At 55.2% G+C, this 69986-nt stretch overlaps 1 protein-coding gene across 1 annotated transcript; it reads left to right on the top strand.

The window, feature by feature from the left end:
* The first annotated feature begins 23215 nt into the window (after nt 1-23215).
* Nucleotides 23216-63196, top strand: MAP3K14 (mitogen-activated protein kinase kinase kinase 14). Its single transcript, XM_075561994.1, has 16 exons — nt 23216-23317; nt 45442-45717; nt 47883-47952; nt 48883-49102; nt 49212-49775; nt 50566-50703; nt 55313-55442; nt 55690-55821; nt 56335-56439; nt 57630-57793; nt 58220-58370; nt 59440-59793; nt 59908-60014; nt 60407-60551; nt 61404-61504; nt 61746-63196. Exons 2-16 carry the CDS (start codon nt 45462-45464, stop codon nt 61908-61910), a joined length of 2802 nt encoding a protein of 933 aa, XP_075418109.1. The 5' UTR covers nt 23216-23317; nt 45442-45461; the 3' UTR covers nt 61911-63196.
* Nucleotides 63197-69986: the final 6790 nt, after the last annotated feature.

Raw genomic sequence — 69986 nt, 5'->3', positions numbered from 1 at the left:
TGGGTTCACAAGTCTTTGATGTTCCTGACTTTTCTCCCCCCGCCCCCACTCCCCAGACAGAAAGAGACCAATAGTTACACCTTAGCGGGCCACCCACGTGCTTTTAAGACCACAGTTGCTACTCGCCTATGTAGGATGAGCCACTGTGTTGTGCCAGTTGACCTTGATGGTCCCCATGCTCAGCGATTCATTCCCCTAAGGTGCCAGATTATCCAAAGTTTTCAGAACCCCGCCCCTTGTTGATATATTTCTTTTCTTTCAAGCCATGTCACCAGGACCTGATCCAGATAGCATTCCATCCCACAGTTCAAGCAACGCTACCAAACGCAGTTTCCAGTGTTTCTGCACACTTTTACCACAATGAAAACAGAAAGGGAAAGAGGTGAGAGCAAGAAGGAAACCGTAAGGACACCATCAGGCACCAGCTCAAGGCAAGGCTTGTGAGATGCCACGACAACCGGCGTAATCATGTATGGTATTTAGATATTTGAAATACAGCTGTCTTCTGGGTCTAAATGCAAAGGAATGAGAATGACAATTAAGAAAACATCACCACTGAATACTGTCACGTGACTGCTGCCGTCTCGTTTTTTAATTTCAAGAAAGAAAACAGCTGCGTTTTCCTAAACAGCGAGATACGCAGGTACAGAAAAGAAGGAGGAGGAGGAGGAGGGGGAGGAGAGGGAAGGGGAAGGGGAGGAGGAGGGAGGGAGGAGGAGGGGGAGGGGGAGGGGGAGAGGGAGGGAAGGGGGAGGGGGAGGAGGAGGAAGGGGAGGGAAGGAGGGGGAAGAGGAGTGGGAGAAAGAGGGGGAAGAGGAGGAAGAGGAAGAGGAGGGGGAGGAGGAGGGGGAGGAGGAGGAGGAGAAGGAGGAGAAGAAGGTTTAACTGCCGCACTCACTCCAAAGCCCACTCACCTCCTTCAGCACCCCAAAGATGAGCTCGGCTCTGCTGTACAAACAAGCGTGGCAAACACGCTGCCTCACTGACGCCCCAGGACTCTGCCTCTAAGACTAGACGCTGGGCCCCAGCTTCGTTCTCTCACAAGGCACCCTCCTCCTCACCCGGGAGACTGGTTGTCTGTCCAGCCTCTAAATCAAGCTCTTCCTGTACTGCCAACGCTGGGTCCCTAACAACCTGTGGTGGGGCGAGAGCAGGCTTGGCAGCAAACTCCAAGTCAGGTTCTCCAATTTGTCTTCCAGCGAGCCGAAGGGAGGGCTTCTCCAAGTTGTAATTACTTTTGGCAGAAATGCCACAGCCCTGAAAGGATGGAAGACGCCAGATTTCGCCTCAACGTTCCCGTCCTGAAGGTCCACTTGCTGCCACGCAGCAAGACGGGTATGTTTTCACACACTCGGGCCAGATCCCTATGAGAGCTTGAGACCTTCTTGTAAGTAGCCTTTCCGGTAGTGTTACACATCGTCATGGCGCACCGGGTGTGGCTGTGATCGCCATCTCTCCGCTCTCCCATTGGTCTTGACCGGCCGTATGCCCCTCTGTTGGGGTGGAACCCAAGGGGATGGGCGTCAACGGCTGAGGAACTACACACTTCTCAAAGTCACCAGTCAGGTGTCCCAGACGCCGTGTTTCCAACACCACCATCACCCACCAGTGCGAGTCTGAACTGGACTTGGGGCTCTCCCTGGGTGGCCATCGTGATGGATCTTCCAGAAGCCTCTCCAAGCTGCGTCTGACTGACGGATGGAAAGATGGCGGAAGATAGTGAGAATAAGAATCTCGAGGGCATGTCGGGGGAAGTTATGAGGAAACAGGGGCTAGCAACAATGAGCACCAGACAGAAGAAAATGTTCTAAAATTGATTGTGGTTATAATTCCACTCTTCCTAATGTGATCGAACTATTGAATTGTGTGATATGTGAATTATATGCCCATAAAATGATATTTAAAAAATCTAAAGAATCCAAAACCTTAACCAAACTGAAAAATTAAAATAAAATAAGTATCTCATTGGTTGGCACCTTACCCTGTGTTAGTCTCTTCCCCTATGTAGCTTCATCTGTACAATAGCCCTCTGAGGGTGCACTTACGACTGACCATCCTTATTTTGCAAATGCAGAAAGTGAGGCGTAGTGAGAAGCTAAACACCGGCCTTCTGGTGAAAAAGGTAGAAAATGACCACTGTCTGGGCTGGGCTCCCCTCCCAGCACTTTCCTTCCTGTACTGCTGGACCCGAACCTGGTCGATCGTCCAGGTTTTCCTCTGGATGGTGGATTAGGGGATCCTGACCAAAGTGCATGCGGAGTTGCTGGATGGAAAAGCTAAAATGCTTCACGGGTTGCTGCGCCCCTCAGGGGAGGCAGCCGACATCGCCGCACTGAACATGCAGAGAGGGTTGAATTGGTGAGCGTTCTGGCGTGCGTGTGCTCCGAAACAGCAAGATGCTTCCCAACTGGATTTGTGTAAAGAGTCAGCCCGAGCCCTCGTACCCAAAGGCTCGATACTACCAGCCACTCAACACGACTCATCGAGTGCCTGCTATATGCCAGGCACATGCCCTCCTCCGTATCCTCTTTTTGGACATTTCCCCTTCCGTGGGGAGGAGCCAGACAATCTGAGTTCAAATTCCACCTCTGCTACACTTGAACTTGTGGCTTTCGGACACTTCACACTCCATCTCGGCGCCTGTCTCTTCCTCTGTAAAAGGTGATGGGTGACCTCTAGGGCCATTGTGAGGATGAATGGGTTAACAAAGGAATTCATGTCCAGGGCCACCGTCAGCATCCTCTCACCCTCTTCCCTCTCAGCCCCATTGCCCGACTTGCTCCCCACTCCTTTCTCTCCTCGCTTCACCTCCTGGTCCCTCCAGGGCCTTTCTTGAGATGGAGGGCTGACATCTAAGGTCATGGACCTAGGTGGCTCCACCTGGAGAAGGCACCTGCTTGAGGGGTCAGGGATTGTGACTGCCGCGGGCCCGGGGCAAGGTCTCCACCTCCTTTCCCACTGAGCTCTCTTTGGGTCCAAGAAGCAAAGGCCATGAGGTCATCGTGCTTGCTCTCAGCCACAAGGCTCCGATCCAGTTGCCAAAGGTCCAAAGGGGAGGGCAAGAGGTGAGTGGGCCACGCAAATCCACCCTTTTCAACCTGACTTCCTTGAGCATGGTCGAGACTTGACGGGGAGGGAGACTCTCATCCCATTGGAAGCGAGCCTGGGAAGTGTTGCCTGCAGGCTCCAGGTCTTGTGCTCTTCCTTGGAGTGTACAACAAGAGTTTGGTTGCTGGCACACTGGTCCCCCAGAAAGTGCTGTGTGGGTGTTCTGCCCTGTGAGGAGTCCAACAGAAGCAAAGCATGGGTAGAAATCCAAGAGCTACTTGCTGAATGGAGATGCATTACTCCATGTGGACCAGAGAGTGGTGAAGACAGGGAGACGAGGACAGGGAGGCTGCCAAGAGCCACCCCTGTCATGCTGTATGGGAACGTAGACAGCAGCTTCATGGGGTGCTACCCGTAGCTGACTCTGGACGAGCACTTCCTGTGTGCCCCAGGCTCTATTCAGAAGGTCTGGCACATGGTGATGCGCGCTTTCTTAGGTCGCTGCTGTTGCTAGGTGACCCCGAAGCAGTTCTGACTCATCGCAACTCTCTGTCCAGCAGAAACACTGCCCGGTCCTGCCCATATTCACAATCATTGTTATGTCTGAGCCCTTTGTTACAGCCACTGTGTCAATCCATCATGTCGAGAGCCTTCCTCTTTCTGCTGGCCCTCTGCTTGACCAAGCCTGGCGTCCCTCACCGGCCCTCTCCTGAGGACAGACTCCGAGTACATGAGACAAAACCTCAGCATCCCTGCTTCCAAGGAGCTCTCCGGCTGTGCTTCCAGGGCAGGTTTAGGTTTGCTGGGTCTTTGGGAAGCCCATGAGTAGTAGTTACATCACCTGCTGTCAATTTGAGACTTAAGAGTGAAGGGGTGGAGTTTAGCCTGTCCGCTGGTCCTGGCTTGATGACCTCATTTCAAGGTGCTAGGAAGATAAATAGCTCGCTGGAGGCAGGACAGACACACTCTCTGCTTCATCTTCCTGTGGACAAGACATACAGAGCCATGCTAGAGCCCTGGAGCTGAAGGAGCCACGACGTGGAGACCCCGGCCAGCACTGAGATGCTTCCACTGCCACTGGATCCACAAGACTTGCCACCCACTGGCCTGTGATCTTCCTGCATTCGGTGTCATTGCATGCATTTCGTGAGTCTGAAGAGGAATTCATAGATTGGTATGGGACCTATGGTCTAATATTGGACTTATGAACTTGATATGGACTGGGCTGGGATGTTTTGTTAATACGCAATTACTCTTTGATATAAAACTCTGTCATACACATAGAATCTACTTGGATTTGTTTCTCCGTTGTCCCCGGACTAACACACCATGGTCCTTTCAATATTCTTCGCCAGAACCATAATTCAAACACAATGATCTTTCTCAGTCTTGCTTATTCAGTGTTCAACGTTTATATGCTTCTGAGGCCACTGAAGACACCAAGGCTTGGGCCAGGTGCACCTTAGTCTTCAAGTCACCTTGTTTCCAACACTTTAAAGAGGTCTCATGCAGCAGACTGATCCAGTGCAGGCGTCGCCTGACTGCTTGACTGCTGCTTACGTGAGCTTTGTGGGTGGATCCGAGCAAGACTGAACCCTTGACAACTTCAACCTTTGCTTCATTTCTCCTGATACTACCCTATAGGTCCAGTTGTGAGGGTGTGAGTTTTCTGTACATTATTATTTCTCATAGTCACCCTTTAAAATAATTCTGTTGCCGTTGCTCCCGTATTAACAATAGGGAAATGAGCACAGGGACATAGGAGATGGTTCTAAGGCCACAGAAGCCCTGGCCGCTGGTCTCCAAGGCCACGCCTTTGGCTATGGTGCTCGCCTTCTGCTCAATTTTGGTTTTCACTTCCCGTGCATGCACTGGTTTTTCAGTCCAAATATCATGCGTTTTGTGTGTGTGTGTGTGTGTGTGTGTCTAGGTGTGTGAGTGTGTGGGGGGAGTGCTTTCACTTTTTAAAAAGTACTTGGGTCTCCTTCAGTGGCCTCCTCTTTTACTGTTGCCGTTTACAATGTCAACTCTCTCCAGCAGCTCCATGCTGCGGGCCGCCTTGGTTCAAAGTCAGGAGGCCGTGTCAGCAGTCAGGCAATGGATGGTTCAGAAGGAGAGTGTGAAGATAAGGAAAGAGAATGGTTTGTGGCTCTGTTTGGGGGCAACCGTGATGAAGAGACTCACGGGTAATTTGAATGTGGGGAGTGTGAATAAAAACGAGACCTCTCGGAGGCAAAGGGTCTTTATAGAGGTCTACATACAGGCATGTACACATGTAAATATATTTACATATGATGATGGGGAATGTGCATATATGTATAGGTTTAATATTAAGGTAGCAGATGGACATTGGGCCTCCACTCAAGTACTCCCTCAATGCAAGAACACTTTGTTCTATTAACCTACCATTCCATGATGCTCACCTTGCTGACATGATCGCTGAAGACAAAACAGGTGCATAAGCAAATGTGGTGAAGAAAGCTGATGGTGCCCGGCTATCAAAAGATATAGCATCTGAGGTCTTAAAGGCTTGATAAACAAGTGGCCATCTAGCTGAGAAGCAACAAAACCCACATGAAAGAAGCACACCAGTCTGTGTGATCACGAGGTGTTGATGGGATCAGGTATCAGGCATCAAAGAACAAAAAATCATTATCATAGTGAAAGAGGGCGAGTGCAGAGTGGGGACCCAAAACCCATCTGTAGGCAACTGGACATCCCCTTACAGAAGGGTCTCAGGGAGGAGATGAGCCAGTCAGGGTGCAGTGTAGCAACGATGAAATATACAACTTTCCTCTAGTTCCTAAATGCTTCCTCCCCCCCATCCCCCACCCCCACTATCATGATCCTAATTCTACCTTACAAATCTGGCTAGACCAGAGGATGTACACTGGTGCAGATAGAAACTGTAAACACAGGGAATCCAGGACAGATGATCCCTTCAGGACCAGTGCTGAGAGTGGCAATACTGGAAGGGTGGAAGAAGGGTAGGATGGAAAGTGGGAACCGATTACAAGGATCTACATATAACCTCCTCCCTCGGGGATAGACAATGGGAGGGTGGGTGAAGGGAGATGTCGGACAGTATGAGATATGCCAAAATAATGGTGGTTTGTAAATTGTCAAGATTTCATGAGGAAGGGGGGAGTTGGGAAGGAGGGGAAGAATGAGGAGCTGATACTGGGGGCTCAAGTGGAGAGCAGATGTTTTGAGAATGATGATGGCAACAAATGTTCAGGTGTGCTTGACACAATTGTGATAAGAGTTGTACAAACTCCCACTAAAATGATTTAATAATTAAAAAGAACACCTCTCATAGTAAATTAAATTCTATAGTGCAGGAGAAGAACAACAACAACCAGAGGGGAAGGGAGACAGCGGTTGGTGTGAGATTTAAAAAATAACTAACAAAGTTCCTACATGTACCGTGTGTATCCTCTGGTCTAGCCAGAATTGTTCTGCTTTGCTTTTTAAAAAAATTCCCCCCCCCAAAAAAAATTTTTTCTCCAGGATAAGCCGGTTAGGGTGCAGTGTAGCAACGATGAAACACAAAACTTTCCTCTAGTTCCTAAATGCTTCCTCCTCCCCTCCCCCTACTCACTATCATGATCCCAATTCTACCTTGCAAATCTGGCGAGAGCAGAGGATGTACACTGGTACAGATAGGCACTGGGAACACAGGGAATCCAGGACAGAATCACATTCGGTTCTAGTGCTCTCTCCCCCTCCCACCTTCACTGTTAACTCCCGAGATCCCCTAACTCTTCACAGCTACCCTCTGCCCTCCCTGCATCTCCTACAGACCCTGGCATCAGTTAAGTTCACTATCCATCCGCTCCTGTGCTTCATACACTGGTGAATCCAACAGAAACAATAAAGACCAAAAACTAAATGAGGTGGTTAAGGTAGCAATTTAAAGATAAAACTATCAACGATGAGCAAGAAGGAAAAGACCTCGATCAATGTTTTAAAAGCCATATATGAAAATTTTAAAAAGACAACAATTAACAATCTACAACCTATCAGGGGGCCACTAGGTTGGTATGAGTAGGGATGAGTAGGGAGGGGCAAAAAGAGGAGCTGATCCCAAGGGCTCAATGGAAAGTAAATGTCTAGAAAAGAACAATGGAATAGACTTACCAATATGTCGGATACAATTGATGTATAGTTTGTAACAAGAGTTGTAAGAGCCCTCAATAAAATCATTTTTTAAAAAAATGCTATAGTGCATGTGGAATGATCCCGTGCATGCAAACTCATTGAGTAACGCCCCACCCCCTAAGCAAACAGGTGAAGGAAAGGGGCGGGGGGGGGGGGGGGGTTAATGAAGAGGTGGTGGGCTGAGCAAGCCTTCCCTGGGTTTGTTCCTTTTGTGGGGCGGGAGCTCTTCCTCCCCTGCATGTGTACAGGATCCCAGCTGAGACGCCCAGCGGGTGCTCTCCTGCCGCGCGGGGACTGGAGGTGTGCCTGGTCTGTCTGTTGTCTGGGCATGATTTTCAGCCATGCGGTGAAGCACCATCCAAATTCCCAGCTGTTGAGTAGCCGCCGGAAGCTGCCTTCAGCTGTCAGTCCTCTTTGGGGATTGCTTCAACTGGGAGGGGAAAGAAAATAAATTTTTTTAAAAAGCCGGCCAAGGTCACACCTCCTTCCAGAGGCAGCCAGGCGCCCCCCCTCCCCCCCAGGATGGATCCGCAGGATGGGATAAAGCCAATTCCCTCACTTCAGCTGGGGACAACTGTAGGACTGCCTCCGCCCTGAGCGTCCAGTGAGGTTGACTGAGGCTTCCCCAGCTTTCCTCACACCTCACCTTCCCCCTCTGCCCAATCTTGCCCCCTTCCTTTCCCAGGGGTGCCTTCCGGAGGCACCTTATCCAGATCTCACGTGCAGCAAGGCCGAGGACCTCCTAGGTTCCCGCGATGTCGCTCATGTGTGGCCACCATTCGCCTGTCAGGGGAGCTTTGTGTGTTGCTATGGGGTTGACCAGCTTCAGAGGCGCTTCCAGACCCAGCTGGACTAGGATAAAAGGTCACAGGGCAGACCCGAGGTTAGTGCTGTTGGGCACCGACTCGACAGCCATTCCCCACGAGAGTTAGTGTGGAGGGAGAATGAAGACCCCCGCCTTGGTCTGCCACAACCTTAGGAATGACCTTGATCCCAAGCCAGGACTGTCCCCCTAAAACTCCCACCCCCACTCCTTCCTGTTCCCTCCTCCTGTGAAATCCATGGGTCTGGTGGTTCCTGTTCAAGCCAGGTTCACTGGGCAGCCCAAGATGCCAACTCCGCTCACCAGCAAAAGGCTTTGGACGGGGTGGGGTGTTGAGGTGTGCTTTCCTGGGTAAAGCTCATGTTTTAAAGAGGGTGTTTCATGCTCAGAGGGTGCCTTCATTTCAGGGCCTGTCCCAGACCAGGGGAGCAGGGCGCTGGACCCTGCTGGGAAGATACCCAGATGGGCAGAGTGGCCCTGGCTCGTGCCCAGCAAGGAGGCCGGCAGCCACCAGCTAAAGAGGGGAGGTTTGCAGGATGGCCTTCTGGAGGAGACCTGGAGCGGGGCTGTGGATCTGGCAGTGCCAGGAGAGCCTTCAGGCCCAGCCAACACTTCGCCCGCCCTCCTTGCTTCCCATTCGCATCTCCTGGCAGTGAGAAAGGAATGTCACACACAAAGCCCAATTCCAGGAACTCCAGGCTAAAGCCCACTCCCGTGCTCTGAGTTCCTTTTTGCTGCGCCTTAAAGGGCTCTGGTGCCGGAAGGCAGCCCTGTGACCTCCCTGGCCAAGCCCTGGCTGATTGTCTCTGCACGGGCCCTGCCCTCCCCCATGATGACACTTCTTCCTCCTTGGGGCTTCTGAGAATCCTAGAAGGTCACTTCTGGAAAGGACCGGCTGGATAGAAAAGAGGAAGCTGAGAGGCTCAGCACAGAGACATAGCTCCCACCTGCCAGGCTGCCTCTCCCCAGAATCCCTAACCTCCAGAGATACAGCCAGTAATTAGGGACGGAGCGGTACGGACATCGTCACGTACACGGGTTCACCCTTGTAGCCTCTGACCCCGTCTATAAAGCAAAGCCAACCCCAGGCTACTGCTATCAAGTGGATTCTGGTGCTGGTGTTTTCAGGGGCCAGCGAGTCCGTCCTGGCTCATCACGACTCTGGACACAACAGAAGGAGACACTGACCACGGTCACGTCCGAGCCCATGGTTGTAGCCGGGGTGTCCATCCACATTGTCCAGGCTCTTCCTCTGTTTTGGCGGATCCTCTACTTTGCCAAGCACGGTGTCCTGGGGTCCTGCGCTCGGGACTGGTCCATCCTGAAGCACGTGAGCCAAAGCCTTGCCACCCTTGCTTCTAAGGGGCATTCCAGACATTTCGGGACATATTTGTTTGTTCTTCTGGCGGTCCACGGTGCCTTTGAAATTCTTTGCCAACACAGAGTCTTCTCTCATCCTCCTTTTTCTTTGTCCAAACGTGCTCCTGCAGGTGAGGTGATGGGAACACCCGGGCCCACTTTAGTCCTCCAAGGACGTCTTCTTTCCTCACACCTTAGCGAGGTCCTGTCCAGCGGGTGTGTCCAAGGCAAGGTGCCCTTCCAGCTTGACCGCTTCTTCCCCGAGGGTTGATTGTGGATCCGCCAGAATGAAACCCTCTGACTCATAGCTATTCCACGGAGGGCTAACCTTGAAGGCACAGCCAGCCTCATCTCTCTCCCATGGAGCGGCTGGTGCGGTTAGCAGTCCCAGGCTCACCGGGCCACATCCCCAGGTTCCTGGATCCTTTCTAGAAAAGGTTGTAACTTCTAGAAACGGGTGGAGGGATGTGGCTAACACACCTAGCCCAGGGTGTGCAGGGGAAGCGAGCGAGCTTGCCCAGTCCACCTCCTGCTGCCCAGGGGATGCTGAGGTTTGTGGGAGAAGGAAGACACCCCTCGCAGGAGAGCGAAAGGCGTGAGGGCCGCAGGATGGGGAGAGGGGGTGGGGGTGGGGGCGCGTCAGGTGAAAAGAGCAAACCAAATTTCCAAACAGCTTCAGAGAGTTTCAAGGGCGACGTTTCCGAGTCGGTGATCCGTCCTCCCGTTATGATGATGAACAGATGCGTTAAGAAGCTAAAACAGCGCCATGCCTCCCACGAACACGGAGTTACCATTGCATCAATTATTCATCTGTTACATGATTTTTTTTTTCAGTTTGCATTTCGGACACCTCAAGTGTCCATCAATAGTCCAGGCGCGGGCTGAAGCTGCCTCACAGTGGCTTGGGAGAAGTCCTTGCGCACATCGCTTGCCACTTGACACATCCGGCAAGGGCAGACGGCTGTCTTCAAATGAGCCCCGCTCAGAGAATTGACACCAGAGAGCTGGCAATTGTGACACAAGGCAGGGCTCTCACTCCCAGAGAACCAGTTGTTAACATATTTGCCCCACATACACACCAGTTATAGACCACAGAACACAAGCCCTTTGAAGGCCTCAAAAGGTTTTCACGGTAAGAGGCTATCTTTTCCAGCCCGGTCCCGGCACCACGGCTCCCGCCAAGAGGGCGGTGAGAGGTCGTGACCAGAGAGGACGCCATCCACATTCACAAGGGCATCCACGGCGTGGGCTTCAAGAAGCATGCCCCTTGGGCGCTCACGGAGATTTGGAAGTTTGCCAAGGAGATGGGACCCTCAGATGTACAAATCGACACCGGGCTCAACAACGCTGTCTGGGCCAAGGGAATCAGGAACGCCCCATGCTGTATCTGTGTGTGGTTGTCTAGGAAATGTAACGAGGATGGAGATTCCCCAAGCAAGCTCTGGTACATTGGTTACCTACATGCCTGTCACCACTTTCAAAAACCTACAGTGGGTGTGGATGAAAACTAGTGGCTAATTATCTGATAAAGGTTATTTGCCAAACTCCCATCTCTAAAAAAAAAAAAAATGTAGTAAGGCTAAAAAAGCCTTTGAGAGCCACTGAGTTACTATCTACAAAATATTGACATGAGGGCATGGTGCATGGTCCCCTCCCCACCACCAATGAACTCAAAACTGTTTCCATCAAATCGATTGTAGTTCACAGCAAGCCCACGTGTTTCCACAGACTTTCCCCACAGGGATTTCTTGGCTTCGATCTTGACAGAAACAGGTTGCCAGCCCTTTCTTCCAAGGGGCTCCTGGGTGAGCTCAAACCACAAGCCTTTCAGTTAGTAGGCGGGAGCAAATAAGGACCAGAGACCTTTGGGACACAGTAAACCCGTGGTAATTAATGATCAGCCGCTCATCTTCATCATATTTCAAGATGCAAAGACCACACTGCTAGTGAATATTAAGTGAAATCAGCAAGGTGCAGAGCAGATGTAAGTAGTATATTGCCATGAACTTCTTCAAAGAAGCCGTATGGGTTTCTATGTGCATAAAATGTGCCGAGGAAACAAAACCCATAAGAAGCTTGCAAGAGGGATGGCGACAAACAGGAAGGTCTGGGGTCAGAGGCCGGAGAAGCATCTCCTTTTGAGATTTGTACAATATGCACCGCCTGCTATTCAAGCAATAGACCAATTGAAAAGGGATCAGCTTTCTCAGCATGAGACGCAGTCCGAGTGAGGACCCCCTCCCAGGGTCTAAGGTCCCACCGGGGAACCAGGCACCCCACTTTGGGCAAACCGGATATATAGGAAAGTGCTCCTGTCCCTGCAGACTGACATCTGCTCATCATCTCTGAATCTTGACACCGGGTTTTCCCTCCACCTACTCTGAACACCCTTATGTTAATTGGGAAAATCACGTCTAGGTCTTGCTATGCTAGAAGAGTCTTGTCGCGTCAACTGGCATTCCTGGCACCTTCCCCATTCCATTAAGACACTACTTCTTCCATAGCTTCTCCCAGGCAAGTTCCCCTTTCTCCGAAAACAGGAGAGGGGTCTCTCGAGAGATAAAACCAGGTTGCTGATAATTTAATATACACATTTATAAAGATAGATAGATAACACAAGAAATGAACAGTTAAATTATAGAGCAGTACAAATGGCTCAGTGCAACTCACTCTCGTGAGAGAGTTGTGAGACACTGGCAGTCCTTCAAGTCTTGAGGGCCGCCAGGTAGTCCTCTGTAGAGAGATTCAGGCTATCCCGGCACGGGCAGCAAAACAGCAAGGCAGGTCACCAACCGTCAGCCAGGTCACCAACCGTCAGTCCCCAGCTCCAGAGATGTACATTCCAATTCTCTGGCAAGGCAAGTCTTAAAGGGACCTCAAATTACAGCGACACAATTCACAGGTTAGGTGTCCCACAGGTAGTGTAGCTTGCAAATTGAGGCACAGAACAAGCAAGACAGCCGCACACTGGTCCGTTGATCAAAGAGCGAGAGACAAGAAAGGCGAGGCTCGCCGAGCCACTTACCTCTCTGCCCTTCGATTAATCCCACACATGTTTATCGGCCAGGCTGGCACAATAAACTATTCCAGGCACTCAACTAGCCCGGGTTACCATTTCGTGCATTTCCCTGTTATGGCACCCCGAATAAAGCTGGGCTTTAAACTCGATTAGATGATGCGGTTTTTGCCACGACGTGACTTCATCCTGGAAGCAGTTTTCACAGTTGACTGGAGTTCGCCAATGGCACGCTATCAGTCAGCTCAGCACCTACAGTGTCCTCACCAGGTAGCCAGAAGCCAGAGGTGGGCAGTCCCTGGAAGGTTGGAGTCCCCATTGCATGACAATCCCATGAAGCCATGGGACTCAGAATCTGTCTAGCCTTCTGGTCTGCCATCATCAACATGAGGGCTTCATTCTTAAGTTCAAAACCAGGCCGTTACGCCTCCGGGCACTGAGGGAAGTAGGGGGTGGTGGTGAAAAGCAACAGACAGAGGGTATGTACTAGTTAGGTCTGCCCCTTTGAGCACGCTTTCTCAGAAGCCCCGCCCAGAGAATCCTGTGCACACCTCCTTGGCCAGAATCGTGGAACCTGGTCACTCCAGCTTCATGAGAGCTGGAGGGAGCATCTTCAGTTGAGTCCACCATCAGTCCAAACAAAATCAGAACTCTGAACTCAGAGAGGAGTGGGCTGTCGCCCTTCACTGCTCTCCAGCAGCTGTAATGACCTGTCTATGGGGCAGAGTGGAGCTGCCCATTGGTCTCGGTGATTGGACATCGTTTGGGGAATAGAAAGCCTCATCCTTCTCCCAGGAAGCCACTGGTGGTTATTTTACACGGACGTCGTGTTAGCTATTCGTAGGCAGATCTCAGTCACCCCAGTAGATGCTGTGCTTAGGGAGCAGCGAGGGGTATTTTCTTAATTTTTGTATCTTTCACATAGTGTTGAAATTTCACCTGGACACATTTGGGGGAGCAAAGGGGAAATAGGTCAGAAACCCGAGAAGGAACCGGAGAAGCCGCGAGGCTTCTGAAGTGCTTGACCACAGGGAGCCCCAGCAGGTCCTTGATCTGAAGAATGGCTTGTAAGCCAACACAGTTGCATACACGTCTACGGACTACCCACTCATCCAGGTGTTCATGTCTATGACAAGAGATAGGTCGGGCAGATAAATAACTGGAGAATGCAATGCCTGGGGAAAGGGGCATTTCGTCAGGGACTGGAGAGATAGGAGCAATTTGACAGGCAGGGGTGGAGGGTGCCTCTCAGTCCATAGAGCAGCCTGAGGGTTGCATGCAAGACACCCCGGGTGGCCTGGACAATGGCAAATACTACCAAAGGGTTTCTAAGGTTGTGAAAATATATAGATACACACGTGTGTGTGTGTGTGTAAAACATACAAAGGGAGTTAGGGCTAGACTGTGAGCACCTTGAAGGCCAGATGATGAACTTGTCCTTTACCAATAGGCAATGAGAAGCCAGTGAAAGTTCATCAGCAAGTTTGTGAGTCATGGAAAGACAGAACAGGATGTCGGAAGGCCTGGGATGGTGAGTACAGGACGCAAGAAGAACCGAACATGAGCTGGAGAAAGTATGAGGCCAAAGACACCAAGGATAGTGTGAGGCAAGGCCGGCAGAAAGAGAGCAAGAGGAGCCCACGGGGGACTCCTGGGGCTGGCGGTGACGTTAGGAACATAGAGAGGCGGCTGAGAAACAGGTCTGGGGGACAACGTAGAGCTGGAGATGTCAGGTGACTAGAAGATGGAAATTTCCCATGGGCCCTTGGGAATTCCAGTTTCACGCTCAGGATCCAGGTCAGAGCTGGAGGTGTTCCTTTGGGAGTCAACAGCTGACAGAGAACAATGGAAGCACCTCCGACATTCGGGTCAAAACAGACACTCCTCTGCTTCCCAGAACCTCCGCCCTGCTCCTCCTGGGGATCCCGATCTCAGCACCAACAGCCTGGACTCACCCTTCCCCAAGCACGTTTACACCCTCTCCTCTGTCTCCACATCGAATCCTCCCATATTGTGCTCATCTGTCCCGCTCCCCATTCCCCCAGCCACTGCCCTAACCAGATTGCTGTCACCTTTCACCTTGTTTACTGCCAAGTCCCCCATCTGACCTACAGGTGTGCCGTCAGCACCCCCTACCTTTCACATGGTAGACAGAGTATCTTTCTAAGACCTCTCTTCCTAGACAGGTCGCTGACTGGCCTACTAAGCAGGGCCTCTGGGCCCTCCACAATCTAGGCCGAAGTTTATGGGGCTGACTGCACCCCAGACATGCCTTGATCTGTCCTTTGTCTCCACACCTTGACACATTTTATTCACTCTTCCAGAACACCTCCCCAGCTCATCTCCCTGGCTCACTGCGCATGCACCTAGCAGCGAACCCCTCAACACCACGTCCTCCAGGAATCTCCCTTGGATCGCTTCAGTGTCTCCACCTCAACCGGGGTTTCCTTCTACTTCCACGTGGTCTTGCAAGCTCACTTACCTGTCCATCCCCCAGAGGGCAGGTCTCCTGACCCACATCTGCAGGGCCTTGCCCAGGGGCTGGCCCACAGCTGTGCTTGTTGAATGCCTTCAAGTCAACCCCTCCCCCGCCGCGGCCCACGTGCCAGAGTAGAACCACCTCAGTGGGTTTGCTCAGACGTCATCGTTACGGGAGCAGAGCGCCGGGTCTTCTTCTCTCGGAGAGGGTAGGTGGGTTCAAACCGCCAACCTCCCGGTTGGCAGTTGAGGACTTACAGGCGGCGTCACCACATAACAGGTGCTCGGTTAGTCTTTACAGAAAGATTGGATGTGAAGGAATGAGGATTTGGAGGGAGCGCGGAGAACTGATCCTCGGGGAGTGCCTCCAATGTGAGGAGTAGGAGAAGGAGACAGAGTGAGGAAGCTCAGAGCCTTCAGGAAGAGGACTGGCCCCCAATGCCAGTGATTTCTGGACCTGTTTCCCCTCCTTTTGGGCCCCTTTATTCGTCGGGTCTCAGGGAAGCTTTCTGTGACTCCCCACCAAGTTGGCCTCTTCCATCTCCTCCCATCCAATACACAGGCTGCTCCTTGGCCATTTGCCCTTCCATTTGGCCCTGTCTTCCCTCCCTGCTCTGTATTCCTGGTGACTGACCCCAGAAGGACCCTGCGGCCAGGAGCCATTCCAATGGGAGACCGCGAAAGGGAGAGACCAGGGCATTTCTCCCTCTCCCTCTGGGCCCCGAGTCATGTCTTGAGACACGATTGTGTCTCCTCTGGGGTGGCCAACTTCCTCCAAGTGACCCTGGCCCAGTCTGCGATGACACTGCCTCCTCCGCCCAGGGAGAGAGTGGATTCCGGCATGCCTCCCCATCTCCTGTTGGGCGTCAAGCTCTCCCACAACCCCTTGCATCGGGTTCTACGTTAGACACTCAGAGCACGTTCAGGCCCAGCTGCCCCCTCCTGCACGATGGCTCTCGGAAGGGCTGGGGGCTTCTCCACCCAGGCCACCTCATCCACTGCCACAAGGCGCTGCCCGCCTCTTGGGAGCCTACCTCCTGTTGTCCTTTGTGGGCCCCTGGCAGCCCACCACGCTGCCAAACTTCCCCTGCCACTGTGCCTTCCAAGGGGACTGGGGGTAGTCCCGCCATCTTTGGAGCGGGGATCTGTGTCTCCTTGTTTCCCCGTGTGTAAGTTCCTCTAACTCACAGCCTCTGAGGGAGCTCCCGTGTGCTCAGCCATCCTCCCCTCCCCACAGCAAGGTTCTAAGGAGAGGGCTTCTGGACATTGCTGGTGTGGTGAATTATTAGTCTCTGTCCGCCTTCTTCCTCTCCTAAGAAAGAAAGGCTTGTAATTCTCCAAAACAACAACAAAAAACCTGCCCTGAATTCTCTAATTCTATGTTTGAAGCTCAGCGCAGGTTCAGCATGGACCCCGCAGTCCACCCCATCCGTCTTTGATCACCCTCAGCGCATGTGGAAAGCCTCAGTCCTCATCAGTGTGGACTGATTCACAGTCTTCCCAGAGCAGAAGCTCGCTAAGGGCAGGGGCAGGTCTAGACAGTCGGCACTCTCTCTCAGAGGCAGAGACAGAGAACTGAGACCAAGGCCATTGGACTAAGCGGTGACTGGGGGCGGGGGGGGGGGGGGAAGGGGTGTCCTCTTAGCATCTAGTGCAACCCTAACAGAAAAATCACAAGCACACATTTCTGTTCTCAAAGCTTTGGAGGCTAGAAGTCTGAATTCAGATCACCCGTTCTAGCAGAAAGTTTTCTCTCTCTCTCTCTCTCTCTCTCTCTCTCTCTCTGTTGGTTCTTGGGGGTAGGTCCTTGCCACCTTTCAACATTTCTGAGCCTGGTGCTCCTTGGAGATTTCCAGGTATTTCTTGGCAGACGTCTTCCCTCCATCTAAGAGGTCCTCGGAGTAGGGATCCCAGGCCCGCGGGAAGCGCACAGGCCCCAGCTCTTCTTTGGTCGCAGTCAGTTCCTCCATTGCTGCTCACTTCTCCCTCCTTTGAACTTTGGTAAGACAGACGTGAGACAGGCCCGCCTCAGGGAAACTCCCTAAGGCCAGGCACCCGACTTGAGCAAGGGTGCTGTGCTTCGAGCGCCCCACCAGCTTGGTGAAAGATTTCCACTGGTGTCGCATCCACCCCGGGGCCTTGTTTTGGTTCATGCTTTCAGTGCGGCTTGACCTGCTTCCTGGAGCGCCATCGGTTCTGGCTCAGATGCTACCTCTTGACCTGGTGACCTTGACGAGTCTTCTTTTCGTCTTGCTTGGCTCCCCAACCAAAGCTCATGGAAGCAGCAGCCAGGAGATCAAACGATGCAGCGATGCTTTGCACTGAGTAGATCCTCTTGAAAATGCTTACGAACAAGGAGGCTACTTGGAGGGGCAAGGCGCGCCTGACCCAAACCCTGGTGTCTTCAGGGGCCTCAAATGCACGCGAACGGTGGACGTGGAATCGGGAAGACTGAAGAAGAGTTGATGCATTAGAATTCAGGGAGCTGACAAAGACTCTTGAGCATCCCATGGGCTGCCCCAAAACCCCACAGTTCCGTCTTGGAAGACATACAGCCAGAACGTCCCACAGGAGCAAGGCTGGTGAGACTTGTCTCATGTACTTTGGGCTGGTGGTCAGGAGAGACCAGTCCCTGGAGAAGGACATCATGCTCAGTAAAGCAGAGGGGCAGTGAGAAAGAAGAAGGCCCCCGACAAGATGGACTTGCAGAGCGGCTTCCACCTGGGGCTCAAACGCAGGAACCATTGTGAGGAGGGCGCCGGACCAGGGAGGGATTCCTTCCATGGTGCATGAGGATGCTGGGTGTCAGAACCGACAGGAGGGCCTCACATCAGCAACAGCAGCCAGGGTGCTGTGGGCCACTCTCTTTCTCTTACAGCTTATTGACAGATCGCACCATGGGGGTGATTACATCATGATGGGGGTCGGGGGAGACACACACCCGATGCAATGCATGACAGAGTTCCCAAAGAAAGGGATGAGGGGTCAAAGTCAGAGCACAAGAGGTGACCCAAGTAGGATAGGAAGAATTATCGGAGATATCAAGAAACTTGGAAGTGAAAGGAGAGGGGATATTGGGTGGACAGTGTCCAGGGGCAGAGTGTGGATCACAGTGGTAAGCTGAGAAGCGCTAGCTAAAGGGCTGAGGGATCAAGGGCCGAAGATGCTGGGACTTTGGGGTGGAAAACACATGACCTAGGTGATCTCTTTGGAGAATTAAATCCACCAGGAGGGTCAAGGATGAGCAAACTCAGATCACTGTGAATGAGGGGTGTGTGGAGTGGAGGCCCAAAGTCCATCTGTAGGCTACTGGAGATCCCCTTACAGAAGGGTCTCAGGGAGGAGACGAGCCAGTCAGGGTGAAGTGTAGCAACGATGAAACATACAACTTTCCTCTAGTTCCTAAATGCTTCCTCCTCCCCCACTATCATGATCCCAATTCTACCTTACAAATCTGGCTAGACCAGAGGATGTATGTACCCTGGTACAAATAGGACCTGGAAATACAGGGATCCAGGGTGGGTGATCCCTTCAGGACCAGTGGTGTGAGTGGGGATACTGGGAGGGTGAGTTGGAAAGGGGGAACAGATTACAAGGATCTACATATAACCTCCTCCCTGGGGGACGGACAACAGAAAAGTGGGTGAAGGAAGACATCAGACAGGGCAAGATATGACAAAATAATAAGTTATAAATTATCAAGGGTTCATGAGGGAGTGGGGAGCACAGAGGGAGAGGGAAATGAGGAAGTGATGCCAAGGGCTTAAGTGGAGAGCAAATGTTTTGAGAATGATGAGGACAATGAATGTACAAAAGTGCTTTACACAATTGATGTATGTATGGATTGTGATGAGTTGTATGAGCCCCTAATAAAATGACTAAAAGAGAAAAAAAGAAAGTTTATGTCAATATATTTATATAAACTTTCTTTAATGCGATGTAGCTAATAAAAATGGTAGGTTAATTAGCATGTTTACTTTTTTTTTTTTTAAGTGAGACGAATTTGAGTCAGGCCGGGACTCACGGATAGCTAAGAAGGCTCCAAGGTCAAGAGTGTTTCCGGAAGGCTGAGGGGTGACCTGCTCTTTGTGGGGTCCAATTTGCCCAGTGCAGCGCAGAAGCCCCTGCCTAGGCAGCTCAATCCTTGGCCAACATTGACCCCTTTCTTCCCCTTCTCCTACATGGCTCCTTTTCACCCAACAGTTGGGCTTCTGGGAACCCCTTCCACTTCCCACGTGAGGCTGGCTGGGTAGGGGCAGGCAGAGATCAGAGCTGGACGTAGAGGTGTGCTGGTCAACCAGGAACAATGTGCTGAGGGAGGGGGGAGGCCTCCTTTGGAGCGTTGGCTGATTTCCCAGGTATAACCCCCCCCCACACCCACCACGTCTAATGTCAAGCTTCCAATGTGAGGTTACTCACCTCAGCTCCTCTCCTGCCACCCTTAGCCCTGGACTAGGGGTAGCCATGGGGCAGATCATTCCAGGGAGGGCAGTGGGCAGCCCCTCAGCTCTCCAGCCTCAAGGACCCTGATGGGAGGGGGTGCCTAAGGCAAGTAAAACGAGCCCCCCTCCCAATCACCTTTGATCTCAGCTCACACCCGAGTTCTGGGGTGGAACTTGGAGATCTCACAAGAATGGAAGGCCTGAGCGCCACCAACAGTCAGATGACCCACCAGGCACTTTCACTGACTGGACACTGACCTGTGCTGACAAAAGCAGTAAAAGTCAGACTATCATTTCCTTTCTTCCAGGGGTAACAGAAAAGTAAAAATGATCCATGGACAGCCCTCTCTTGGTTGTTCACCCAGTTCACCACAGAACCACTCCTCCACAGAACCCAGGGCCACGTGGCTCCTGGGAGTCCAGTCTCTTGGCAGAGCCTCACATGTGAAATGGGCCAGAACTCTGGGGTCACAGTTGGTTTGAACCCCAGGTCTTCTATTACAGCCAAGTGACCTTGGGTAGGTTACTTCTCTCAAAGTCTGTTGCTGTTGGTGTTGGTGGTGGTGGTGGTAGTGTGTGTGTTTGTGTGTGTGTGTGTTTAAATCTATAAAAAATGAGATGATAATAGCAACACCCATTCGATGTGGTTCAATTGCAGGAGCGGTCAGCTCGGGGTGGTTTTACTGACCTAGGAATTTGGTGATGTCTGGAGATGGGGTTTGTTGTTACAATGCTCGGTAGCGGGTAGGGATGCCTGCTGCTATCTGATGCAGTGGTTCTCAACCTTCCCAAAGCCGAGACCCTTTCGTACCGTTCCTTATGTTGTGGTGACCCCCCCAACCATAAAATTATTTTTGTTGCTACTTCATCACTGTCATTTTGCTACTGTTATGAGTCGGGAGACCCCGTGAAAGGGTCATTTGACACCCCCCCCCAAAGGGGTCTCGATGCACGCTGACCTAATGCCGTCTAGGCCCTCCGGAAACATCAGAGGATGGCCTCCCACAAGCAGAAGATGACCCGTTCCAAACATCAGTCATGCCAGACTGAGAGACCCCGGCTTCGAGAGAAGATTCTGGAGCTAGGTATGGGAAGCAACCACTCAATGCTCCATCCCTAAAGGAGCCTCTGTGATGCTGTGATTGCTCCCTCCGTGGAAGAGCAGGGCCACATTCTGCTGTTTCCGGACCTTAGCCGTTGGAGGGGGATGTCCAAACCCCGGAGGGCTGAGAACCTGGCTCACTGTCCAGGTGTGAATCACCCTGCAAATGTCAGTTTTCTTCACAGACAGCCTAACGGAGTCTACACCAGCGTGGCTTGTGACTCACTCACTCACTCCCCAGGCTGCGGGAACTTAATTGGAGGAACCAATTTTTGCCCCAGAGTTCTCCTTCCAAAGAGTATAAGATGAAGAATTTCAAAACTGAAACTCTAAAGGATCACTGGAAAGGGCTCGGAGAGGCTGTAGAAAAGCAGCCGAAATCCTGCTAGTCTCAAATAGCTTCCTCCCTGGCCATGTGGTTTGTCCCTTCCCTGAAACCTAGCTTGAAATTCCTTCTTGAGAGTCACAGCAGCTTTGGGCCAAACCGTTCTCCCTGCCATCAATCACATTCATGTTCAGGGCAGATTTCAAGGCAGATACTTCAGGGGGGGGGGGTTGTCTAGGAGCGTACAGAAACAAAGAAATGTGCAGGGAAACCAGAGAAGGGATATGGGATTGTGTCCAAGGACAGGGATGGTGCAAGAGAGAGAAGGCCACGCTGCCGTGCCAAGGAGCATGTGTAGAATCTGGGCCCGTGCCCACGTCTTTCCTGAGAAGTGGCGTGCCCAGAGGCAAACAGGTGGCAGGAGAGGCAAGACAAGAATCCAAGCACCCTCCATTCAGGTCCACTGATACAGATCGGTAAGCCACCCTCTGGCCAAGCTCCTCCCCTCCCTGTGTCACTGGATCACAGAACCCTGGGGTTGGAAGGAGTTCGGGATGCCACAGGCCACCATCGCCTGTCTGGTCAGTTGGTGGCAGAGCAACCATTTGCACCCAGACTGTCTGGCCCCACAGCCTGGGCTCGGGGGAGCCGTAACCTCGAGCGCTTCCAGAGCAGTCGCTGTTGTCCTTCAGTCGGACCCACAGAGACCTTAAGAACAACAGAATGAAGCCCTGCCCCGTGCTGCTCTGTCCTCTCCTCTTCCAGCCCTGTGTCCCACAAAGTTCCCCTGGCTTCACACAAGGTCTTCGGAGGCTAATCTCTCTGAAGGGGAGGGCCTGGTCCTTCGTCTGTTCCCTCCACTGAGACCTGTTCCCCATGGGCGATCTGCTGGTATTTGAAACACCGGTGGCACTGCTTCCAGCCTCACAGCAATACGCAAGCCACCACAGACCACCGTCGGACAAACTCTGGGGCTCACGGTGGAAGGTTAAGTGATTTCACATAAGACAAGGGAGAAGGCTCTGCTCAAAGGCATTACATTTAAAAACCAGCAAACCTCTCTCTGTCCGGGGTCAGTGGATGAAGCCCCGGGGACCCCAGTCTAAATGAATGATCTTCCCTAGTTCCCAAGGATGCCGCGTGGTGGGCGTGGATCTGCAGACAGGTTTTGAGCGACCAAGGACTAGATGAAAAGGGATCCTTGGAAGGCAGCCTGACCTTTGCTGGAGCACTTTCAGCGATGCTTCTTACTGCTCGCCTCCCCTCCCGGCAGCCACGGTGGATGGGACCTCCCCAACCGCCAGCAGAGCCTGTCACCACACCTGCGGGAGCCCCCATGGGGAGGGGCTTCCCAGGGGAGGTGCAGATCTTTTATTTCGTCTGTTTCAAAAGGAAAACTGTTATTTTTTTATTACAATAAAATACAGGTTCATTGTCAAATTACTGGGCGGGGTTGGGGAGGGCGGGGGGTGCAGAAAAGCAAAACTTGGAAAATAAAAAATATATATCCGTAAACGCAGAACCGAGGTCACCTTGAAGGTACTGATTTTAGACTCAGGCCCTTTCGTTATGTCCAGCTCTTGGCAGAGCTCGCAAGTCCTGGCTTTCTGGCTCTGTCACCTGGAAGTAAGGTCGCTGGGGGTCAGAATGGCCCCCGCGGCGACGAACTCAGTTGGTTTGGGGTTGGCACCCAGGCAGAGGCTGCTTCGCGCAAGGCGCACCGCGCTGTAGCTCGGGCGGGCCAGGCGTCTCTCGCCGGGACCTGACAGTGGCCTGACTGGGTGGGCGCGTGGCTCCCGCGGCTTCCCGAGGGCGGGCACTGTCCTCAGGGACTTGACCGAGCGGGGCACACAGTAGGTGCTCAATAAAAATGCTTCCAACTCCATCACCACCCGCTTCAGCCGCCAAGGCCCAGGAGCAAAGGGGAAGCCCAACGAGACCCAGGGTGCCAGGCGCGCGGGGAGGGGGGGGGGTCAGGGCGCTGTGGGGAGGGGCTGGAGAACGGGGGGGGGGGAGCGCCTCGCCGTCTCCAAGGTAACCGAAGTCAGAGGCTGGGAGTGCCCACGCATGCGCACACTTGCCCTTCCTTCCCGTAACCTCGAGAAAAAAAAACTCCACCGGTACAGACTGCCAGGAGCCGAGCGCGCATGTGTGGTCACACCAATCTCGTCGGCCGCCTCCGCTTTCTGTCAATCTGTCCGCCCAGCCATCGCTTCTCTATAAACACTGTCCGGAAGTAGTGCCCATTTCTGGAAACCAGGCCTCGAGAGCCAATGGTCGCTGGAGGGCGGGCGGGCGGGGGGCGCCGCGGTTGGCACTGGGGCCGCCTCATTGGTGATCTCGGAGCGAGGGGCGGGGACAGGGGCGGAGGCGGCCGGAGCAGGCGGGCGCGAAGAGAGACAAAGTTGCAGCCTCCGGGGGAGGCGGGGCCCGGGGGCGGGGCCGGGCGTCCGCGGGGCGGGGCCACCGTGGGCAGGGTGCTCAGCGGTCGCTGGCCGGCGGCGGGAGATCGTGGGAGCAGGGAGCGCGACACTCGCTGGCTGGGGAGATCGGCGTTCCGCCGGTAGGTGACTGGGCGGGACCCCGGGGCCCGGCGTGGGGCGCGGAGGAAGCGACGGGGCCGGGTCGCCCCTCCGCCCCTGGCCTGACCACGACCTTGCCTGCCGCCGTCCTCGCGTTGTGGGGATCGGCCGGCCGGCCGGCTGGCTCCGCGCAGCCCGGCGCCCCGATGGACCCACCCGCGCGCCGGCCCTTGGCCCTCGGGGCTGGCCGCCAATGCGCCCTTCCACGCGCCGCCAGGGCCGCCGTCGCACGCTGTGCTCGGCCCTGGCCTCCAGTCCTCGCGCTCCCGCAGGCCACACGCTCGCCCCGGCGCACGCAGGGGCGCTCTGCTTCCCTTTCCCCAACACCCGCTCTTCCACGCGCTCAGCTGCCAGGCCGTGCTCCCGTGCCGCTGCCTGAGCACCCCTCCCCACCCCACCCCCCAGGCTCGGGGCTGGCCTCGGCATGGGCACAAGGTGCCTCATGCAGAAGTGCCCGACCCGACCCGTGCGCCTTCCCACCTCCCCTGGCTACTGAAACTGTCCCGGCCGGCCTGGGAAGTTCTCGGGTCACACCCGGAGGCGTGGAGCAAGAGCAGCGCCTGCCCTTGGCACCCACTTGGGGCAGCGCTGACCAGAGGAGCATCCTCCCGCCTTCCTTCGGCCCCAGCCCGGCCCTGCTGCTCTGTCCTCTCCACTCAGGACATCCTTACCTGCAGGGTGATCTATAATAGCCACATCTTGGAAGCCCATCGCGACCCTGACAACTCGTAGACTTGTAGCCACAGTGACACCAGGCAGAAAGAGGCCACTTGAACGGGACAGAGATGCCCCCCAGCATACACCTGCCCAAGAGTCTCCCTGGGGCTCAGTAACTTCAGAAAAGGGTGTCCCTCCGCGTTGAGTTTAATGGCTGGTTAATTAATGAGATGGGCAGAAAGATCCTTCCCTAAAGACCAAGGACTGCTTCTTGTCCTGCATGTGAGATATAGTTTTTACTAAGTATCTCCATACCTGGAACCTCTTTTTAACTTCAGACATCCTTGTGGCAAGATAGCGGGCAGTGCATCTGTTTTGTAGATGAGGCAACTGGGGGGGGGGGGTGTTATATATACTGCCTCCTGTGGAGAGGACTAAGGGGGGGCTTGCGCAAGGACCTCGAAAGTTTTCCCCACGCACCTTCCTCTGGACCAGGACCACACTCTAGGACTCGGATGCTGGAAGGAGAGGGTGAGCGTGGGATGGTATTTATGCTCCTAAGGCGTGGGAAGCCACCTAAAAGGTACCTTACTTAGGATGCATTTGGACTTAACTGTTGGCGTTTTGCAAATGGTATCAAAGCCAGTTGCTTTGATTCGGTGATCCCAGACCTCGAAGTTTTTCAAACACCTTTAGAACGTCCTCCTTTACTTTAAAAGGGTGGGGTGGACTTCTCAGAAGTCCTGAAAATAAAAGCCTTCGTCGCTGCCTTTAATTTTAGAAGTAGGGAGGTAGAGCTTTCAGCACTTTCGTGGAAGCAAACAGCCGCCAGCTGCCAAGCTTTGGGCCATCCACGCACTGTTCTCAACCCTCCGCAGGAGTTATGAAGGGGTTTTTTTGCAGTCTGTTAGAGTCCGTGGGCGTGGCACACACCCCACCCCCCAATCAGAGACCCTGCCAAATGAGCCTTCATCTATTAAACAAAAATGTCTGGCCTGGCTGTTTCGCCTCACCAGATGGAGATTTGGTTCCTCATTTTGGTTCTCCTGTTGCACACTGGCTGCTCTGTGATCTGCTGGTGGTGTTTGCTGAGAAGCGGGCTGGGCCTGATTGGCTGTCACCCCAAGGTCACTGTTGTGATTTGGGGGGGGGGGGGGAGATGAGTGGTAACAGTTCATCCCTGACCAGGGTCTGGGAAGAAAGCTGGGGAAACGCTGAAGCGGTCTCAACCTCCCAGGGCTGTTTCCATCCTTGTTGACACCCTCTGTCACGTTGGCTTGTGGAGTTGCTTTTAATTTCCTATTTTCTTTCCTGTCTCCATGAACACCACCTGGGCTTTTTCTCCCAGGCCTACCCCGAGAGAGCTGACAGATTCATGCTGGTGGGCTTGACAAGTGTCCTTGGGGGGAGGGGACATTCAAAGATCTTTTTAACAAAAATCTAATTCCCTCCTAAGGAAAAAGTATAAACTTCAGCCGAGATCAGGCAGCAGATTTCTACTAAGGCTCCCCTCGTCTCAAAGCTGTTTTTTTTTTCCTAGCAAAAGGTTAAAATGCAACTAAAATTCTGCTTTCGTGATTAATAAGTCACTACCGCAGTTGTGTCTGATGCTTCCTGTTTGCCCCATTTTAGTGTTTCAGTTAAACTGGAAACATCGGAGCCTTAGGGCGCTTCTGATGGTACCAGTGTGAAATTGATGGGGAGGGGAGAAGCTGTGGTTGGTGAATTGGGGGATGGTGAAGAGAAGTCAGTCCCTGAACACTGAGATCCCCTCCTAGGGGGGAGCGAGTAGGGCTGAGAGAGAGCCTTCCAGAACTAGAGAGGCAGCATTTCCATGAGGGCGCCTGAAGGTGTGGTGAAGCCGACAGCCCAGAAAGGGGAGGGCAGAGTCAGGCAGCAGTGCAGAGCACATCAGCTTGACTGGTGGGCCCTGGGAGTCGGTTAGATATGGGGGTCTTTAGTTCGGGACTTATCTAGGACTTTTTTTCTGTAGTGAGGCCGTGCTTAAATCGTTGCATTGGACTCAAAGGGTCCTGGAGTGGGTTGGATGGCAGGGAGGTGTTTGCTTTTGTTTTGCTGGTTGGTTTCGGTCGTCCTTCCTGCTACTTTGCAGTCTCGGCTCATTATCCTCCGGACAGAAATGCCTTGAAATGATGGGGCATCCAAAGCAATGGTCCTTTTTTTCCGGTGTTTCTCATGATGCTTATAAGAAGAAGGGCAGAGATGGGAAAGGGAAACCTAAGGAAAGGTTTAACGTGGACCAGATAACCGCTCACAAACCCCATGCCATGCCCAGAGTCTGAACCCGCTTTGCTTGACATTGCTGCTGTTAGTGGCCAGTGACTCGCCTCCGGCTCGTGGCCAGACGTGGCCTGCTCCCGTGCCTCTTCGTGGCCACCGCTTTGGTGGCGTTCGTCGCTGGAGTCACTGTGTCTGTCCTCGCTGGTTCTCACTAACTCTCCACGCTGCCGAGCATCATGGCCTCCCCTGGTCTCGACAGCTCCTCCGCGGCTTTCTTACTGACTTACCTATGAAAGGAGAGAAAAGATAGCACTTTGGGGGGCCCTCGAACCCAAACCAAATTCACTGCCATCGAGTTGATTCCAACTAGGAGGGAGTAGAACTGCCCCTTTGGGGTTCCAAGGCTGTAAACCTGTATGGGGAGCAGAAAGCCCTGCCTTTCCCCGACAGAGCAGCTGGTAGGCTTGAACCACTGACCTTGTGGTGAGCAGCCTAACACATCACCGACAACATCTCAATGTTGGACTGAACTAAACCGTGGCTGCCCTCATCGGTGAAGAAAGATGAAAGCCACACAGCCTCGCGTTTGACATTTTCAACGTAAGCAGCATGGAGAGATGGTTGACCCCCATGTTGCAGACACAGAAACCAAGGCCGGTTTGCTCAGAGCAATAGCTCAAGTCCCAGGTGTCCTCGTATCAACTGTGGTGGTTTCATCACATCCCACAGACCTAGGTCAAGTCCAGCCTCTGCCTCTGTCCAGCTTTGTGACATCCGGCAAATCGGTGCACTCACTAAGCGGTGGGATCCTTGTCTGGAAACGGTCAGGAATACTTCATGGAATTGTTTTAAGTAGAAGATGAGAGAATAGATCAGCGGTTCTCAACCTGTGGATCACGACTCCTTTGGGGGTCAAGCAACCCTTTCACAGGGGTCGCCAGATTCATAACAGTAGCAAAATGACAGTGATGAAGTAGCAACGAAAATAATTTTATGGTTGGGGGATCAGCACCACAAGAGGAACTGTGTGAAAGCTTGGCACCTTGGCATGGGCATCAGTCTCAGGGCAAGGGGGCTGTCCTTGTCATTGTTGATGTTAGTACAGGTGAGAGCACTCTGGCTGTGGCCAATCACCGCATTGACTAGACCTCTGTTTTCTGGGGTATGCGGCCAACATGTGTCTGATGGGTCCAAGAGTCATTTTTCTCAGGGGGACCGTGGCCTCACAAGGACATATCTGTAGTCGAGCGGTTTGGCATTGGGCACCCTTGGTTAACACCCACTCCAGTTGGCAATTGTCCTCACTACGCTCCAAACGGATCTCAAAGAGCCCGAGTTTGGTCTGGTTCAGAGTGGTGACCGGACAGCACGGGCGCAAACTCCGCCAGAGCTGGAGACGGGCGCCTTCCCGGAGACTGCCTTTGTGGGAATGCAGTGAAAATGGCAAAAGAGGCAGAGACTTGCCCGATAATAATCGGCCAGGATTTGTCCTTCACTGGGGGGGGGGTCAGTGGGGCAGGTTGGGGTCTTGGGGGGAAGGTGCCCACCACCACGTGGCACCTCCAGCTCGTACCCTTTTTCTCTTATGTCTTTGTCACCTTCTCCCTGGCACCGTGCTCGGGGCCTCTGGGTCTGTGGCCAGGGGTTTGTTTGCCTTTTCCACTTAAAACCTGTTTCACGTTAGGTTTCCCATTCTCGCCCCCCACCCCCACCCCCATCCCCTACTTAATACAAAACAAAAATACAAGGCCCTACCAGACTGCCGTTCCCTTTAAATAACATTTTGTTTTCTCGCGGGGAAGCTGTCTTGCTGGGCTGAGGAGTCATTTCTAAAGTGAACCTAGTTTTTAGAAAAAATAGATCACCGGATGTCAAGGCTCCAGTGGAGCTCAGTTCAGCTGAAAATGAAACCTGCCGGCCTGAGCGGCAGCTCCCGCGCCCTTGACTCGGCGGAAGGTGACAGGCGGGCGGAGAGTCGTCTGGCCCAGGCTGAGTAAGTAGCCAGTCCCCAGACTGCATTTGATAGGTGCTGTAGTCATGTCCCGGGCAGCTTCACTCGGGAGCCTTTTCTCTGGAAGGTGAGTCACCACACAGGGGTGTAGGAGGCAGGCAGGTTGAGTCCCCAGCACCACTGCAGAGGAAGTCCCGAGCAGACCCCAGTGATCAGACAGCTAGCTCCCCACCGGGGCCATCACTCTCCCTCCAGCTCCAGGGCTTAGGAGGAAGCCGACTGGAGCCCCTCCTCCCGCCCCCTGCCATGCTGACAGACTGAGCAAACGCCTGCCTGGTGAGGGTACTGTGGACAGGGCGTAGAGCCAAGACCAGTCACTGCGGAGTCCAGCCACCTAGATGGTGGAAAATGGCCCGCTTCCAGGGACAGTCAGCAAAGCAGCAGAAGGGGAGCTTTGGCCTCGGGGAGCTGGGAAATCCCTTGGCAGAGAGCAGAGATGGAGCCATCCTCCGTGTGAAAGACCTGTTGGGGAACCCTCTGCTCCCTGGTTCACCTGAGTTGGAGCCACTCAAAACTAGTTGAAACCCCAACTTTCAGGAATTCCAAGTCAGCCAACTGAGGAGTCTAAGCTCCGAGGGCCTGAGGTGGGCTCAGAAGGCAGCAGCAGTGGGTATCCCTGGGCAGGCCCCGGTGGCGGAGCTGCTAGCCACAAGGTCAACAGTGCAAACCCACCCACTGCTCCGTGGGAGAAAGGGGTGTCTACTCTGCAGGACCCACAGGGGCTGGTCTCCCCTGCCCCATGGAGTCGCTAGGAGTGACAGCGAGTTTGGATTTGGGGGTGGGCGCCTTCTTGGGCTCCTCTAACCACGAACGTCACACAAGGTGCCTTCCCAGGTCGGGGCATTGGGTTAGAGGTGGGTTCAGACCAGTGTCTTTTGGGTTGGGGTGTGGGCTGATGGCTAGGGACTTCTCAGCAATGCCTAAGATCGCCACGCGTAGGCTGGGCTTTTTGGACGCGACAGGGGTGGAACGATCGTGACCTTGCAAGTGCTCTTACGTACTGTCTCAGCCACAGACTCCTTGCACCCCCAATATCCACACCCCATTCCTTTGAACTGCCCATCAGCACCCCTGGGCTGACCAACCCCAGGCCTCTACCACTCTGTCACGAAAGAACTCTTAGAAGTACTGATTGGAAATGACCCTTCATAGCTGGGCAGTCCTCTGTCTTACACACACACACACACACAGAGAGAGAGAGAGAGAGAGAGAGAGAGAGAGAGAGAGAGAGAGAGAGAGAGAGAGAGAGAGAGAGAGAGAGAGAAGATGGTGCCCTGAGAGGGCAGAGTCTCTGACAGAAGCTAAAGTAAATAAAGCCCAGCCTCCCTTCCCTCTGCTCTGCTGCCACCAGACAAAGGAAGGGCTGCCTGAGCAGGCCTTTTTGTTTCTTCACTGGCTCCTCCTTGTCTTCCCCACCCCCTGACCCCTCACTCTCCACTCTGCCAGGCCTGGGTCGGGTGGGGCCCAGCAGCAGCTGCTCTGGACCCAAGAAAGAGTAAACAGAGAGCTGCTAGTTGGATGTTGTCTTGTGCCTCGAAGTTGACGTAGCCGCAAGGTCAAGGATGATTAGAAAATACAATTCTGGGCAGGGTTACCTGGAAGGCTCAAAGGTTGCCTTTACCTGTAAGACGCTTTCCTACCTTGCCAAGGAGTAGCTTACCCAAAGTATGCACTCGGTAAATATTAATGATTGATTGCGAGGGTATGAACCCACTCACTGGGCACCAGGAAGCGTATCTGTCTCTCTCTCTCTCTCTCTCTCTCTCTCTCTCTTTCTCTAGTGAAGAAGGGGCACATTATGTTGCCCATGGCATGCAGGTGGCCAAAGGAGCCAGAATAGTCGGGCATCATCCCAGCTGGATCAGTCCTGCACCTCTTAAGGTATAGGCTTGTCCTTGTGGGCAACAGCTGATGTCATCCCCCCGTAAGTGCAGAGAGCTATTGCCTCCCAGACCCACCACCCACCTTCCTGCTGGTGCTGAAGTCCCCTTTCCCTGGGCCAGTCAGTCAGCTGGCTGGTAAGCAGGAATGGCTGGCAGATAGGAAGAAACAAGATCCAAACCAGCCGCAGGTGTGGATGGCGGTACTAGTGAAGATTCAAATGGGGTCCTTTGGCCCCAGGAGTTACTGGGATGAATTAGGCTCCCTGATCCCATCTTCCGCGGTCTCACCTGGTAGATGCTACACTTTGTGAGGTAAGAGTACGTTTACCAAGAGACACGTTTAAGAGCAGAGCCAGGCACCGCCTCCCATCTGACACATGTGTAAATCTGAGCCCAAATGGATCTGGTCCAGTTCTGAAGGTTTCTGAGGGACATCTTCTCAAGAAAGTGGAACCGCTTGGCTCCCAAGGCCAACATGAGGCGTCCCAGTGGCACTGTTGGATAAGCACTGGATCGTTAACCACAGAGCTGGACGTTCAAATCCACCAACTGCTGTGTGGGAGGAAGATGAGGCGGTCTGCTCCCAGGAAGATTTTCAGGCTCAGAAACACCTGTGCTGAGCTGCTATGAGTCAAAGCCAATTCCGTGGCAGTGCGTCTGGGTTTTCTGTCTTGTTCTTCTTTCCGTGGAGGTCAGTGTCATTGACACAGTAGCCACCACCATCGCCTCGGACACAACAGGACCGGGCAGTCTGTTGTCACACACAGGGTCTCCCTGAGTCTGAGCCAATGGGGCAACAGACAACAGGTCAGCCTTTAGGAAAGGAGACCCCGGGGGTGTCTCGGCAGCCAACCTCCATGGAACCTTGTTGGGGTCCAATCAGATAACCAGTACCATGCTGCCCAGGTGGCAGGGCACCCGGGACCTTCCGATCCCAAGCCACCCAGGAGTGCAGAGGCTAGCTAGCCCACTCGTTTGTGCTTCAGAAGTTTCCACCTGTTTTTCTTTTTCACTCGGCGGAACACTCATCAAGCATGCCGACTGCGCCAGGCTCAGCGAGGAGCTGGGATAGAGCTCGGGGTGATGGAGCCGCTGTGCTAGGGGAGCGAGCTCCTTGTGGTGGGAAAGATGGGCATGGGAGCAGGCACCTTGCCGTTCAGTGCCGAAGCCTGATCCATGCCCACGCACGTAAGGAAGGCAACGGTGCCCAGTGGCCCTCCTCCAGGTTGGTCCAGATCTAATGTCACGTACAAAGCTGCTCAGGCCCTTGGAAGGTGGTGCCTGGCCTCCCCATTCTGCGGATCCCTGGGTGAGGACACACTTAGAATTCATTCCTCTCATCTTGAGACCCTGTACCATGCTCCAGTTTGAAATAGGGACTTCAGAGCAGCCTAGAAACTTCCCCACTCAGGCAGGGTAAGCGCTCCCTGGGGGCAGGGATCGTGTACTCCTTGGCCACCATTGTTGACCAGCACAGCGCGGGGCCCTTGGTGGCCACTACTTAAATATTTGATACAAGGAAGACTAGAAGCCCGTGGGTTTCCTTCTTGGCCCTGCTGACCCGGGAGAAGACAGAGTCACGGGCTGTTTCCTGGGTTGCCCATCCTCGGTGTGAAGTCCTCTAGGAATCTGCTCACTTCCAAGCAGGGTGTCCTGGGCCCTGTGCTCCCTTCCCAGGGGAGGCAGGCCGCTGTCGCCCTCCATGTAAGAGGGCATCTCCGGTGGCCTCCCACGGCTCCTGCCCTCAGGCTCATCACATGAGCCAGTTTGTCAAAGAGCGAGTAGGACAGCAGCTGACATCGTGGTCAGGGTGCCCCTGCCAGAGAGCGGAGCCAAACAGGCCACGTGCTTCCTCCACTGTTACCCCCCATGCGCTGGAAGTCTCCTGTGGAAAGCCAAGTTGTTTGGCTTTTCTTGTTTATTCTGAAGTTCCTCAAACTAGTTCCTCAATTTCAGAGCCAGTCACCAGTGACTGCAGTGAACTTGAAGCCTCCTCGCTGGCAGAGGGGCTAAGCTTGTCTTGCTTCAGCACCACCACCCCCTAACCCAGGGAGCCTCTGCTGGAAGCCAGTGCCAGTTCTGCAGGACGGGGCGCGAGCCGAGCCTGGGGGACTGCTCTTCCCGCCGAGTCCCATCTGAAAGCTTAATGGAGGGGAGTTCTTGGTCACAGTCCAAGCTTTGCTTGTAACGAGGGCCTCAAGGCGTGGCAAGATGTAGAAGTGCGTTTTGACTCATGCCAGGTTGTGCACAAGGGTGACTGTCGGGATGAGGGCCGCCTGGGCACTGGAGGCTTGGGAACTTGTGGAGCGCTCGTCAAGGGGCACACGTGGTAGCCCACACACAGAGAGAAGATTCCGTTAAACCAAAGACCGCGCCTGGGAAATTTCAGGGGATGGGCCTTGAGACTCGGTTTCCATGTCACATACATGTTTTTAAATCCCTTGCTGCTTTCATAGAAAAGGAAGCTCGCAGGTGGGTGATTGCCGCCTGCCCCATGATACCCCTTCCCCACATTCCCCTCCCCGTCAGGGCCATGTTGGTTTCTGAGGGCCAGTGATGGGGGTCACTGACCCACCAAAGCCGCTGATGGCCTCCTTTCTGTGTGCTGTCGGCTCTTTGCACACAGAAATGGAAACGATGAATTGAAAACTACAAAATGCCCCGGATGAAGGGCCTGGGGGTAAAGTATGGACCGGCTTTTGAGGGCAAGCCGCCTGCTCAAGAAGCGAGGCACCGGGCTGTCTAGAATGAATGGCACGTGGGAGCTTTGTCACAGAATTGGGCCCTGGCCTGGGTCCAGTTGCGCTGAGCCTGGGTGGGCTCAGGGTTACAGGTCTACGCCGTCTTTGCTCCCCATTGCCACCTTCAAGTTTATGTGTGTGTGCGCGCGCGTGTGTGTGTGTGTTTGATTTTCTAGGAATGTAGTCTGACTTCTGCTCACGCTTCCTACTTAAGATGTTTTCTCCGGGGGGAGTTCTCGGATTTACCACTCCCAGGCCTTGGGCTTCTGGCTCTGGAGGGCAGCCCCCATCCCTCCACCATCTAAAGCTGAGGTCATTTGAAAATGCAGACGGCGTAATGGTTAAAAGTGTAAACACAGACCTGAAAAGACCCCCTTGCGTAAATCCTATGCCCGCCGCCAAGGTACCCGCACCGGGCCCTTGGGCAAATGACTGGCCATCCTGAGCCCCGGGTTCTTCTTCAGTGTCAAGAGGGAGCCCGCGGGGCCTTGCTCACGGGATCCGTGCGAAGACTACAGCAACATGTGTTCGGCACACACTACATAGTAAGCAGTCGGTGATGGCCACCACCGTTCGCCATGGCCACTGGTGCCGGCGACAGTGCACTTGTGTGTGTGCACAGAGCGGCAGGATGTTGAGGACACCCAAAGATGGCCACAGGGTGACGACTTTGGGTTCTGTTGGCTGGGGAATCCTGGGTCCCAGCCCACCTCCCCCCAGGGGCCCAGCTCTGAGCTGCTGCTGTGGAGAGATGCAGGGGGCTCTTGGGATGGCTGAGCACTCCTGCCCTTCCCTGCCAGGCCCCTCTGCCTCCCCTCACAGGGCCTCTGTTCCAGCCCTCTGCTGGGACACTTGGCCTACTGGCGAGGGGACAAGGAGCTTCAACTCTGCCCAGGCCAGAGGGCTTTCAACCACGTCCAGTCTCAAAGGACTGCTCCGCTGTAATAGCATCTGTGCTGCCCGCGGTGCCGCCGGAATTTACAGAGCACCCACTGTGTGCCAGGCACCGTACTGGACTTTTAAACACGTCGTCATCCTGCAAAGAAGTCCTGTTACTTGGGCTTGAGAATCTCTGTTTTTAAGATGACCCACCTGAGACTCAGATTAAATGACCTGCCTGTGGTCACAGGGCAGAAAATTCAGAGACTGAGATTCAAACTCAGGTCTTTTGGCTGCCAGGCCACCCTGTCAATAGCTCCGTGGCCGTCCCTCAGAATTAAGTGCTATATTGGAATAAATGACACCTTTAAGGATCCTGGTAGCAGGAAAAAGACAAGACTTTCTACTCCCACAAAGAGTTACAGACTCAGAAACAAACTCACAAGGGGAGTTCTACCCTGTCCTATACGGTCATTATGAGTCAACATGAAACTCAAGGGCAGTGGGGTTTTGGAAAGGCCCCCATAAGAAGCCTGGGTGACAGTGTGGGTTAGGCATTGCGCTGCCAACTTCAAGGTCAGCAGTTCAAATCCATCAGCTGCTTCATGGGAGAAAGTTTGTGTGGAAAGGCCCTTGTAAGAATCCCTGTGGTGCTTTGGACTAAGCAGGGGCTTGCTAACCACAGGGTCAGTGTTGAAACCTTCCAGCTGCCTCCGCAGGAGAAAGAGAGGGCTGGTTACCTCCAGAGAGATGCTCGAAGGAACCCTGGTGGTGCTGAGGGCAGGCCCTGCACAGAATTAGGAACCAACCGCAAGCCAGGGAGTCAAACGCACCGAAGGAGAAAGAGGAGGCTATGCCCTGCTCCAAAGATTGAGTCTGGAGTACTGTAACGTTTCGGGATCTCCTGTCCTTGGGTGATCGAATATTGCCTACTTCTCTGGCAGAAAGAAAGGAGCAATCCCACCAAGAAAAATGTCATCCAGGAATTCCGCTTCCAATAGCTCTCCGCCTGTAGCGCTACGTTTCAGGTGCACCGAGAAGTGGCCAGGGTGTTTTGGAGTGTTACTTCTAAGAGAGCAAAGTCAGAAGGAATCTGGACCCGACTCACAGGAAAAGGTGAGGAGATGACAGCACCCTGGAACCTGCACCATGGAATCTTAGGAAACCGATAAAAACAATTCCGCAGCTCTGCAGACATGGGAGGGGAATAATATCCATCAAAGATGGCTAAGGGAAAGAAAGTAACAACTTGTAAACGCGCGCGTGTGTGTGTGTGTGTGTGTGTGTGCACTACTTCCAAACTACATGTTTGTCTGCTGCCATAGAAGGAGAAGAATTTATACCAAATTGCGTTCCTTATGGTGCTAGGAGGGAAAAAAATGGTAAAGGGATTTCCACTCCTCCCCCCACCCCACCCCCACGCACTTTTGTTGTTTAGCTTATTACAACGGGCACTTAACATTTTTGTATTTCCAGCAATTAAAGATTAAACACCAGGACCAGAGATTCTATAAGGCAGGCAGGCAGGTGACATTAGCCCCACACCCTGGCCTCCCTCAGGTTTCCTGGGTTGGGACCAGCCCTCAGATCCCACCTCTTCACAAAGAGGGACCGGCGGTTTGCTGCTGCGTTTCCTGCTCTTCCTGGGTCCCCGCGCACCCGGGAGCATCTCTGACACCCAGCTGTAGCGCGGGCCTGTAACCCGCTGCGTGTTTGTCATGGGGTGATGGTAAATAAAAGTGGAGACGCGGTGGCCACAGATGTTGGCGAGCCTCCTCTGCGCGCCGGCCTCCCTGAGTCACAGCTGAGGAAGCTCACAGTCCCGGGGGAAGAGTAAGAAAGAGCAAAAACGAAAACCAAAACCTGGAGGAGGGTGGCCCGTGGGTCGATTGGACGCCTTTCTGTATCGGGCCCAGGCTGCCAGAGTCATGGCCAGCACCCATATTCTGGCGAAAGCTCTTCGGCAATGGGGAAGTTCATGGAATGCTGATGACACCCGGCTCACAGATGTGGCCCAGAGCCGCCTCCGACAGCCAGCCGCCTGTCTGCCATTCGTTATCCCCGTAGCTTTTTCTCATCATAAAATCGCGGCCCTGGAGGGACAAACACGAAGCGGCCATGGGATCTCCTCAGAGCAGGGGAACGTGGGAAGGAGCGAGCGACAGTTTTCACTCTGCCATACAAGGCGGCTTCAAACCGCTGTGCAGAAAGGGGGCGAAAAGTTCATGGAATTGTCCCCCAATTGGTTAAAAGCCCTTTGTAGATGTTTTCTGGTTGGTTTTGCTTTGTCTTATTTTGTTTTTCACTATTTGGAGTTTTTCACTATTTGGAAATGTTCTCTGTTAAAAGGTGGCCTGGTGGCATAGTGGGTTACGCACTGGGGTGCTAACCAACAAGGTCAGCAGTTCAAAACCACCAGCCGCTCCTCGGGAGAACGATGAGTTTTTCCCACCGTAAAGGGTTCCAGCCTTGGGAACTCACAGGGACAGCTCTACTCTGGCCTGCAGGCCCGCCGAGTCCCATCAACTCAATGTAGTGAGCGTCTGTGGAAACATTAAAACTGAGAAAAGTAGTATGTGTCCCCCCCATCAAAAAGATGGAAACATTAGAAAAGTACCAGGGATATTAAAACCTCCGTCAGTTCACCCTCCACGGAACCAACGGTGTATTTCTGAAGGTTGGTTCAGTAAAACCCATGGAAACCAGAACCTGCGTGAGAGGGAAACCTGCCAGAGAAGGAAACGGCAAATCTCGCTCACGGAAAGAGAGGTGGAAATCTCGCGAGACCTGGACAAGAAGCCAGCTCCTCGCGGTCCGCCCTCGCGGCTTTCGCCTGCAGACACGGGTTTTGGGGTCCGGGGGTTCTGGGGGGGTCGTACTTTAGGTGCAGTGCTGTGGTCATTTTTCTGTTAACACTGGTCCACAAACATTTCTCTAGATTGTTAAATTTTTACTTCTAGCTTTTTGTTGCCTATAACACGATTTACTTAATAATTCGCTTTCCCCTATAATTGGGCATTTTTGTTCCTTTTTAGTTATTTTTTCACCGTTATACAGAAACTGGCCATCCGGCTGTGTATCTTTCTTTTTCGATTGGCCTGCACCGTGATGGTGAAAGTTGTTGTTGTTGTTGAAGTTTTTGTTGGGAGTGGATCCGCAGACTTGTTTTGCTTCCTTTCCTAATCTCTGGGCATTGACCTCGATCAGTGGGACCCCGCTGGGCTCACATGGTTGACTAAGCCATCACAGGCATGGGGTCGCGCCTAAGGTGACCAAAGGCCATGGTCTCGGGGGTCCCACCTGCCTCGTTCCCACCAGTAAGCCTGGTCTCTGACAATTTTGAGTTTTGTCCACATTTGTCTTACCCGTCTTCTGTGCTTCCATACTTAGACGGCTGTTTTATGGCTTGTACGCCCCCAAACTGGCCCTCCTTATAAAGTGCTGTATCGTTTCCAGAGCTCTCTTACCTACATATGGAATTTGCGGAGCCTGAGAGAAACCAGGGTGATGAAGAGCCAGGGGAGGGACAGGAAGGGAGGGGGAAGATGAGCTGATATTAAGGGCTCAAGTAGAAAGCAAATGTTTTGAGAATGATGATGGGAACAAATGTACAAATGTGCTTGACACAATGGATGGATGGATGGATGGATGGATGGATGGATGGATGGATGGATGGATGGATGGATGGATGGTGATAAGACTTGTATGAGCCCCAATAAAAACGATTTTAAAAATTAATGTCTAGGAAATGATGGTGGCAATATATGTACAAATATGCTTGATACAATTGATGTATGGAATGTTATATAAGAGCTGTAAGAACCCCCAATAAATTGATTTTTTTTTTAAAGAGCCAGGGGAATGGCGAGGAGATGAGTGCTGGAGGCCTTGAAGAGGTGGGGCTGTTGGGAAGGGCTTCCTGGAGGTGGGTGCCTAGGCTTGGCCAGTGGAGCCAGGACAGGCTGTTCAGGGGCCCAGACAGGACACGACACACTTGGAGAGCTGCAGGGCTAAGTACGAGTTTGTGGAAAGATCAGACTGGCCAGAGTCAAAGCCCTGTGTTCAGGGAAATGGAGGTCAGACAGATTCTGGACCACAGAGTTGGGCCAGGGCCCGTGAGCAGTGGTGAGCTGTCAGCTGTCTTGAGCAGGAGGTGGTTAAGAGGGCTTGATGTTTTTAAGAGTAGCTCAGTGTCACTGTGGGGCAGGAAGGAGGCAAGGAGGAGCTGGCCGTGGCCCAGAAGGCAGCAGTGTTTTTGCACGCCTGGGGCCAGCCCCCAGTGACTGGGGTGTGGTGGGAATTGGAGGACCGTCATAAATTTCGCTCCATAAACTGTATTTACCCCCGCAGTATGACCTATGGAATTGGTGGCGAGACGGAGTACTCGTGGGCCTGTCCAGTTTCTTTTTTATCATTGATCTGTTAGATTTTAATGATTAATGTCCATTCACATTTCATAGCCTCCTTAATGGGAAACACTTACACAGAAATTGCTCTCCTGGGAAGCAGGTTTCAAGCTGGTGAATGAGGCAGATTGTGAGATTCCCTCAGAGTATGAACCACCTCTAGGTACTGGCCCTCATCTGCCCCTCGGCGCCCCTGGGAGTCCTGAGCAAGCCTTCCAGAGGCCTGGAACTTGCCGTCCTGTCAGCTATCCCAAAAGTAGGGTTTTCAGTCAACGCCCAGCCTCCCCCGTCTGACCCGATCTTGCGCGTTTCTCCACCTGTCACTCTGCCCCTAAGTGTTTGAGGGCATTTAGAATGATACCGCTCACGGTCCTGAGGATTTGACTCCTGGGAGCGTACCTGGTGCAGGAGCTTGGTCTCCACCTTCAACTCTTGATCGCCTGTGACTTTCTGGCTTACACGTTCTCCTCCAGCAACTGCAAGCAATTCCTAAGTCCCACACAGACTTCCTCCAGAACCTTCTCTATTGACATTCCAGAGGCCTCTGCCTGAAACACCCTCTCCCTTCTCTTGGGCAATTCCTGCTCAGCCTTGGAGGCCCAGCCACGGCATCTGCTCGTTTGGGTAGCCTTTCAGGTGCCTCGGCTGGACAAAGTGGCTCCCTCTGGCACCCCCACTGTACTGGCAGCTTCCCCCGCCGGACTAGGTGCCTCTCTGACACGACTCCCCTGCATGGGTTACACTTGTCTGTGTCACTGCATGACTCTGTGGTGTTGTAACTGTGTGACACCCTGGCTCTCCCCCAGTAGACTGCTAGCCCCTCCAGACCCTTTGTCTTCTTCCTCTGTGCATGGCTGTGCTCAGCACGGCCCCACAGCTGGCCCGGACCAGCCTCGTGTTTGCTGCTGTGGTCTGTGTCTACACACTGCTCCCCCTCAAGGCCAGCACTGGCCACCAGCCGTTGGAGGCTCTCTTCTTGGGCCCCTTTACGTGATTGTCATATCTTTTTGCCTTAAGCATTTTGTTCACTATTATGTTGGTTTCTCTGGTTTTGTGTTTTCCCAGTATTTGCCCGGCCATCTCTTTCCTCTATTGTCCCCCACAAGCTTTCTGTATAATTTTGTTTTCTCTTTATAGGTCACTGTATAGCTCAGTCTTTTTAAATCTAGTCTCTCTGTTGGTTTGATTCATTCATATGTAGTGAATGAAATAATATATTACTATTTTGACTTACGTTTTCCACCTTAGCTTGTGTTGTAACATACTTAACTATATATATCCCGCCCCCACCAGGAAGTTTAAAGATCTTCATATGTACGTTTTCTGGGAGGAACAGGCTGAACAAAGAATAAAGGGGAGCCGGGCTGCGGGCTGCGGACAGATAGGGCCAGATGGCCGGTTTGCCAGCTCTGCCTGCACCACCTCCCACTCGCCGCGGGTTCCCTTTCCTGGCCACAGCCCCACCGTGCTTGATTGGCAGAGGCTGGCCTTTCTCAGTGTGGCCTGGTCGCTGCAAGCTGAGGGCTTAAATGAGGAAGCATCAAGGCAGGACCAATATCAGATTCAGGAAGTTGATTCATTCTACTTCTGCAATTTCGCCCTCTGGGCATTCAGAGGAGGCTCCGTGCCGACTTCCAGATGAAATCAGCAGGAGAGGGATTTGCCCTGGGCTGCCCTGGCCCCACAGTGCACGTTCTCACGAGGAGAAATGGTCCGGGTGGCACTAAGGCCACGCTTTGTGGTTCCCTTTTGTAGACAGAAGGACCCCAACTCAAGAGGTTGACTGCTTAGTAAGGCTCCGGGTGACTGGACTAGGTGACGCTGGCACGGAGGCGCCAGGTGCCTCAGGGGAGGGCATTTACTAGCCTGGTAAGGACAAAGGCGTGAGCATTCCCTTAGCAGAGTGGGTCTCCACCTTCCTCATGCCGTGACCCTTTCCGACAGTTCCTCATGTGGTGGTGAACCCCCCCAAGCATAAAATTATTTTCGTTGCTACTTCATCGCTGTCATTTTGCTACTGTGATGAATCATCATGTAAATATTTGATAGGCAGGTAGTACTGTCATTGCTACAAATTGAACATAATTAAAGCATAGTAATTAATCACAAAAACAGCATGTCATTATATATTGTGAAATATTTATGTGCCTTCTGATGGTCTTAGGCGACCCCTGTGAAAGGGTCGTTTGACTCCAAAGGGGGTCGTGACCCACAGGTTGAGAACTGCTGCCTTAGCACCTCCTCTTGGCCAGGCCTACCCGTCAGTCTTTCACATTCAGTCTTGACAAGAGACTCGGAGAAGTCAGGTGACCCGCCCGGCTTCAGCCAGCAGGCGCAGGGGCAGCCTCCCGCCCGTCCACCCCATGGCGGCCACCGTAAGTGGGGCGCTTCCTTAGCCTGCTCGGTCTCTCCAAGCCCCAACTTTCACGGTGCAAAGGAGATTAGTAGCAGTAGGCTTAATGAATAGGGATAATGATTGTTCTGAATCAGAGTCACCTGCCCCCAAAATCATCCTGACGAATCCTTGTTCTCGGAACTAGAAGTCACCTACCTGCAAAGCCGCTTGGTTGGCCAACAGCCCTCCTGGGAGACCAGGGCTCCACAGGGTCCTCGGTGGACAGAGTGGGGTTGGGCGCACAGGTCTCTGCCCACCCTCTTGCCCAGAGCAGCTGTTTCTCATGTGAGTTGCGTGCTTCTCGGGGCGGACGGATCCTTTGAAAAACATGATCCTGCTGCTTTCAGACAGGCACACGAGTCCCCGCTCTGTGACCTCACACCCTGTTCTCTGGGACAGAAAGCAGTGGGTCTCAACCCTCCTCAGGCCGCGACCCTTCCATGGAGCTTCTCAGGTGGTGGTGACCCCCCCCAACCATAAAAGTATTTTCGGTGCTACTTCGTCACTGTCATTTTGCTACTGTTAGGAATCGGTAGACCCCTGTGAACCCCTTCAAAGGGGTCGCGACGCACAGGTTGAGAACCGCTGGACACAGAGCAAGGCACTACGCTGGGACGCGTGTTAAAAGTTTCCCATCATGGAAGATGGAAATCTAGGGCAGTGTTTGGTGTCTCCCAGGGAATAGGCATTCAGTTAGCTGCGGCCCCCCTGTCTGGCTCAGACGCCTGGGGCGCAGGCTTTGCTGTCAGTGAAAGCACAGAGCAGTGCTGCCCACTGAACCGTCTGCAGCGAGTGTAGCTGAAGGGAGCGAGTTTTAACAGTTAGATTCCTTCCCACTGAATAGCCGGATGTGGCCAGTGACCAGTGTGCTGGGCAGTGTGGTCTTAGGGGGCAGAGCCGGGTCGGAGGCCAGGTCCTGGACCCTTGCCCTCAGAATCATCCAGAGAACTTGCCCCGAGTACAGGTCTGGGCCTCTGCCCTCGGTCCCGATTCATTCGTCCCGGCTGAGTGGTGATAAGAGCGCACATCAGGCTCAAACCTGCCGACCTTAAGACTCTTCCTTGGATGGGGGGAGGGGGAGGCCAGGCCTTTCTCTCTGGACCTGATCTTCTGGGGGAAACCTAGCCCCATCCTGAGGAAGACAGACCCTTAGGGAATACGGCGAAAGCGATGGGCCTCTTTCCTGGCAAATGACAAATGGCACCTCGTTTCAGGGGTGGGGACACTCAGCTCTCCTTGAACCCAGGTGAGAAACCCCTCGACATGGATGAAAGATCTTCACTAGCTGGCGGCAGCTGAGTGGAGGCCCGGGGCCAGGGAACCTTGCCCACGCAGGTGCATCACACAGGTGCATCCCGCCTGCCCAGCCCTGCCCCCCAGACTCCTCTACAGGGTCACCAGGGCTCCACAGAGGGAGCCCAGCACCCTGAGATAGTGCGCCCCCTCCCTCACCCCTCTTCTCTCCATGAGCTTGTGGGCGGCCCGCTGCTCACAGCACGACTCTTGTGGAGAGTGTCAGGGTCAGGTGCGTTTGAGGGGAGGGATGAGTGGAGTGGAGAGAGGGGAGAACGATAGGGACTTTGCCTGGCCTGTCCAGGCAGGTGCACGACTGGCTCCCACATGGTCCTCTCCTCCGAAAGCTGCATGAGAGACGGGGCCAGAGAGGTGGGGCTGTGAGCCCGGTCAGCGCCCAGGGCAGCCAGGCTGGGAGGCCACCAGGTGGACTGCAGAACTTTGGGGTGTTGTGGTTCTCTGGAGACCCAGAACCCTTAGAGCAGGGGGAAGGGGGTGAGGAGAGAGTGTTCATGTGTGTGCGGGAGGACTGCTGTGAGGCCAGTGTGTCCTGGGAATCGTCTCCTGGACCTGGAGGCTGCTGGAGGCTGCTGGAGGCTGAGTCATGGTCATGCGGCCCAGGAAAGCAGCCACAGTATAGGTGTGGGTTCCGTGCCTTTGAGAGGTGAGAGTCAGTCTCTCCCCATGCCCGTCCCAGGCTCCTTTGTCACTTGTTGTGCCCGCCAGGCTGTCAAACGGGGCATCGCACCCATCACCTTCAAGTCAGTTCCTCCCCGCAGCCAGGATGCCGTAGGACAGAGTGCCACTGCCCCCGCAGGGTTTGCACAGCGGCCGGTCTTACAAACGCAGACTGCCGCAGCTTTCTCTCCCAGAGCAACCGGTGGGGCCAAACCACTGACCGGTTGGTTAACCAGCTGAGCACTTAACCAGTGTGCCACCAGGGAACTACAAAGGAGCCGCTCTCCGAGCTTGGCTGCTTCCAGGGATGGGCAGCCTGGCACAGTGACAGGGGAGGGAACAGGGCCTCTGAGCAGCTGCCCACGTGGAAGCCTAGGCGAGAGGACACTCGGCAGGGGCAGGGGGCTGCCCCACAGACGGTCTGGAGGAGCTGCAGCTCAGGGTGCGCCATCCAGAACAGTCGGTGGGCAGTGCCAGGCAGACACAGGTGCTCTGGGCAGCTTGACCTCTGGACTGCCGAGTTCACACCTGCCTGAGCCATCAGCCTGAATTCAGAAGCCTCCGCATAAGCTGGATGCACCCCTCTCCCCCACTCTCTTGCCAGTCAGATGGGCCTCTCTGTGTCCTTGGTGCTGGGAACCATCTTGCCCCTGAGAGTCCTGAGAAAACACACTTCATTTTTTAACGTGGTCATTGAGCAACATCGTGGTCTGCCCTGCGGTGCTACATACTCGGGGCACCAGGCCCTGCCTCTGCCCTATGGGAGCCTTCTACTCAGGGAGTAGCTTCCCTCCCTAGTATCTCCCAAACTCCAGGAGACTCGGGGAAGGGACAACAGAGCCTAGAGAGGCCAGGGCCCCAGGGCCTGACCCTGCTCGGCCTGCCACACCTGGGCTGGGTGCCCTTGAACAAGCCTCTGCTTCTATAGGCCTGGATCTTTTCAAGTAAAAGTGCAGAGGTTAAAGTAACGTTCACACACACACACACACACACACACACACACACACACACCATAAGCACAAGTCTAACATTGGTAGGTTTATTGGATGGCTTGTTAGGATCTCATTTCCCTAGAGAAGAGGCTGAGAAATGAAGGACCGACTCAAGGCCCTAGATCAGTGGATTCTCAACCTGTGGGTCGAGACCCTCTGGGGGGGTCAAATGACCCTTTCACAGGGCTCGCCTGATTCCTAACAGTAGCAAAATGACAGTGATGAAGTAGCAACGAAAATATTGTTATGGTTGGGGAGGGGTCACCACCACATGAGGAACTGTATTTAGGGGTCACAGCAGTTTGGAAGGTGAGAACCACTGCCCTAGATCCAGCCCTTTGGTTTGTGTGAAGGGACGAAGGAGGGGTTGCAGGGTTAGGAAAATGGGTGGCCTGGGTGTGTTCGTCCCTAATTCACAAGTCAGGATACCCTTGGACTTTGGAAGATCATCCTGGTGTCTGTGAGGTCACCTGCCCAGTCCGCCGCCAACAGGAGGGAATCCAGGTTCCTAGGCTGGAAGCTGCTCGGGAGTCCAGAGGGTCAGGGGGACCTTCAAGGCAGAGATGTGAGCATCAAATAAACAGTCGCCAAAAAGCCCCTACCCCCACTTCCCACCCCTAACAAGCCCCTGCCCGCCCCCCTCTCCCCACCCCTTACTCCAGCAGCCTGAGCTTGGAACCACTTGTGGTGGGCAAGAAAACCGAGGTGGGAAAGATGGAAGGCTTTCATCTGGTCCCTCCAAGCTTCCCACGGCCTCGTGGGCCAGGGCCAGAAACATTGGGGGTTTGGCTGCACGTCGTGTGCCTCCCCGCCCCAAGAGCGAACGTCCAGGTTTCACGGAGGTATAGCAGGAAGCCCACAGCTGTTAGTAACCGCGCTTACCTGCCTGTCGAAACCCACTGCCATCAAATCAGTTCTGACTCATCGAAGACAGCCTCACCTTCCTCCTGGGGGGTGGCTGACGGCTTCCAACTGCTGCCCTTACCCAGCGGGGCCACCAGGAGCGATGATGACATAGGTCCTCCCTCACATCCCCCAGGAGCAGTGCCCGCTGGGAGTCCACAACCCTGGCCCTGACAAAGGTGATGCGTCTCACACCGGGCTGCTCTCTTGCAGGACAGTTCTGGTCCCTGTGCTGGGCATCTAGATGGTCACGCCCTTGGTCATGGCCAGGGCCAGCCAGGGTGGCCTCCTGGTCTTTGTCCACCGAGTCATAAAGCTGCAGGCTGGTGTTGGGGTTCTAACAGGAAAGCCACTGAGAGCGTTGGCTGAAAGACCGAGGCTACTGGGGAGGGTTCTCAATCAAGGAGCTGGACATCCCTTCCTTCTCGAGACGCACAGAGATGCGGCCTAGGGAAGAGGCCAGGGGCTGAGTTCTGTTTGCCAGGCTGATTTTCAGACTTGGTAATAATATGTGTGTATGAATATATATATATACACACACACTATACATATGCACATACCCGCATTCACACATGTGCATATATATAAACCACCTGCTGGAAGTTTCAGAGATGCAAAGGTTAAATGAATAGTCGTCACCAGACCCCACTCCCACCCCTTCTCCCCTTGGAGAACAGCTGCTGGGCCCCCTTAGAGCCAAATCTTCTAGACAGCAAGGAAGGACTGAGTGGGTCAGGGAGGTAGGTGCCAGGTGGTTTGGAGGTTCAGACCCCACCCTTTCCTGGGTGGGAGCCGAGGAAAGAGCCAGTCCAAGCACGCGTTGTCACTGTCCGAGAGGGGGAGCTCCCAACCCCCTGGTTGGGCCACGTGGAGCAGTGGACTCGTGGACCGGCCCACGTGTCGCTGCTGAGAGGCCGACTCCTTGACCGCTGGGCGGGGTGGAAGAGATGCGCCTTTGCCCTCGGCTGGCCCGGAGCCCGCCGGTCAGGGACGATGGTGACCTGTGCTGTGCTTGTCCTCTCTCAGGGTGAGCGTGAGCCTGGGAGATGGCAGTGATGGAAATGACCTGCCCAGGCACCCCCGGCCCCGCAGCCGGGCAGCCGAAGGAGCTGGCAAAAGCCAAGGAGAAGACTCAGACCCTGGGGAAGAATCCGAGTCCGGTGTGCAAGCTGCCCGCCTCGGAGCAGAGCCCCGTGTTCTGCGGGAAGTGGGAGATCCTGAACGACGTGATCACCAAAGGCACCGCCAAAGAAGGCTCCGCCGGCGGGCCGCCCGCCATCTCCATCATCGCCCAGGCTGAATGTAAGGACTGTGGGCAAAGCGGGTGGCACGGAGGGGGCCCTTCCAACAGGCAGCCCTGGGGTGGACCCCGAGCCCTCCTGGGGCAGAGCAAGGGCAGCATCAGTGTTCTGTGAGACTCTCCCTGGAGAGCCTGCCAGGGCTGCCAGGAACTCCCCAGGCTCCGGGAGGAGGGCGACAGCAGCCTTGTGCCATACGTGGAGCAGCTGGAGAGGCTCCAGGCACGAAAGGCCAAGCCTCTTGGAAAGCCCCTTGGGGGCCCTTCACCTTCCACCTGGAGATGGCCCCACCCTGAGAGTGAGCACCTGCTTGGAGCCTGTTGGGCTAGTCTAGAGCGGGACTTCGTGAACCTCTTCCACCCGTGACCCCTGTGCCCTGAGAAGCCTGCAGCCGGGGCACGCGCTGCGGAAGCACTCCGGGTGCATGATGTGTTTGATGTCGGACTCATCTTTGGCCATTACACATTCAAAAACCTTTTACTGTTGCCAGCCCCTTCATTCGATGACATGGCCCCTCATGGGGTCGCAGGTCACTGCAGGGTGAGACCTGGTCTGGCCAATCCTGCATCCACTCAGGATACCTCCAAATGGCTGCCAACAGGCGCTGCCCCCGGGACAGGCTCTGAGGAGGGGAAGGGAGGGCCGGACATCCTTCACTCTCCCCTCTCGGCCCCAAACCGTTCCTGGGGGAGCCAGGCAGGGCAAGAGTTTGTGGGGTTGTTTCCCCACACGTGAGAGGCCTCGAAACATTTGTGGGGAGAATTCTAGTCTCTTTCTTTGCTTAAGTATTCAAATAGTTTTGTGCCATACCCTTTTTCTGTACATTTCTTTCTTTTTTATCATTTTATTGGGGCTCAAACAGCTCTTAACACAATCCATCCATTGTTTAAGCACATTTGTTGCCACCATCACCTTCAAAATATTTTCTACTTGAGCCCTTGGTATCAGCTCATTTTTTCCCTCCCTTCCTTTTGAACCCTTGATAATTTATAAATTATTATTTTTTCATGTCTTGTAATGGCCGATGTCTCCTTTCACCCACTTTTCTGTTGTCCATCCCCTGGGAGGGGGTTATATGTAGATCATTGTGATCAGTTCTCTCTTCTCCCCCCACCTTCCCCTTCCCCTCCTGGTATGGCTATTATTGGTCCTGAGGGATTTATATGTCCTGGATTCCCTGTGATTCTAGCTCTTCTCTGTACCAGTGTACATGCTCTGGTCTAGCCAGATTTGTAAGGTAGACTTGGGGTCATGATAGTGGGAAGGAGGGAGCATTAAAGAACTAGAGGAAAGTTGTGTGTTTCATCGGTGCTATACTGCACCCTGGCTGGCTCATCTCTTCCTTATGACCCTTCTGTAAGGGGATGCCCAGTTGTCTACAGATGGGTTTGGGTGTCCACTGCGCACTCCCCCTCATTCACAATGATATGATTTTTTGTTCTGGGTCTTTGATACCTAATGCCATCGACACCTCATGATCACACAGGCTGGCTGTACACCTCTTACAAACCATGATCTTTCCGTTCTGTTTTCCCACAAATTGTCTGAGGCTCCTCACGTGCCTGCCCTTCCCCTCGGCCGCCATGTCCTCCTGGTTGGTTTCTGAGAAGCGATGATAAGGTGAACATCTGTCAGAGTGGATGAGATGATAATGGCGAAAACAGGCGTCCAGGCTGTTAGTTCCCATGGCACCGTTTCCGACCAGTGGCCATCCCGCATGTGCAAACTGCCCCACGGGCTTCCAAGGCCATGACCTTGCGGAAGTACATCACTAGAGCTGACTTCTGAAGCACCTCTGAGCAGCCAGCGGGGTAGGGGTGGCGGGGCCTAGTAGTCCAGTGCACTTAGCCATGGCTGCCACTCAGGGACTCCAAAATAAAACCTCTCCACATCCGTGCAGTAGCTTGTGTTGACTGAGCCGTCGCTGCTGACGCTCGCCTTTCAGTGACCTTCTTTAGATGTCAGCTGCACCCTGATGGGCACCCTATGACAGGCACAGCCTCTGTTCTTGACCGCTGGGCCAGAGGGGGACGGGACAGTGGGTGAGAGGTGGCAGGGCGGTGGGCCACCAGGTCGAAGTGGTCTGGGCCGAGAAGGCAGCTCCCAAGTGCTGGCTTTGTTCTTTCTTTCTTCCCTCTGCTTGTCCGCCCTCCGCCCTCCCTTCCAAAGGCGAAAACAGCCAGGAGTTCAGTCCCACGTTCTCCGAACGGATTTTCATCGCCGGCTCCAAACAGTACAGGTAAGCAGGAAGTTTGACTGGGAAGGCAGGACTTGAGGGCAGCATCTGCCTCCCTCTCCACCCCCCTGCCCCCCCCCAACCCCGCCCGCCACGGCTGCTCCCAAGTGACCCCTGGCTGCCTCCTCAGCACCTGCGTTTCAGCTCTTGGAACCAGCCCAGGTGTTCCTGGCTAGCTTTCACATGCCTCTCACAGCCTGTGGGTGCTGGGAGACTGCCTCTGGGTCCCATCAGCTTGATGTTGCATTTTCATTCTCAGCGCCTGGGAGGTACCCCCTCCCTCACCCACATCAGCAAGGAGGGCGCTAGCAGCAGGGGTGGCTTTCCCAGCGGGTGTGGGACCAAGAATGGTGATCTTGGGGTGGCCCCTTTCACTGCCCTCGGGGGAAGCCTGCCAGGGGGTCAGGCTCCTGTGAAGCACCACCAAGTAGGGGTAAGGGCTGTGGACGGGCAACCCATGAGCCGCCCAGTAGCCCTGCCAAGGTGAAGCCCCCCACCCTGGGGTGAGGCACCGGTGTTCTCAGGTTCCCCATTCATTCCCCACCCCCCAGAGTAGCCTCTGAGAGTTGAGCTCAGAAGCAATTCCATCGTCTACCACCAGGCGGACTTGTTTAACCCTTGGGATAGGAAACTGCTCTGGAAGAAAGGGTCCCCAGGAGACATACTCCCTGAGCCATAAAAAGTCTGAAGCTCCTCGGGTGCCTTTTGGTCCAGGGCATTTCTGACAAACCTTCTTCTTTCGGCTGCCCCCCCCCCCTAGACCTGGCTCAGGCAGGTCTTCAAGCTCCCTCTGTATGTGGGGTGGGGAGTGGTGGGCAGGGAGCAGCAAGAGGCATGTCTCCTCAACAAGTGCTCAGAGTAGCACAGCAGGAACAGCGCCGTCACCTGAACCATGCTGCCTTCCTGCTGCCTCACCCTCGCCCTCCCTGACAGCCAGTCTGACGGCCTCGATCAGATCCCCAACAATGTGGCCCACGCCACCACCGAGGGCACGACGGCCCCTGTGTGTCGGAAGGGGAAACGGCACCGCAGCAAAGCAGGGAGGAAAAGGAAGAAGAAGAAGGGCACCAAGGCCTTGCCGCAGGTGGGCGTGGCGCTGGCCAAACCCCGCCCCAGGACCCCCGAGCAGGAGAGCTGCACAGTCCCAGTGCAGGTGAGACCCCCTCTGCCCCCAAACCCCCAACTCTGGAGCCTCCAAACGACTCCTTTGAGGAGCGGCCTGTGCCCCTGACCGCCTTCCTCATGTCGTGTTTACTCCGCAGGAAGATGAGTCTCCACTCGGGTCCTCATATGTGAGGAGCACCCCCCAGTTCCTCCAGCCTCTGAAGGAGCCAAGCCTTGACCCACTGTGTTTGAAGAAGCTCGGGGAGGGCCTCCGGCCAGCTCTCCCTCGGTCGGAACTCCACAAGCTGATCAGCCCCTTGCAGTGTCTGAACCATGTGTGGAAACTGCACCACCCCCAGGACACCGGCCCCCTGCCACAGCCCGCTCACCCTTTCCCCTACAACAGACTGCCCCATCCCTTCCCATTCCACCCGCTCCAGCCCCAGAAACCACACCCCCTGGAGTCCTTCCTGAACAAACTGGCCTGTGCAGACAGCCAGAAGCCCCTGCCAGGCCCACCCCTGGAGCCCAGCGGTCCACCACGTGGCCCCAGCAACAAGTTTTCCGTGGAAGAATATCTGGTGCACGCTCTGCAGGGCAGTGTCAGCTCCGGCAGGGCTCACAGCCTAGCCAGCCTGGCCAAGACCTGGGCAACAGGGGCCCCCAGTCTGCGAGGACCCAGCCCCGACACGGAGGACAGCGAGGGAGTTCTGCTTAATGAGGTAACTACTCCCCTAATCTCTCTCTCGTGCACACACACAACCCCACCCCCCAATACCACCAGCTCTGGGACCTGGGCCAGCAGCTTGCAGTCGGAGTGGGACCTGCTTCGGAAGAAGAGACATCACTGGGAACCTGCCGGGCTGGCTCCCGAGTCCCCCCCGGGGGCTGCTGCTCTTTCTCTGTCAAAGGCCCTGGAGAAGAGCAGTGATCACCTGCCCTTGTCAGAGTCGCTCTTTCTGCATTGTTGCTGCAGTTGTGTGTGTGAGAGAGACAGAGACAGACGTTCCAGAACAGATGCATAAGCATATCTCCATCCGCTACAGATCGGGTCGGATGGCTCCGTGATACAAAGGTTGAGGACTTCACCAACCTTCATGACCACCTGCGGGGCGGCCTTCCTTGTCCTCTTGTTCTCTTACCGGCGAGCATCGTACCTTTCAGTGGTTTTGAACTTCTGGGTTTTACTCCATCCACTTTGCACATTTAACCTTGACCCCAGCCTCTCTGCTCTTTCCCTGACTTCAGTGTCCAGGCTGCTTACAGGTCTGTCTCTGCCCCTCGTCACGAACCTGGGGTGAAAGCATTTGTCCACCACCAGGGTCAGTGGCAGTGGGCATTCCTGGACACTGTCCCTGCCTTCACTCTGTTCCTCCGGGGCCACGGCGGGCTCCACCCCTCGGAACCCTGCTCCGACCCGGTGGTGTCGTTTGTGACCGAGCCTTCCTCCTGGGAGCCCTTCATCCTCTGGCTGCCCAGCCACTGACTCTGGCCTCTCTCCTGCCACCCCAGAAACTCAAGCCGGTGGATTATGAATACCGAGAGGAGGTCCACTGGGCCAGACACCAGCCCCGCCTGGGCAGAGGCTCCTTCGGGGAGGTGCACAGGATGGAGGACAAGCAGACGGGCTTCCAGTGTGCTGTCAAAAAGGTATGCCTGCCCCCAACGCGTGCACACACACGCACACGCACCCAGACACACTCAGTGCCGTCAAAAAGGTATGCCTGCCCCCGACACGTGCGCAAACGCACACACACACAGGAATGCGGAGCTAGAGGGAACGTGGCAGGTGGCCTGTTCTGTACCCGCTGCAAGCACAGTGGCAACAGGGCAGCGTGGGCCTGTCGGAGCGTGGCTGTCACGAGCTGCCCTGGGTCAGCTGGAACTAGAAGGGGCGGTATCAGTCACATGTTCTGGTCTGGGAGCTGCACCTGCTCCGTGTGTACACAGCCCGAAAGCGCAGGAACGGGCACATGCCCACAGCTCTCCGTGTCTGAACACCTCTGGGCCTCACGACAAGCCAGGCCCCGAGAGACAGCAAAACCTGGACGGGGGTTGGCTCGTCACTCCATCTACATTCAGCTGAAACCTCGAGACTAGTGTGTGTGGCCCCCTCCCCATGGACCAACAGGCAGTCAATTTCAAGAGCAGTCGCTTCCGCCTCCTGGGGGGCGGGCCTCCTAGGAGGAGGGTCTCCCTTCGGGGCTCAGAGCCATCTGGTTTGAGTTGGGCCTGTGTCTGTTCCCTCGTCTGTAAGGGGGCTGGCAGTCCTCAGAAGTGGGACCGGGAGAGGGAATGGGGTGTCAGCTGCCCAGCCTGGAGCCAGAGGACACTTGGCTGATTTGAGCTCCTTGGGCCTGCGAAATGCATGCAGCCAGCTCCTCCCCACCACCCCCCGGCACGGGACTTAGAGGCAGTGAAGTCACGGGGCCCAGTGCGACTGGCTCCAGAGTGTATGTTTTGTATCACCCTTCAACAAGCAGGAGGAGACAGGCAGACTCGTGGTCCTAGGAATTTGACTCAGGGCAGGAGGACTGAACTGCCCCCAACAGCTCACAGAACTGGGGACTGGACACTCGCAGCTGCCAAGCTAGTTCTCACTCAGGACCTCCGAAGCCAGGGGTGTTTCTGTGGGCCGTTTCCTGGGCTTGGGGCAGGGCTGAGCCGGCTACAGTACAGACTTAGTCCAACGGTCTCCATGGCCATGAGTCTGGTTGGTGTGTCTGGGGTGGTGTGGTGTGATGTGTGTGTGTGTGTGTGTGTGTGTATCCTGTTTCTAGTGGCCATCCCCTTGGGGGGGGTGTGTCTGTTTGTGTAGATTCTGTTTCTAGTGGCCATCCCCTTGGTTGACAGCCCCGCAGACCCCTCAGGCTCAGCTCTGAGAGGTGGGGGAGGGGGGGCACTGCCACCACGGTCCTAGACCTGTGGCTGTAGGCAGTGAAGGGACAAGCTAAGATGGTTTCCCTGGTTGAACCCAGGCCCGGCTGTTCACCTTGGTGACAGCACAAGGAGGGGGACCGTCTGAAGGCATTGCTCCAAATGTCACGACGTCATTGTGTGACCAGTCAGGCAGCCCCCCGCCTCCCCGCCCCCCCCCCAACAGGAGCATGTACTGAGTTCTTGCATCATGGGTCATCCTCGTCCACTTGGATGCCAAGGCCAAGTGCTTGACCTCCCCAGCTGCAGCCCTCACCCCTGCCCCCACCCCGGTTACCGGAGAAGGCTCAGCTGTCCCCTCCTGAACACGAGAGTGTGAAGGGTCCTAGAGATGAACACTCCGTGCCGGGCAGCTTAGTCACTGCAGCTCCCAGCTGTCACCCTGCTGGGGTGCTCCGAGTCCCCGGCAACAAGGTAAACAAGCCTTAATATAGTGAAGACGACAAATACTGCCTATCTCACCTCCCCAAGGCCGTCGGAAGAGCGCCAGCCACAACACACAGCTGCTCTGCCCACCAGAGCCGACCCCTCAGAGCCCCCCACCCAGGAGCACCCCTTGGGGTGCCTTGCTGGCAGCCCACACCACCCCTCCTTCCTCTTCCGGCAGGGCAGCTGGGTGGGGAAACCGGATGAAACACAGTCCCCGGCTAAGGGTGGGGGCAGGACCTTGGAGGCGGCCAGGGAGCAGAGGTCAGGCTGCCCAAGGTCAGAGCAAGCTGGACGCTCCAAGAGAACTTGCAGAGCAGACCCACTGAAGAAGACGGGGAGCACATTCCAGGGGGCTGCTCAGGGCCATGGCGCTGACTGCGAGCCCGACCTGCTCCCTCCTGAAGGGCCCTGAGGGAAAGCCACACTCCAAAAGTTTCAGGGGGGCCTCCCCAACTAAACCCAGGTTGATAACAGCGGATACTTTCCCTGGTAACCTCGGGCGAGTTACTCGTCTAGGTTGTAGTGTTCTCATCTGTCAAGTGGGGGGCCTAGGCCACAGTAAGCAGTCAGTACCTACTGTTCGTGAGGGCTGAGAACAGTGTTAAATTCAGTACCAACCCTTCACGGCCCAGCCCCTCACCCCGACACCCACACGGGAGAGGCAGGCCCGACGGGCAGCTGGACCTGGACGAGAAGGGCAGTGGCGGGGAGAGCTGGCCGCCCTTTCCACCTGTGCCTGCGCTCCTGGGCTGGCCGTGACATCTGTCTAAAGAGCCCTTGTGTTCTGAAGTTTCCCCACTTGCTCTGGGAGGTGTTGTGAGCATCGCTGATATGCTACAGAGGGTGTATCCGTTTCTTCAAACGTGAAAGCAGAGGTCATCGCAATGTTGTCACGCTGCCTCCGGCCAAGAATAACAGCAGCAGCAGCATGCAGCACGTCCCTCCCGGTCACGGCTCACGGCGACCCTACAGGACAGGGAAGCACTGCCCCTGTGGGCTTCTGAGACTGACTCTTCACAGGAGTGCAAAGCCTCCCCTTTCTCCCCTGGCGCAGCTGGTGGCTTCAAACTGCTGACCTTGCAGTTAGCAGCCCACCCTCTGCGCCACCAGGCTCTGGCTTCATCTGGAGTTTGGTTAATTAACAATAGTACATATCTGCCCTAACCACCTAGTAGCCGGCTGGAAACTACACATGCCTCCTTGAGAGAAGGTATAATTATTCCAGTCTTAAGCAACCATTAACGCCTTCCTGACAGGACACAGGGCACGGCCATGACTGAAGGCCCCAGCGTTCCATGCTGGGGCCTTTTCTCCCGTGAAGCACCCCCAAAATCCAAGCTGCCCAGTAGCCGTGTCAAAGGAACCCCGCGGGGTGAGGCACCTGTGTCTTCAAGCTGGAGCCTTGGAATCAGATTCGAGGCACCGTACCTCCTACTCCCCTCCGATTCCACATTCTCCTCCCGACACACGTATCGTGGCTGTTGGAATCACAGCAGCCTCCAAAGGCCCAGTTTCACCAAACCGACCCTCAAAAGGCACTTCCTGTGACCTGGGGTAGAAACCGGGCTCCCTGGGACTCGCTCGTCATTGGCATGTGGCCCACTGGCACCTGGCGCCAGCCTTCCCGTGTGCAACATGCTGTGGGCGCTGTAGAGAATGAGCCCTGTTTGGGAAGTGTGGAGGCCCCACAACATGTACAGCTTTGCTGAGGCGCACCCCGCTCAGCTCAGCTCCGTCCTCACAGGAACCAGCTGCAGCAGCTGGGGAGGGGGACTCAAAACCCCTCACTGCCGTCGAGGCCACGCTGACCCCGTAGGACAGGGTAGAACTGCCCCTGTGGGTTTCTGAGACTGTCACTCTTGACCAGAGTTTAAGCCTCATCTTTTTTCCCCACGGAGCAGCTGGTTTCAAACTGCTGACCTCGCAGTTAGCAGGCCAGCTCCTCACCCACTATGCCCCCAGGGCTCTGGCCCCTATTAGAGAAACTCGGTACTAGGGTGACAATGTCAAGGCGTCCAGGAAGGAGCCCGATTGTAGTACATCACCGCCCTGATGTGATTGAACTATGGAGTGATACCCGTATTCACTCCCAATGAATAATACGTTTTAAAAATTAAAAAATAAAAGGACTCGGTACCTAACAAGCTGCCTCTATCTAGTCCAGCTGGGTGAGTAAACACACATGGAAACGCGTGGGTGAGGGAAGGCCGTCGGCTTTGGGATGTGGCTGAGCCTGGCCCTCAGCCAGGATTGTTCCTAGCCAAGGCCTGGCTCTTTCCGCCACGTCAGGCAGCCACTCTGTCCAGCAAGGAGTCGATGATGGCCTCTCCAGGCCCATGCCCTGCTGCCAACACATCCCTGGGCACCTCCTATGTGTCCAGACCATGTTGGAAACAGCCACAAGCAGCGGGCACAGCAACACTGCCCCACTACCTGCCCGAGTGGAGACCTGGGGCCTCTCGGAGGCGGCGATGGGCAATAGTGAGTGAGGGACGACGCTGAGGCTTCTGCCCAGGGGGGCGCCTGAGACCACCTCTTAGCACCACCCTCTCTTACTTCTAGTCAGAAACCGGATTCTGAAGAGTGGATGTGGGCATGGGCATGGATCCACAAAAGCCATGCTCACGTCCCAGGTTTAAAAAAAAAAATCCTCTATTAGACAGCCTGCCAGGCGCCTGGACAGTGACTGCTGCCCTTGCCCAGAGCCAGCGCTCCAGGACATTAATAAAGACATCGTGCCTGACACCCAGGCGCTGCCTGACTTCGGGGTTGTCACTGGGAACACAGGCAGGCTGGGCCTGGAGCCCAGAGGGGACCAGGTAGCCGTTACCAGATGGCGCCCTGACAGGAAGCTCTCCCTCATGCCTGACCCGCCACCTCTGGCTCCTTCCAGGTGCGGGTCGAAGTGTTCCGGGCAGAGGAGCTGGTGGCCTGTGCAGGACTGACCTCGCCCAGAATTGTCCCCTTATATGGCGCTGTGAAAGAAGGTCCCTGGGTCAGCATCTTCATGGAACTGTTGGAAGGTAAGCCGCCCACCCAGTGGCTCCTCCTAAGCTTAGAGCCAAGTCTCACACACACACACACACACACACACACACACACACACACACACACGTCTTGCCCAACGACCTTGGCCCTTCATCCACTTTAACCTCTTGACCCTGTGACGTCTGCAGGGATGGCCTGCTTTTCTGCCACCTGCCCTCCTCTCGCCCTTGGCCTGCGGGAGGTCTGGCAGAGCCCCATGTAAAGACTGGCCTGGTCCCCTAGGTGGCTCCCTGGGCCAGCTCATCAAGCAGAAAGGCTGTCTGCCAGAGGACCGGGCCCTGTACTACCTGGGGCAGGCCTTGGAGGGGCTGGCATACCTGCACGCCCGGAGGATTCTGCATGGAGACATCAAAGGTGAGGCCCAGGCCCTGGTCCCAGTGGGCTCAGCTCTTTCCCTAGCCCATCCTGCCTGGTGACTTCCCCACGTTGTCCCAGGCCAGTCATCTTCAGCGGCAGGGCTTCAGAATCAGCCTGACAGGCTGTGGGAGGGGGCAGGATGGTCTCCAGACCCCCCGTCAGTTCTGAGTGGGGTGGTGCCCACGGAGAGCTGAAGACCCCACCAGAGGCCACTGGGAGAGGGTGGGGACAGTGGACGCACCCCTGGAGTAAGCCCCGCGCTCATCCCATCTTCCCCTGAGAAGTCACGCCTGCTGCCTGCCTCTAGCCTGAGCTGATACTTCCTCCCATGCTCTGTGTCTAATGAAACGAAGCAGAAGCAGCCACTGCCCTGTAGGATCAGCCAGAAAGTGACCTCACTAGAGGGCCAGGGCAGGCCAAGCCAGGGTGGGCTGGCACATGACTCACGTGATGTGACTCATGCGTGATGTGACTCACGTCTTTCCCTTCCACCCCCGGGCAATCTGGCAGCTGACAACGTGCTCCTGTCCGGCGATGGGAGCCGGGCAGCCCTCTGTGATTTTGGCCATGCTGTGTGCCTTCAACCTCACGGCCTGGGGACATCCCTGCTCACAGGTAAGACCCCCAGAGTGCCCCACCCTGCCATGCTAACAGCAGCCGCCCTTACTGCCTACACACTAGTGGGAGGCCTTTGCCGGGCTTCCAGTAATGGGAGTAAGAGACGTGCATCTTTATACCCACCAGCGCATCTCCAAGTCTTGCAGCCACGCGGGTCACTTGGTAAAGCTTGAATAACAGCTATCCGGTGTTCATGTCTGAAGGTCCCATTACCCAAGGAAGGGACAGGAGAGGCTGGGACTCTCCCAGGGCCTCAGACCTTCCTCTTCCGAGCCTCCATGACCCATCACTCTGACCTAGCTCTGCGGTCAGACTGTGCTTCCAAGAGGTGATCCCAACTCCCCCCCTCCAAGAACACCTCTGACTGCAAGCGAGGTGGGCTGACCCGGGGACCAGTGCTCTGCGGCCAGGGACGTACCTATTGTTAACTCAGCTCATCAGGAAAGTAATCCATGCCCAAGTGTCTGGCACGTGCAGAGTTAAGTAGAACAAGAGAGAAGGGGGTGGGGGTGGGGAGATTTCGCCATGTCTGTCTCTTGCCTAGATCTACGATCATGGGGAGTTCAGATCATTCCTTGCTCCCACCCCCACCCGCTTTTCGTTACAGTGAAGGCGAGGGTGATACCATTGTTGTTTTCCTTTCTAGCATGGGGCATAAAATGATTCATTTCGGGCAAAGGGCAAACAGCCTATGGCAGGGGGTCTTTAAAGGACTGTCTCGGGACCTGAAGCACCTCACGTCCACATGCAGATGGAGGGGTGTCTCGCCCGCTTTTCACAGCAGAAAGCAGAGCTGAGCAAAATGCACTGGATAGCGCCACAGCTGTGTGCTGTCGCCCTGCCCAGCCTTCTGGTCCGAGTCTGCAGTTGGGTTCCTCTCCCCTCTAACGTCTCAGGCACAACGTGCCACCAGTCTTGTCTTCGGCCTGACCGTCAGTGTCAAGCCGCCCGCTCCTTGGTATCAAAAGGCACTGGAAAAGTTGTCCCTGCTGTGCGCCAAGCTTGGTCCTGGTCCCAGCAGGGTCCCAGCCTCAGCTCATCCCCAGCAAGTTTGAATGGGGGGCTTTGTCTCCTCCATGTGGGAAGCCACGTTAACAAGGAACCACCTGGGGTATCCAGGAACTGGCCAGTGCTCTTGTCCATCCGCATTCACGGTCGCCTTTCCTGTCTCGCCGTCACCTTCTCAGGGGACTACATCCCCGGCACAGAGACGCACATGGCTCCAGAGGTGGTGATGGGCAAGCCCTGTGACCCCAAGGTGGACGTCTGGAGCAGCTGCTGCATGCTGCTGCACATGCTCAATGGCTGCCACCCGTGGGCCCAGTACTTCCCAGGGCCACTCTTCCTGCAGGTCAGTGGCGGCCCCAGGGAAGGCACAGAGCCTGGGCTGGAGGTGCAGGGGGTCCTCCCATTAGGGTTGTGCCTTGGTGGGAGCTAGGGGCAGGGGGAGATCTTGTGGAAGATGTGGAACCTAACTGCAACACCACCCCATTGCGGGGAGAGGTCCCCAGTGAGGATTACTCCACTGAGTTCAGGGCAGTTCAGAGCCCCAGTCACCTGCTTCCTAACCTGCTGGGCCTCTTGCTCCCCTGCTCTGGCCTGCCCTACCTGTGACCTCTTCAGGAGGAGAAGGGGAGGACTCTCCGCCACAGGACCCTGGGTCTCTCCACGCCCAGGGACAGGCCCTCGCAGGCAGCACTGAGTGGGGCAGGGACAGGCTGATGCTGAAAAACAAGGATCGCCCGCCGGCCTCACCATGCTGTCTCTCAACCCCCAGATTGCCAACGAGCCACCCCCTGTGAGGGAGATCCCCCCTTCCTGTGCCCCGCTCACTGCCCAGGCCATCCGGGAGGGGCTAAGGAAGGAGCCTGTCCACAGAGCGTCCGCACTGGAGCTGAGGGGCAGGGTCAGCCTGGCACTGCAGCAAGGTGAGTGCGGGGGTGGGGGGAAAGGGGGTGCTGCCAGGAGCCAGGAGTGTAGTGGGCAGGAGCGAGCCACTTACCTGGGAACCCTGACTTGCCCATCTTGGATGTGGTCAGAGGGGCAGCGAGGCACCCCAAGTCGCGGCCTAGCGAGAAGGGAAGATTTGGGAGATGGAGGGGCTCAAGCTCAAAAAGCAAGCCCGGGGTCCCTCTACCATCCTCTGGGGGGGCCGTGAGAAATGGGGCCCCAGCCTCTGAGAGAGGCCCCAGGTGGAAACCTCCTGGGTGTACTTCCCACACAGATCCAGCAGGGGCGCTGTCTGAGGGAGGAGGGCACTGGGGCCATCTCAGCCTTGCTGGGAGGAGGAGAGCTAACAAGTGGGGCTGACCAGGCAGCTGTGACAGCAATGGCTTCGTGCTGCGTCTGCGGACCCCAACCGCGTGAGACAGAACGCGGGGGACTCCGTACATGCTAAACCGATCAACCAAAGCCACACAACACATGCAACACACATGCAAACAAAAAGACACGCTCCACCTGCCTGAATGCCCTGGGAATGCGCACAGGAAGGGCAGCTCTGGGAGTCTAGAGGCAACAAACCCACGCCCAGCTGCTCAGTAGTTGTAATGATGGAGGTGAGCTCAGGAAGCATGGCGGGGGGGTGGGGGGGGGGAATGGAGAGCTGGCAGGGTTGTGGGGGGCAGGAGCGGCTTTAGCAGAGGATTCAAGGATGGAGCTGCGCAGCACTGTTGTGAAATCTCTTGTACATCACAAAGTCCCCGTCCGGAGCCAGTTCTGTCGCCTTTCCGTTTGCTCCTGGGGCCAAAAGGGAAATGGAATGACAGACAAACACAGTCCTAGTCCCATTTCTGAGGTCAGCTTCCCCAAAAGCCCCTCTGGAGACCACCTCTGCCTACTAAGTGGTCTCCCTCCTAAGGACCAGCAAGAGGCCCCCCAGTGCCTCAGGGCAGCCACTTTCTGCTCGGAAAGGTAGTCTTAACACAATGCATGCCCCTTTGGTGCTGACATGCCCCCCCCGCCTCCCCCCCCCCCCGTGTGCTCGCTGCCTTGTAGTGGGAGGTCTGAAGAGCCCTTGGAGAGGAGACTATAAAGAGCCAAGACACCTACCATCAAAGCAAGACAACTCTCACCAGACCCTCCGAGCCCAGCCAAGGGGAACCTCGCCAGGGGCCCCGGGGTCCCAGCCAGCAGAAGACACAGCAGGCAGGACTTCGAAGGACCAGCCTCCTATACCGCCTGAACCCCCAGAGCCAAACAAGTCTCCAACCGTGAACTGGAGCAAGGAGGAGTCTGGGACTTGGGAGCCCTTACCTCTGTCCTCCCTGGAGCCAGCTCCCGCCAAAGGCCCCAGCTCACCAGAACGCAGAGCAACCTTCCCTGACCAGGAGCTGCAGCAGCTGGAGCTAGGTATGGCAGGCCTGGCCCTCGGGCCCCTGGGCCCCCTCCTCTGTGCCCAGCCTGGCTTTTCCCCTGCAAAGCCAGGGCCCTCCCAGTCTTCATCTCCGTGCCCCGCTCCCACAGAACTGTTTCTGAGCAGCCTGGCGCAGCCGTTCTCGCTCGAGGAGCAGGAGCAGATCTTGTCCTGCCTCAGTGTCGACAGCCTCTCCTCGTCAGAGGACAGTGAGAAGGTAAGGCCACCGTGGGCCCGAGTCCCCTCCCAGGGTGCCCTGGCTCCATGCCAGAGGGTGCAGGGACACTGAGCATGAAGTGGGTCCTGGGAAGGTGAGGGATCCCACAGGTGAGGGGTGGGGTGGGTTTAGCAGCGGGAGATTGTCCATCTTCAGCAGCTAGGAATATCACGGAGGTGGCCTGGAGTTCCATCAAAGTGCTCTTTGTCCGCCTCGGGCCCATGGGCCTCTGAGAGCGCAGCACCAGCTCAGCCTCCACAGGGCCCAGTAGGACCGTGCTCCAGCCCAGGCCAGGAGCAGCTCTGGGAGGGTGCCTCTGTCCTAATGAGACCAAGGCCGGAGAGGGTTGTCAGAGCCCCGGGGCCTGAGGCTGTGTCCCCCTTGTTTTTCAGAACCCGTCGAAGGCCTCTCAGAGCTCCCGAGACACCCTGAGCTCCGGCGTGCATTCCTGGGGCAGCCAGGCAGAGGCCCGCAGCTCCAGCTGGAATATGGTGCTGGCCCGCGCACGGCCCACAGACACCCCAAGCCATTTCAATGGTCAGTCCCACACTCGCCTGCTCAGCGCCCCCAGTAGCAGCGGATCTGCCTGTGACAAGGGAGCCCTTGCGGGGCCCCACCCCTCTCCCTTGGACACAATGGAGGAGGCCCCCACATCCTGAGACACCTGGCTAGTCAGGAGCATAGAACAGAGGCCCTGACTACCCCTTGGGCAGCCTTTGTCCTGAGGGGTAGTGGAGAACAGTGCCCCCCACAGGCCATTTCTGGGGTGGCATAAGCTCTCCTGGCTCGGGGAGGAGAGTGTCTCCCCGCCAAGAGTCAGGACACTGCCCAGCATCTTCTGAAGGGAGCTGGCAGAATGGGAGCTCCAGGGTTTTAATCAGGAACTCAGCAGCCAGCTGGCCAGGGCCGGGAGTTAGACTTCTGGGCTCCAGACTCTGAGAAAGCCAACGGGCAATTCCTTGGGGTTCAGCTCAACTGCATAAGTCAGGTAGTGGTTTGGAGAGGGGTGCGGCGCCCCCGTTGCCCCAGCCAGAGCTAGTCCAGCACCAAGAGCAGTGCCCCCCAAGTTTGCCACAATCTAATTTCAGAATCTCTGTTTTCCGATCTTTTCCACTTTGCATCCAATTTGGGATACTGCGTCCCCAGAAGAGCCAACCACTGTGCACTAGGCTCAGCATTGTGCCCAGTGCAGGCTAGATTCTAGAGGTTGGCAGAAACCCACCAGGAAAGGGTAACGCCAGGGCCATGTCAGCCTAATTGCCCTTTCTGCAGATGCACCTCAGCCAGGCCCATACAGGACAGAGAGACTCTTTAGCAAAAGGTTCCCCACACCCTGCCAGACCCTGCTCCTCAGCAAGTCAGCCCCCTGACTCACCCCTGACCTTGTAGGTGTGAGAGTCCTCATCCAGTCCCTCAATGGCGAACACCTGCACATTCGCGAGTTCCACCGGGCCAAGGTGGGAGACATCGCAACAGGCATCAGCAGCCAGGTAAGCAGCCAGGGCCCTGCCCGTGGGGAGGCTTATGAATCAGTGGGGACTGTCCTCTATTCCCCAGGGCTGGGGATTCAGGACCCGGCTGTCAGTGGTGACTGAGGACCCTCAGGATCTGCCGGAATGAAGGGGGGTCGTGCCCTCGGCTGCCCACTGAAGAACTGGCAGCTCAACTTCTGGCTCTCTTAAGAGCCCTGTGCCAGCTATCTCAGGCAAACCGGTTTGCTCCGCCCTCCAGATCCCAGCCACCGCCTTCAGCCTGGTGACCAAGGATGGGCAGCCTGTGGGCTATGACATGGAGGTGCCAGACTCGGGCATCGACCTGCAGTGCATCCTGGCCCCTGACGGCAGCTTCACCTGGAGCTGGAGGGTCAAACATGGCCGCCTAGAGAACAGGCCCTAACCGCCTTCCACCACCAACTCTGCTGTCGGAACCGCCTGCCCTGTGGGAGGCTCAGCCGCTGCCCCTGGCTCAGCAATGGGACCAGCAGAGCAGGACTAGCACCACCACCCAGGCTCTCCTGCCTGAGCCCTGGCCAGCCCGGCCAAGGTGGCCGGGTGAAGAGGAGGAGGAGGAGGAGGAGAGCACAGGATGTCTCCTTCCGGAACAAGGAGGGTCTCTGCCCTGGCCCTGGCAAGCCAGCCGAGCAAGGCTTGCTCCGATCAGCTGGCACTCGCTGGCAGCCAGGTGGGAGAAATAGCAGCTTCGGGCAGGGAGGGGGTGGGGCTGCTCGACCTGCAGGCGGCCTAAACCTGTTGAGAACCAGGTTGGCAAGGGTGCCTGCTCTTGGTCCAGTGGGGAACCCACCTGCCCTGGCCACCAGGACGGCCCTGCAGAGGAAGGAAGCCCTGACCAGGCGTGCTCCCTGGAACCCCCCGCCTCACTTGGCAGGCCCGTGCACACAGGGCCCGACCAAGAGCCAAAGGTGTTTCTGTGGACCGGCTCTGCCCCTAAGCATCCGCAGCCGAAGCATCACAGAGAGCCGCTACTGCCGCCGACTAGCTGCACTCACCTCCTGGATCTGACCCCGGGACCCTGCGACACCACAGGTTACAGAGGGAGCACCAGAGAGGCAAAAGAGATCAGGCAGCGGCGCCATCACCGCCCAGCAAAGCCATCTTCCCTCCTGGCCACGGCCAGGCCACACCCACACTGCCACTGCCCCGCCCCGCCCCTGTGCTTGGGCTGTGTCAGCTGCACTTTTGATTTCTCGAAGCACTTTCAGGCTGCCCTCCAGGAGGGCAGCTCCGTGGCTCTGCACGAGCACAAGGCATGACATGGCCCCAGTGGCCCTGAGACAAGTGGAAGGGACTCGACTGTTGACGTGCCTGTACCCACATGCCACCCCCCACCAACCACCTCCAGATTGCTCTCCCCTCTCCCCACAGCCCCACCCTAGGGGGGGGCGTATCAGGATGCATGTAGCATTAAATCACTGTGAATCATTGCGCGGTGGGCAGGTTGGGGGGCGGGGGAAGACCCAGTCTCCTGGGCCAGGAAGGGCCCCCTGAAGCCCCTTGGGGAGCAGCCCCTCACCTGGTTTCAGGAAGCTTGTCTCCTCATCTTGCCCGGGTACCATGTGTCTAGGCAGTCACCTCGAGCCACCCAGGGGAGACCCCCGCCCCAGCACATGAACCCGCCTCCTGGTGCTGTAAGGCTGAGTTGTGGAAACTGTACAATAAAGCTTGACGGGGTGCCAACGTGTTCTCTGTGCCAGTCTGCTCCTCGCTGACCTCGCCTGCCCCGCTGCCATCTCAGGGTCTTCGGCAGCTCCTTGTTTGGGACACCACGCTTCGCCAGTCTGGACCACCCCACCCAGCAGCAGCTGGGCAGCCCCTGGCCAAATGCTGCTAGGCCACAGCGGGAGAGGAGGGGGTGCCAGGGCCTGCACACACACACAGCCGGGCAGCCCAGGAGTGTCATTAAGGGACCAGCACTAATCAGGCCCGGAGAAGTGGGGTGCAGACCACCTACCCGGAACAGCTGAGGCGGAAGCCCTGGCATATCACCCAGATGACTGCCAGGCCCAGGTGCCCTGCTGCAGACGGGCCCATCCACAGATGCACGCCACAGGTCGCAGGGTGCCTTGTCCAGCCTGGCTCCACCGCCCTGACCTGCCCACGTTGTCTGCACACAGAGCGTACGTGCTCACCGCAGGCTGCGCGGAGAAGTCTAGTGCTTGGAGGTGGGCGACCTGTACCCAGGCTGGCAGAATGCACACCCAGAGGACCGCCAGGCCTTACCCTCGCTGTGCAGCGTTCCTCGGGGCCAGGGACCAAGGGCAGAGCAGCCTGGAGCCAGGGAAAAGGGCGCCGTTGCCAGGCAGGGAAGGGCACCTCTCCACCGAGGATGCTCCGCGGTACCAGGGACCGCACCCGCCGCCGCTGCCTTCCGCAGGCCCCAGTCCAGTCACCGGGATTCCCGGACCCAGTTCCCTGCCCACAGGGACGTCACAGAGACGGCGACATCACAGGCGCCAACGCCCTCAGCATGCCCACCGCCCCCTCTCCCCCGGCCCTCAGCCCAAGAGCACACTGGAGGCGGAGGGGCAGCGTTCACCAGCGGGCTCCCCGCCTCCCCGACAGAGTCTCCATCCAAGCCTCCATCGGCATGGGGATGACAGGTGACTGCGGCGGGCGGCGGGGAGGGGATCCCTGCGCGGGGAGCCCAGAGCAGGCAACGCGGAAGAAAGGGAGGGCGGGGCTCGGAGCGGGAGGCTGGGGCGGGCTTTGGGGCCGCTCTGGGGGCTCCCAAAGCACCTTGCGCCTGAACCTAAGTGCCCTCACCAAACCCCTGCTGCTGTCCTGCCCTGCACACCCAGCCACCGCCCCTGCGCTCTGCACCTCTAAGAGCATCCGCCCCCCACGCCCTTCCGAATCCTGGGCTAACGGGAGCCTCAGGGTTCCTGGAGGGGTCCTGGGCTGGGAAGGGGCAGTGGCATGTCCCCAGGAAGACAGCCCATAGGGAACCCCAAACCAGATTATAAAAAACAACACATCATTCCCCCATTGTCCTGGTGGTCGCTTGGTGCATTGGTGCGGGAGGTACAGTCATCTTCAACGAATACTGATTGGGTGCCTCCTGTGTGCCTGGCACTGTCCTGAGCTGAGAGCGCGCTGAACCAAGGTGTTTGGGCCCCTCAGGGCCCTGGGTGTCTCCTTCCCATATGCCCCTGAGATGTGCACTGTCTCCTTGGGAACGTCACTCTCAGAGGACATGGGCCCTCACGTGGAAGATGTGGCAAGGATTGACGCCACAGAACAGTTTCCCACAGGCACCTTCCTTGGCCCCTGGGGCACCACCCCCTGAGGCGGACTCCTGTGCTGGGCCCTAGGGTCCTGCATGGGTGAGTTGGTTCCACAGTTAAACTACGCAGGTTGGACAGTAGGCCTGATTCTGCCAGGAGGACTTTCCAGTCATAGGAAACAGCATGTGCAAAGGCACTGAGGCATGAAAAGGCCTGCTGTGTGCTGGGGTGGCTTGGACTCAGGGCACAGGATGGGAAGATAGGTGTCCGTCCGCACAATGCCTTGAAGGCCGCCACACCAAAGTCTGGACATGCCTGGAGGCAGGTGTGGTCACCGTGCTCACTGAGAACGTCCAGTGAGTGGGGAACTTGGCTGCAGTGGAGGCCCAAAGAGCTATAAGACAGCCCTGTAGACGCAGCAGGACGGGGTGGTGGAGAGGGCTCGCAAGCCTGAACTCAGGCCATAGCTCTGCTGTTCCTAACTGTGGCCTTCTGCCCGTTTCTTCCTCCGGGAGAGGAGAGCCGGGGCTCCCTGTGCATCAGGTGCAGTGAAGAGTAAATACCCCCTCACTCTAAGCCCCCAGTGTCCCTGGGCAGCAAGCCCTAGGTCTGGCTTTGGGAGAGAAGAGAGGCTGACTCCGCATGGAGAGAATGAGAGAGGAGGAGAGGGAAACGGGGTGTGCAAGGTGGACATCAGGGGGAGAGAGATCAGGAGCTGGGGGAGTCACAAATAATCCAAGTGTGTCAGGCTGGGCGGACAAACGAAACAAATCCAGAGACTCCTATTTGTGTAAGAAAGAGCTTTCTATCAAGGAGTCACTGTATCAAGAAAACATCCCAGCCTAGTCCAACTCAAGTCCATAAATCTGGTTCTAGTCCACAAGTCCCTCTTCAGACTCACACAGCCACATGCGATGATGCAGAATGCAGGAAGATCACAGGCCGGAGGGTACAAGGTCATGTGGATCCAATGGTGGTGCCTCTGGCAGCAACCAAGGTCAGCCAGCAGGAAGGTGAAGGCAGAGAGAGTGGGGGGGAAAGCGGGAGGTTCCAGGGCCCTTCTTATGAGAAGGTCCCACCCACAGGCAGTCACCATCAGGCTGTGATGTGATTGACAGGCTAGACTCCACCCCTACACTTTTATAGATCTTCAAGTTGGCATGAAATTATGTAACTATCACACTCAGTTTCCAGTTTGGGTGCTAGTGAGGTTAAGGGAGTGAGAGGCTAAGGAGGAAGGCAGGAGTGAGACATGTAGTCTGGACAGGCAGGGTGTGACCCTCAGGTAAGAAATGGAGGAGGGGCAGCAGAGTTAGGCAGGGTGAGGGAGAGAATGGCTTCATCACTTCAACTTCAGGCCAGACTCTGCCCACCTCTCACTGAGGGTCAGCAAGGGGCTGTGTGCCCAGATCGAGGTCTGTGGGGACAGGGAGGGACTACTGGCAGAGAAGCCTTTGACCCAAGACCATGCATGGAGTGGGGTCCAGAAGGTCTCCAGGAAGACGTGAGCCCCCAGCAGCATCACCAATTGGTTTGGGAAACATTCCAGAAAGAGGAGACAGCTCCTGCTCCAGTAAGGGTTGTGTGACATTCGACAAGTTGACTGTGAGGTCCGTCGATGTGCAGCCAGTAACTGGTGTCTAGATCCGGAGCAGGAGTAAGAAACCCATGTATAAGAGTTTCCTGAAGTCAGACTTGGCAGACAGAACCAGGATAATAAGAGAACATTAGGAACCATCTAGGCCAACCAATTTAACAATTCAGATTAAATAAATTCCTTAAAAGATGCAGACTCCAAAAGCCAACTCATGGGGGAGGGGGGGTGAAAATTGTCTAAACAGTCTGGGTTTGTTTTTAAAAGTTAAATTGGTGATTTTACACTAACTTCCAACAAAGAAACACCAGGCCCACAAGAGGAAAAACCGAGCAGAATCGATAGTTGCAGATAAAGCAGTAGACAAAACTCAACCTCCGATCCTAATTTAAACTATGCAAACTGAAAATAGAGGGGGATCTCCTCCACCTGAGACTGAACCTCGATGGGAAAAGCTGCGGCTGAGCAGGCGCTTCAAAGTGAAGGTTTCATGTGTCCCCCTGAAGCACAAGAGCAAGTAAGGACGTCCACACCACCCCCTCCAGTCAACATTGTGCTAGAGATTATTGCCAGTGCAATCACCCCCCGCCAAAAAAAAATAAAGGCATCCAGATAGGGAAAGAAGATGTCAAACTATCGTGATGCACGCAACTACTTATGTAGAAAATCCTACCAAAACACTAAAACTATGAAAACTAAAACTATTCACAAGCCATTGGAAATTACAATTATTTCAAATACAACAGAACATCACAGGGAAACCCTAACCGTTTGTCCAAGTCAGGCACTAAGGTCCCAAGCTGAATCAATCCGAGATATTTTCTTCTAATCCTCAGTTCACACAATGAATTCGCCTCCTCGTATTATTTATAGCAAAGTTTAACCTGTGCGTGTTGATTCAATTGCCCAGAGAAACCTTGCAAAGCGGGCAGAGGCAGGCTCTGGAGTCAGAAACTTGAGGAATTACAGCACCTGGAGCCCAGGTGGAAGAGAAGCTGAGCAGCAGCCAAGGAGCGTGGTAGCCTAGGAAGAAGAGGGTGTAGACTGCAGGGGTCCTCAAACTTTTTAAACAGGCGGCCAGTTCACTGTCCCTCAGACCCTTAGAGGGCCGGACTATAGTTTTTAAAAAAAACTATGAACAAATTCCTATGCGCACTGCACACAATTTATTTTGAAGTAAAAAACCCAAAACGGGCAAAAACACCCAGCAGGCCGGATAAATGTCCTCGGCGGGCCGCATGTGGCCCACGGGCCATAGTTTGAGGACACCTGGTATAGAGAGATCACTGAGCTGCAGGTGGTGGTGCAGCCCCGGCTCCAACCCTGTCATCTAGGAGACCCAAGATCCACCAGGCCCAAACCTGGCTTCTGGATCACAGAAGCATGTTGTTATTGTCAGGTAGGATAGAGTCAACTCCGACGCATAATGACCCTGTGTATCAAAGAATGAATCGTGGCTTGAGCCCATCGTTGCAGCCACCGTGTCAGTCCATCTCGTGAAGGGTCTTCCTCCTGTATGCTGACCCTCTACTTGACCACGCATGATGTCCTTCCCCGGGGCTGGTCCCTCTCGAGAACATGCTCCAAGTATATGAGATGGCATTACCCTCCTTGTTTCTAAGGCGTGTGCTGTTGTCCTTTTTCTGAGATGGATCTGTTCGTTCTTCTAGCAGCCCACGGCACCCTCAATATTCTTCAACAACACGATTCAGATGGTTGTGTTCTTTTGGCCCTTTTTGTCCATGTCCAGCTCCCTCACGCATCTGAGGTCAGTGAAGGGGCCTTGGCTTGTTGAGTAGGCACATCATCACCTTCAGGGGACATATTTGATTTTCAAAACTTGTTTGATCCCTTGGCTTCTACTTCCATGAGCGTTGACTGTGAATCTGAGTAAAAGGAAAATCCTTGATAACTCTTCTCTGCTAATCATGATGTGGCTTATCCACCCACCTGTGATGATTTTGCTGTCTTTCCTTTTTTATATATAAATATTTTATTGGAGGCGCTCACAGCGTGTATATCCAGACATCAATTGTCTCAAGCACATTTGCACATCAGTTGCCATCCTTTTCAAAACATTTTCTTTCTACTTGAGCCCTTGGTATCAGCTCCTCTTTTTCCCCTCCCTCCCTTCCCACCCTCGTGACCCCTTGATAAATTATAAATTATTCTCATACCTTACATCATCCGCTGTCTCCCTTCACCCACATTTCTGTCGTCCATCCCCCTTGGGGAGCTGGGGATTATACGTTGATCGTTGTGATCGGTTTCCCCTTTCTCCCTCTTCTCCCCACACCTTCCCCTACCCTCATGGTATTGTTACTCCCATTACTATTCCTGGGAGGGTTATCTGTCACGGGAAGAGCTGTGTCAGAGTTCCTATCTGTACCAGTGTGCGTGCTCCCGCCAGCCAGGTTTGTGAGGTAGAACTGGGGTCATGAGTGGGGGAGGAAGCATTAAAGAGCTAGAGAAATGTGTTTCATCGTTGCTATACTGCACTCTGGCTGACGCATCCCTTCCTGGTGACCCTTCTGTGAGGGGATATCCAATTGTCTTCAGATGCGCTTTGGGTCTCCACGCCGCCCTCCCACTCATTCACATCGATATGATTGTTTTGGGTCTTCTGATGCCTGATACCTGATCCTGTTGACACCATGATCACACAGGCTGGTGTGCTTCTTCCATGCGGACTTTGTTGCTTCCCTGCTAGATGGCTGCTTGTTTAACTTCAAGGTTTTAAGACCCCCGACACTGTATCTTTTAATAGCTGGGCACCATCAGCTTTCTTCACATTTGCTTATGCACCCGGAAGGTGAGCATCACAGAATGTCGGGTTAATAGAACAAAGTGCTCTTGCACTGAGGGAGTGCTTGGATGGAGGCCCAATGTCCATCTGCTACCTTAATACTAAACCTATAAATATATGTACATAGATCTATTTCCCTATTGTTATATATATACTTACATATGCACATGCCTGTATTCATACCTTTATAAATGTCCTTTGCCTCCTAGTTCTTTCCTCCATTTCCTTTTACTTTCCTCCTGTGCCACGATCATGTTCGACTTTCATTTGTCTCTCCCTCTTGGCTACATTGTCCTTGATCGGACCCCACCAAGCATTCTACATCCTCTTTACCATCGATTTTAGATCTCTTCTTGTCCCCTGGTCCCTGGTTTGGAATTGTGCTTTCTTTATATTGAGGTATGGTCCATACGGAAGGCTGTAGTCAGTGTTCATCAGTTGATGCCGCATGCTTCTTCATGTAGTCTACCTTGTTGCATTATTTGCTCAGCATGCAGATTGAATACGTTTTCTGAAAGGCTACCATTTTAAAGCAACACCTTTCTTGATTTTCACCGTGCAGTATTGCCTTGATCTGTTCAAGGGACTGCCTCTTGGCCTGTGCGCAGGCTCCGCGTGAGCTCAAGTAAATGTTCTGGAATACCCATTCTTCACATGGTCATCCATCATCTGTTGTGATGCGCACAGTTGAGTGTCAATAAAATGCAGGTAAACAGCTTTCTGGTGCATAAGCTGTCTTCTCAGCCAGGATCCATCAGACATGCCCAGTGATCGGCTTCATTTCACATCCTTTTCTGAGTCCAGCTTGAATTCCCATCAGTTCACTGTTGA

The sequence above is a fragment of the Tenrec ecaudatus genome, chromosome 10 (genome assembly GCF_050624435.1).
Source record: "Tenrec ecaudatus isolate mTenEca1 chromosome 10, mTenEca1.hap1, whole genome shotgun sequence".
Lineage (NCBI taxonomy): Eukaryota > Metazoa > Chordata > Mammalia > Afrosoricida > Tenrecidae > Tenrec > Tenrec ecaudatus.
This window is presented reverse-complemented; position numbering and strand designations above follow the sequence as displayed.

What these genes read in the sequence shown, in the direction of transcription:
- MAP3K14 (XM_075561994.1), top strand. Translation starts at nt 45,462, where the DNA reads ATGGCAGTGATGGAAATGACCTGCCCAGGCACCCCCGGCCCCGCAGCC. An exon ending in TCCAGTGTGCTGTCAAAAAG is followed by an intron (nt 50,704 to 55,312) that starts GTATGCCTGCCC and finishes GGCTCCTTCCAG; the next exon opens with GTGCGGGTCGAAGTGTTCCG. An exon ending in CGTCAGAGGACAGTGAGAAG is followed by an intron (nt 60,015 to 60,406) that starts GTAAGGCCACCG and finishes CTTGTTTTTCAG; the next exon opens with AACCCGTCGAAGGCCTCTCA.